This window comes from Pseudomyrmex gracilis, unplaced genomic scaffold (genome assembly GCF_002006095.1).
Source record: "Pseudomyrmex gracilis isolate BER0280 unplaced genomic scaffold, ASM200609v1 scaffold_30, whole genome shotgun sequence".
Taxonomy (NCBI): Eukaryota; Metazoa; Arthropoda; class Insecta; order Hymenoptera; family Formicidae; genus Pseudomyrmex; species Pseudomyrmex gracilis.
The window spans coordinates 411,564-483,098 of record NW_018020614.1 but is presented as its reverse complement, the minus strand read 5'-3'; the positions used below and the strand labels follow the sequence as shown (position 1 = coordinate 483,098).

The following is a 71,535-nucleotide window of genomic DNA, read 5'->3' as shown; positions in this document are numbered from 1 at the left end:
CATAATGAATAAACCAACGCGTTTTTTTGTTTTCTCCTTCGTCTTTCATTCGCGCGAGTGAACAATTTCCGTTTCCGGAAATCGGGCGGAGAGATGCGCGCAGACGGTGTCGTCGCGGTGGATATCTCCGCGCGTTTCGTTGCTCATTAAACGCACGTCGTTGGTAGTCGAGCGCGTCTTCGCATCGCGCGGGAATATTAATGACCGTGTCAACAACACAACGCAGCTTCTCGGCTTACGCGGAAACTCCAGACTCGCGCGCGGCGCGCGAGAAATCCTCGCCGCATCGCGATAATACACCCGCTAATTCGAGGCGAGGCGCGAAGATTGAATCTTAATGCGTGCGCAAACTATTAAATCGCGTGCGGGAGTGCGAGAAATAACGCGGCAGCGACGGCGGCGGCAGCGGCGGCGGCGGCAGCGGGATTACGCCGATTCCGGAGTAGTAATTACAATTATTTGCGGAGCGAATCCGGTCGGCGCATCTCCATAATCCCGGCCCGAACGGAGGCGTCGAGGCGAAGTATAAAATCGCTGCCGGTTATACGATAGATATATCTGTCTCATTATCACGACTTATCTCCTCCTTTCACTCGGATTATATCTCACCTCCCCACCCTATTATATCATCGGTTTTCTATTACTTTTCGATTTTTTTCTCGCAATCGATCGTTTATCGGATGTGTCTAATAATAATGTCTCGTGTGCCGATCTCGGACAGCCTTCTGCGCGAATTAATTTTTTCTCCTCCTCCTCTGCGCGCGCAATCGCCATCTAATTTTTCTTCGGCACGCATATGGAAAATTCAAGGAATACCTCTCCCGCGTTGGCATTTCTGCGGAATATTTCGCGAGAGGAAGAACTAGGAAAAGAGAGAGGAAAGAAACGGAGGGCCGTCGCGGTTTACCGACGGCGGAAACGATCGTCGACATTCTTGGGAAAATCAACATCGAGCTGCTGCGCACTTTATCGCCGTCGAATAGCGCGAATATTTTCGCGAGGTAATTAAGATACTTGTCTTCGAGAGGGAGAGAGATAGGTAGATAGATTAGATTCACTGTAATCTAGTAATCTGTAACACGCGATAGTTTCAATATCTTAACAATACAACAATAACAATACAACATTATAATAATTTTTTTTTTAATTCAAATATTGTTTTAAATTCACAAGTAGAGTGCGCGGCGGACAAATAAAACAATACCCGAAGTAGGCCTCGTACACTTGAAAGTATGGCCGTACCTCGGTGTGGTCTCCGACTTCGAGATAACAATTACCATTATTATCGTGCCGCGCCTCTCTCCTTCTCCACTCTCTCTCTCTCTCTCTTACACACACACACTAACTCTGAGCGAGTACAGCCTTCGCCTTACGCAATACCGGAAATCGACCCTTCGGGGCCGGGAAGTGGATATTACTTTCGCATGAACGCCGTGTCCCCCGTAATCGGAGCGGACTACTATACTGATTACAGGTAGAACGCCGATTCGTGTTTGACCCTTCACCCGGAGCCGGTCATTTTTATACTCCGGAAGAGAACGTCGGACTGGGAAGAGGAGGGGGTAGATTAGCACGATGGAGCGCGCGATACGCGCGCGTATACACACACACACACACACAAACATATACATATATGTACCTATTTCTCATCCGGTGATTCATTTTGCTTAAATTCAAACGGAGATTTCAACTATTATTTTCTCATCGCGTTTGCATTCACCCCCCGCGAACGTGCACATCCCCTGGTTGTGTACAGCGCGGACAACAACAGAGTAATAAAAAGAGAGAGAGAAAGACAGAGAGGAAAAATAATTCGCGCGATTTGTACAGATAGATAAACGAGAATGGACAGATAATTTGATAAATTCGTGTAAAAAAAAAACGCGGCGATAAAAGAGCAGATTCGACCGCACAAAGCGTAATTTAAGAGCCGGGTGCGTTCCCTCTCTTCCCCACCTCGGGGAAAAAAAAAATATTACCGAGCGAATCAAATCTCCGTAACGTATAGGTGCGTTTTTGCCGCGCGTGTATATAAAATACACGCGCGGTTCTTGCCTCACTGTTGATTTTAATATCGCGCGAGTGTGGATTTACCGAGCGGTATATAACTGGATTCAACCGGTCGGTTTCCACATCTTCCTCCCGCTCGCGCGGTCGAAAGTAGTCGCTAATGGCCGAGTATCGCGCGAGCCGCGATTTTAAATTAAGCGTAAATATATATCCCTTTGAACGCGCGCGAGCATCATTTCTAGAAAACTAACAGGTAATCGTTTCCAAAGCGCGCGCGCGCACGGCGGATGGAGTACGACTGTTGTTAATAAAACTCTCCGAATCTCTCTTTGCCTTGCGGAAAACGCGATTCCGTACATCATATTCCGCGTATCTGTTAATAGCCAGCCGCGCTTTGATATTCCGCGCAACGGTGGGCGAAATGTACAGACCTGTTTTTTCCATGAAGTATGTCTTCTTTGACGAGTCCAGACACGCGCTTTTTCTCTCTTTCTCTCTCTCTCTCTCTCTCCCTCTTGTAATATTTGTATTAAAAACTTTAATAACATTTGATAAAAAAAAATAATAATTTTCTACCATTCCTCGTGTTTGCTAAAACAAAGACAATGTCAAATTAACAAATACAATGCTAGATATTTGTATATCCGGATACTACGCGTCTGTTAATTTTGCTACCGCGCCGTTCTTTTACTATGTATGTCGGCGTTTACGATCCGCGCTTAAAACCAGAAATTTTGCGTCCGCTAACGTCGTCGACGTTACCTTCATTCAAGCCGACGGCGAATTTCATTCATCGCACCTGCACATGTGGACTTGCGTCCTCTTCGAGAGATCTCTTCGTTTTTTTTTTTCTCAAGCATTAATATATATCGCGCGATAAGTCCGTCAATTAGCGGCCGTTCAATGCAATTAAAATGTGCGCCGCGCTGGTTGCAAAAAAAAAAAATCGCGTCGGATTCCACTCGTAGGATCCGAGGGATCTGCAGAACGGCAATAATATCTTGGGGGTCCGTTTAGTTTTGTGCGAGAGGGAAGCTCGGACCTTTTCTCTCTTTCTCTCTCTTTCTCTCTCTCTCTCTCTCTCTCTCTCTCTATCCTTTCCTATCTCTTTTTTCCTCTCTCCACGCAGGCTCAAGCCGGGTTATCGTTATCGCCGCCTTTAACTTCCCGAACGACCGTCTTACGCAATGCTGAAAATTGGCGCCCGAGGGAAACGACGGAGAAACGAGGAGGAGAAAAAAAGAGAATACAAGAGAAATAAAGGAGAGGCGGCGTTTATGACGCTCCGAGCTTTACGATTTTTGTCTCCGCACACGTGGACCTCCGGGCCAGAGATCTCCGAGGTCGAGAGACACATCGTGAAAATACATAGAGAAGATATGTGTTTGCCGTTGTGTAAAAATTCCGATAAACTGTCGCCGCAAAATTTTTTCATTGCGTGAGAAATGTGAGAAATAAAAGAAACGGAGAGAAGCGCGAGTGCTTTTGTGTGGTACAACATTCGCGAAGAATAAAATGTTAATTAAGTATTTAATTAACTTATATAAGCGCGCTACAAAAAAAAAAAAATACTCTTTGTCGAGACGCGAGTTTCTGCGACATCGCCAATATATTTCTGATCATAGATTTGCAAAGGGATTTGTAGAGTGTGGTCGAATTTGCGCAAAGAGCGAGAGAAAGAGAGAGAGAGAAAGAGAGAGAGAGAAACAGATATGGCCACTCGAGCCGTGTGTCGATCAGACGCGATCCCTCGAAGTTGTAAATCGCGAGATATCCGCTATCTCGCGCATCCGTCAAGCAAAAATATTTTCGGTTGAAAAATCCGTGTCGGCGACACGCACGCGTAGATGGAAAACTAGAGGACGTATATCTTGAAAAATGCGCGCGACAAAAGTGCTGCGCAACAAAATCCGGTTGATTTGTTTACACATTGCTTGAGATTTCCTTCGTGAAAATAAACCAGACGCTGTTTACCTATTATCCTTCGAACGGTTACGTCCGCGAACTTCTATTACTCGCGAAGACGATTGCAATCGTTTGAAAAAATACAGAATAGCGTTCACTCCCCTCTTGCCTCCGTGCGATATCGCGATCGAGAGATGCGCGCAATGCAAATGCGGAAAAGAAGAGAGGAAACAAATGTATTTCTTCAATTTAAAACGCTGTGCAATTTCTTGTAAAAACCACGCTTTTTTTTCGAAAAGTTTATATAAAATTGCATTTACCAGACATGCTGAGCTGAGTTTGATAATACAGATGTTTGTCTTAGTTTTGCGCGCGTATTATCACTCAAATAAATACGTATCTATATTTTTAAACGAACAAATGTAAAATAATATTTCAAATCGTTTGTTTATTCATTTTTAATCGCAACGTTTGTGAGTAAGAGTCATTTATCGAGAGAACGCTTAAGTTCGCAGTTTCTTTCTCGTCGAAGAAAAAATGTTGTGAAAATTATCCCGACATCCGTATTGGCTTATTTTTGTCCCCAATTTTCACGTCAATCTCACATTTTTCAGGAAGTTCGAGGATATCCAGTTTCGTCTCTGACGCGCGTATTTTCCTGATTTTTCTTCCGTATTCACACGTCGCGTTCCAGTTTCAAATCCCTACATTGCCAGATGTTTATTTGCTCCCAGCATTGACAGGTTCGTCACCGTTGTAACTGTCGATCGACGTCCTAACGATATACCGTCGACGCGGGCGAAATTCAGAGAGACAGAGACGAAAGGATAGAGAGAGAGAATGGAAAAGAGAGAGAGAGAGAGAGAAACACGTTTCTCTGTGAACGGGCATTTTCGATCAAAAATTGAGGACCGGAAGCTCCGAAAAACTCCCTGTCGACATCTCGAAAAATAAAACCGACTATTTCATCCCTCGCGAATCTTCTTTAATTCGCGTTTATGTTAGCTGACAGCGACTTAAACTTCTAAAACACGTGTTTTTTTCCATATAGATTAAGCAATTATATTGTGATTTAAACCTAATATAGATTAAATAATTACTTTATTTGTTTTAACTTAAAAAAAAAAACAATTGTCACGTATTTCAAAGAGAACGTGAACTTGTGTTCTTTAATTTCAGAGAGAATAACGTTAATTAAAATGAGTAATTAATTCGGCGTAAATATTGTTATTTATATTTTATATATTAAATGCTAAATTCTTTCACGTCAGAAATAACGGTGAAACGTCGCAATCAGGTCGAACGTCGCGAGATCGAATCAGCCTCGTCGTGCTTATCACGCCGGCTCGCTAGCGGCGTGTTGGTTGCTTGTATACGCGCGCCATTTATTTTCACCGGGTATCAGAAGCAGCCCCGTCATCGCGCTGCCGACGAGCATCGTTCTCAAAGCACTATGGATCGAGGCTCCGGCGATCCTTTTCGATCCCTCGAACGCACCTTGCCTTCCTTTTTTCTTCCTCTCGTTTTCCTCTCCTCTCTCTCTCTCTCTCTCTCTCTCTCTTTCTCGTTTCTCTTTCGTTTCTTTTCCCGTTCATTTTTTCCTCCATTTTTTTCCACCTTCGCCGCCCCGTCGCGCCCTCTCCCTCTCGCGTTCCTCCGTGTCGTACGTGCGTACGAATTCGATTTCACGCGATTCCCTTCGATCGACGAGCGCCGTAAACTATTTCTCGAGCAGCCGATCTCTCTCCCCCCGTGCCCTCCTTCAAACCTGTGCGCCGTTGTTCCCCCTCTTCCCGGATCCACGGTACGTTCGACCGTGGGTCCCTTTCTTCTTCGTCTCTTTAAGCCGACTACCTAAACGCGGCGTTGAAAAAAAGGCAATTAACGAAGAGAAGTATGCGGAGCCGTATACACTCCGTAGATCGTTAGATCGATTTGTTTGATCGATTCCGAACGCTCCCTCGCTCTCTCTCTCTCTCTCTCTTTCTGTTTTTCTTCTCTCTCCGTTTCTCTCGTGAGAGTCTCTCGTTACACGTCTCTTTTTTTCGTCAGCTCGCCCCCCTCCGGTTCCCCCGGCGGGGAGCAAAGAGCAAATGCGTATATTTTTTTTCCTCTCGCTCTTTTTTTTTTCCGGGAGCGCCAATTGACACAACATGTGTACCGCGATGTGCGAAATGGCACAGGATAGATTTAATCCATCCGGATTACACGAATCGCGCCGACGGGCGACTCCAAAAAGGCGCGACACCGTAACGTCCGAACGATTAGCTTCGCTAATACAGTAATAAGCAAGTTGCCGGGGTTCTCACCATTTCGATTAATTGTTCGCGGACAAAGAAACTCATCCGCGACGCTTTCGAGAAAGCGCGAAGTACTTATTTTTAAAAGCATACACACCTACGCACGCACACACACACACACACACACACATAATTGTTTTTTAAGAACAATGTAAAGCAAGCAACGCAAGTGTTGCGTGAACAGAGATGCAGAGATAAAGACTTCCGCGCGTATGCATTTCAAACAGAATCAAATCGAGCTACTGGCAATCAAATCAAGTTATTTGTGTTTTCTAACAACACTCACTGACAAGAAAACACTGTTCACTGTTACTTAACACTATTCAAATACATAGCTATTGCACATCTGGACAGATTTATATATATATACTGTTTGTTGCTCCAAACAACATTTGTTTTCGTGACCGCCCGTGTTGGTCCGCGCCGGAGGTCTCGAGTTTGAATCTCGCTACTATGCCCATAGTTTTTTTCTAGACCGATCGTCTCGATTTGATGTATTGTTCGAACGAACTACTCGGGACTCTTTGCGTAATTGCTCGTGCGAGCAAAACAATTTTGTATTTTTTTTTCTCATCGCTGGTTGAGGAGAAATTTTTCTCAACGATTTTGTTTCTGATTCGGCATCAGAGAATCCCGTTCTACCCGGATATCGAGTTGGACTGGACGGATTGGATGCGCAGATATCGTTCCCCGACCCGCTCGCCGTCAGACACAACCCCCTTTCCTTGGCTTTTTTAACGGCGCAATTGATAAGACAATGATTTATTATCAGTGAAATAGTAGCGTGGCACTACCAAAGAGTCGGGAACCGAATGCGCACGTGTTAGCATACTACTACAGAGCTATTAAGGGAATTCCGTCCAATCTTGATCTGGATTTGGCTTTGCGCAACCACGACGAACGGTTTTCGTTGGCTCTCGCTCTTTCCCGCTTTCGCATATGTATATATACCGGGTGTATCGAGATTATCTCTTTACGAGCACCAAGCGATGTAAAGTAAACCTTCTTTTTTGACAAGATTCATGTCGCAAACGGAAAACATAAGAGTGATTAAAGCGCTTTGAAAAAGATAGAGCTTCAAGTATTACAAAAAAATATTTTGACTATGTTTAAATTTAAAGGGATGTAACTTTAGTTTCACAGCGCGTGTAATGTATCGATTAATTGCGAGTTTGCGATTAGATTCTTTCATCTCTATCTCTTGAGGATTTTTTTTCTTAATTTCATCGAGTTGCGAGAAACGCGCGCAATGTATCTCGGTCGCAACTTTGGTACGCGTCTCGTTACGGCTCTCCTCTTTCTCTCTCCTTCGTCGTGGCCGTGAGGAAACCGATTTTAATTCGCAGTTGGAAATGTTCTCATAGACTGATCGATTTTTGCTGATCTTGATAGGCCGCGGCAGCTCCGTGTAACGTGAAACTTAAGCCGCGCCGTCATGCGAACGAGCTTCGTTCGTGGAACGTGTAACAGGGGGGTGTTTTGGGCGACAGGCACGAAACGCGTTTACATAAAAAAAGACAAAAGAGAGAAGGAGGAGCGGAAGAAAGAGAGCGAGGGATTAACGGGACATCCAATCGCGCGCGGATCTCCCGGGATTCGTGTGAGGATTCGTCCCGAGAATGACGCTTGTCTGATTAATGTGAAGCTTCGCGTGCAACTAGTTGAAGTGAGATCTTTTTTTTTTTAAAAAAAACCCCCAAAAATAGTGGTAGAATTTCGCACAGCCAAAAAAAAAAGGATATAATAAACTTCGTGCGCGTTGAATCACGTTTTTTCGCGTAAATACCGGAAGATGATTCTCAAAGAGTTGCGAAACACGATAGGAGTTGCCAAGTAACGACAAACATACATCGCAAACAACACGAGAGTTTTTAATGTTTTCAAAGATCTTTTTGGAAATAGCGAACTGTCAAGGTAATTTTTGTAGCTTGGAATTAGGTGCAGCGATAAAAATTAATCATCGACGAACTGTCGTACGTCAGAAGAAGAAGATCTTAACTGAAAAGAAAAGAAATTGTGGCTTTTGAGAGCAACACACAGCCTTTTGAAGTACACGATCCCTCGATCTCTGGCCTCGCGACGAGAAAAAGCCGCGAGCTGAAAATCAAAGAGCGCGGCGGCTGCGATTTTGTAAGAAGAATCGCCGCAAAAGGCAACAACAACCGAAGGCAGATCAACCGCCAGGAACATCCGTCGGCGAAGTTTCGCGCTTCTTCCGCGTTGTGTGTTAAATCCTTAGCGAAGCGTAACTTCGCACTATAAATATACACACGTAGAGGAACAAACGAGCGAATTCTACGAACGGGAAATTATCTACTCGTGTTACTTCGGGGGAAGAAAGAGAGAGAGAGAGAGAGAAAAGAGAAAGAGAAATCTATTTCGGAAAAGAAGAAAATTAAGGAGTTCAGCTGTGTTTATTTTCGGCCGCGGAAAAGATCGAAGTGAGGAAATGTCGGAGAACAAAGGAACGACGAGGAATTCGCGCTGAAAGGACGAAAACAAAACAAGATAGAGAAAGCCAAGAAAGAAGAAGACAACGAAGATGAAGAGAAGATAAAGAGAAAGAAAGAGAAAGAGAATAAGGGGACGAAGTGGCCGAAGAAGGAAGAAGCGCAAGCCAGAAAGGAAGGAAGGAAGGAAGGAAGGAAGGAAGGAAGGAAGGAAAAGATCCTGGAAGGAAGGCGGATTCTCGCCGCGGGATCGCCAGGTAGTAGCAGAGCACGGTAGGACGATTTCTACGTGGAGGCCCGTCCCTCTGTTGCGGTTTTCTTCTCTTTCTTCCAGCGCGTATATACGCGAGAGATATCCTCCTCTTCTTCGTCGTCGTCGTCGTCGTCGTCGTTGTCGTCTTCTTCTTCTTCTTCTTCTTCTTCTTCTTCTGGGTTTCGTGACGAGAGCACGAAAGAGCCGAGCCGAAGCCGAACGAAACGAAACACGATTCTCTCTTATTCGCTCCACCTTCTTCTACCCGCAGTGTGGTTATATACACGCACACGTATACGCGTGTACACACGTGCGTAGACGCGTATACACACGTATTACGCACCGCGCGTTTCCTTCTCGCTCGCGTCTTCGCTTCTTCGTTCGGTTCGCGCCGCTTCCACCCTCGTGTACTCCCTTTTTCGCCCTTTCTCGCTTCATCGTCCGCCGACGAAGCGGGCAAAGTCCCTCGTCGTCCTCTTCTAATTCTATCTCGTCGCTCGACCGCCTCGCCCGCCCGTCTCTCTCTCTCTCTCTCTTTTTCTTCTCTCTTTCTCTCTCTCTCTCTCTCTCGCTTTTTCTCTCTCTTTCTCTCATGCGCACCCGCTTCCTCCGGTGTCGTTTCTGCGTCTCGCACCCTCTCCACGCTCGCGCACGCCCGTCTCTCTCGCGCGCCCTTCGTGCTCTCTCGCTCGAACAACCTATCAACTCGGTGGGTAGACGTCGGGTCCGGACGACGATTCTCTCTCTCTCATCCCATCGACCGACCGTTCTTACACCGATATAGTCCCGCGGCCTGGCGCGGCTGTGTTCGTGGACGGGAACACGGGTCGCGCTATAACGGGTGTCCGCCGCCGAGATTCCGTCCGTGCGCGAGATCACCTGTGCGAGCGCACCTGAGCCTGCGAGCGAGCGCAAATCAACGCTCACGAGCTCGCACCGGGGACGTCGATACTCGTCGCGCATGATGTTCTTCACGGCGAAAAGTCGCAAGAGAAGATCACAGAAAAAAAAAAAACTGACCGGCAAGAATCGGCGATTAAATTTCGCGAAGATGAAGTCTCGATGTTTACAAACGTTACGTTCACGATTTTGTGAATTTATATTATTTCTCGCTGATAAAAAGTACTTCTGTAAGTTTTTGGTAAAAAAACTCTTGATGCGTGAGTAAATGCGAGGTTAATATCGACGCGCCAGGCTCTTCTTCCGGTTTTACGCGAACGACTTGAATCGCCCCCTCTCGAATCGCGCCATGTTTGTTTAATCTGAAATATAAGATCTCTTTACGCGAAATTTATTTCGCGACTACGAGACGCGCCGATATCGTGAACTTTACAGTTTGCGCCGTGCATTCTCTATTAATATATCAATAGCCCTTCAAAGTGGAACAACGAATGTCGACGTAGTGCGAGTTAGAAATAGGAAGAAAGGAATATTGTCATCACAAACGCAGCGCCGTTCTGGCCGTTCTGTATATATCGATACACCACAGTGTTCCAACAGCGATCTAAAACATTGATATCTCGCAACATTATACTTGTCAATTATCGCACGCAAGCCTCGTCGAACGTTCGGGAAAATAATTTTGACGTTTCATGTGTCGCAAACACTATCGTTGCTGTTTAAATCGATTGTTTGCGCATCAAAAAAAAAATAGTAGAATTTCGAATCTAACGATAATTTTTCCTAATTACGAAGAAGAAAGACTGAGAGAAACGTGTGTGCAAATAAATTCTTGAAAGATTCTTCGCGTGGATTGAAGCGCAACCGGATACAAATCTGAAATGCCCGAGCGTAGAGGGCAAAGCGCGATAAACACACGCGCAACGCGCATAATACACATTACGTTACGTATCGCACAACACCCTATGTTTGATTTACACTGGCCGCTCGCGCTGGTCGAGCGGAGTTCCATAACGCGGCTCGTAATTGTCGTCCATTCTGAAATGGCATTTCGACCACCTCCGGTCACGGGACAAGATTTGATAATATATCGTATCGAGTGATACTGGACGAGCGATAACAGGTGCCCGTCGCGCGCGCTCGCCTTGCAGGTGAACGCGAACCTGTCGAGCTGCGGAATATTAGGCTCGCCATAAATCACGCGCCGTTTAATGTCGTCTGATGCCATTAATTTTGAGGCGCACAATACCGGGAAACAAAATATCTCTGGTGAAGTCTGCGCCATGTGTTTGTACAGAAACAAAAAAAGAAACAAAATTTGTTGTCTGTATAAAAAAGAAAGAAAGAAAATTGCATTTTTGCAACTCCGATCTTGAGAGCGTCTGCGAATACATACGCGCAAGCAAGTTTTATTCAATTTATAAATAACAATTTTTTCATATAAATTTCTTATCGCGCATACATTTCAGTGAATTATTTATCGCTAAAAAAGTGCACGTCATTTGTTTGTCTGTCCACTTAAATCCCGGTGACATGTCTATCGTTAAAATGTAATTGCTAATTTTTCCGATCGCCACATAAAGGCGCGAAGGCTTCAAAACAAAAAAAAAAAGCTTTGTGTTTACGCCTACGCGTGTAAGTCGGGGGGAAGGGGGGGAGAGAAGCCGTTATCAATTTTTCGCAATTATTTACGGAACATTGTTATTTGCACGTGGGCGCCGATAACAACGCCGGTCGGCCGTAAAGTGCAAAAATCGCTGATGGAAAATCGGGCGCGCGTATATCTTTTTATGAATTCGCTGCCACGACAGGCCCGGGCGTCGGTGGGGGAATTAACGACGAACGATAATACGGACGAATAATATTCGGCCATTGATAACGCGGCGCGATTTCGCCGAGGCGATCGTAAACAAACGGATGTAACGGGTGGCTCGGCATTTCGCTGACTCTTTTTAATTAGCGCATCGGTCAGAGGTGAGGCGCTTCTCGTTTGCGTTCTTCGGTCGCGCGTAATTCTCAACGCTTTCGATGTCGTTTGAATTCACTGCAAATGAGAATTTGATTTAAGACTCGAATTGAAGGTGTGCCGAAACACGCGCGAGACTCGCGCTAACGCACGCGTCGTTTGTACTTTCAACGTCGGAAAGAAAGATCCAAGATTCTTCGCGACACATTGTCATCGAAGTTCTCAAAGAGGTAAATCACGCGTCGTCGAAAAATTCGCGGATAAGTGAATCTCCGCGACGCACGGGAAGTCGTCAATCATTCGCCAAGCGGTTTTCACGAACGCGCGGCATGCATAATGAGCGTTTTCAGGTAAGCTCGCGACGGTCTTCGCACGATTGCCGGAAGACGCGCGCGGAGACTTTAAAAAGCCGCGTGTGTGTTGCGAAATGCGATGAAAGGAAAAGGAAAAAACAAAAATTGACGGACAGGTGTCGCGCCACGCCGGGCCGCGATCCAATTGGATCTTGTATCGCGGGTTTATCGCAGATGCGGCGCGATGCAAGAGGCTCTCTGATTTTAATTTACTCGCCGACACGGCCTTCTTTCTTCAGCGCATTTATCGGACGATCGTCGACGATCGCCGATTCCGGACGCGTTTTACGGCTCTCTCGGCGTGCATCACACGCTACTTAATATCACCGGTAAGTACGCGATCGTAACAGGTGTCGATCCCGACGACCCAACGTCGACAAATTGCGGCACACGGCCCTCCGTCTCGTTCGTCCGTCTGCGAACTGCGAGGCAAATTGATTGGCCGTCCGCGACAAGATTGCAGGGCGAAATATCTCGCGCGTCTAAGCCGGTAGGAGGGAAGGCGAGAAGGCGTAACGAGAGAGAGAGAACGGGCGAAAAGTGGTCGATGGGATCTCGTTACTACACGGAACGTTCGTATTCGTAATCGGTGCAACTATAACTTCACCAGAGCCGCTCTTTGTAAAAAGCCTTTGAGATGTTTTAACCCGATGTCATATGGGGCCTTCGCTAAATCGCGCTGCCGATCGAGCGAGGAACTATTAGCTCGCTAGAATTTATAGCCGATGGAGCGTATCGACATGTAACAGGGTGCAAGTACGCGACGACGCTTTATTGCGGTATTTGTTTTTTCTCAACGAACGCGCGATCGTCATTATTTTCACGAGCGAAGGAACAATGAATATACTTCCACGTGTATTTAACATACAAACTGCTAATAATGACGACACAAACGCGCTCGTTCGCGGTGTGAAATTGGAAGTTGGATATACACACGCTCGGCGCAATTGTTTCTGAAATGTGTTTGCGGTTTTAAATGAAGACATTCTGTTTACTCCCGAGGTATCTCATTATCCCGGTTGCTTTCGCGAAATAAAATCGATTAGCTCTTAATTCCATAAACAATTACGGAAGCCCGCGCCACTCCTTTACCCCCCCTCCCCCCGGCAATCGAAGACGCAGAAATGCGTTTCTCGGGTTTCGCGAGCGCCGGAATCCATTCCGTTCGCGTAATAATTTAATACCGGTCGACTTGCGCGGCGATTCGCAATCTTCATTTATTTAACGAACGCGAGAGAGAGAGAGAGAGCAAACGAAGAGAGAGAGAGAGAGAGAGAGAGAGAGAGAGAGAGATATTGCGAATCTCGGCCGCGGCAAAACTAAACGACGAACGACCGGCGTAGCGATGTCCGCGTCGGTTTTTATCTGCGTCGCGACCGGGTATCGAAATGCAAATCGAATCGTCCCCGGCGCGGAGGAATTACGATGCGCGCGTGGAAACTCGACTGCGCTTCTCCGGGGACTATTGTTCTATCGAGAGCGAAAGAAAGAGAGAGATGAACTAATGGAAAGTGCGAGGGAAAGGAAAGGACGTGAGAGAGAAGAAGTTAATCAATTCGAATCACCCGGGCTCTGATCCCGCGAAAGATCGGTCGGCCAGATTGCGCGCCTTACAGCTTCGGCTATACGGCCGCCATTCGTTACGCCCGGGAAAAGCGAAATGCCCGCAGCACCGAGCGAGTCGCACGTGCGTGCGGAATGGCGACAGAGAGATCTCTCCCGCGCGCCGGATTTTCCGGGGGTTTCCAGCCGGCCGAATACGGCTTCTGTTCGTACGCGGAGATTGGACCTTCTCGCGAAACGAGATCGTCGTCGCGGCGACGGCGCGACGAAAATATCCCTTTTTTGGTCGGGAACGCCAGAAAAAGCAAAAACGCAAAAAAAAAAAAAAAAAGAAAGAAAGAAAGAAGCATATTCCGGCGAAGGAAGATAATGATGAATAAAGCAGAGCGAGAAAACAAGAAGATTACTTCTTGTTTGAAGAAATTTCCTCCGCGAATAGAGACGCGAGAATTTTCGGAAAAAAAGTAACGCAGAAAAAACACGGTGTTCTTCGCGCAAATAAAAAAAATATGAGAAATAATAATCTGTTAAGAAAACGTAACGACACCAATTATTTTGAAATGAAAAAAAAGAGAGAGAGAGAGCATGAGAAAGTTGATGTCCCAATATTTTGGTGATTTTCAAAAGGGAGATGACAACATTGTAACGCTTGACATTGCTATTATCACAACGCTATAGAAACTTTATATTGCAAATTATCTTTCTCTTCTTACCGCGCAAGAACATACGAATCACGGAGGATATACGTACGCTTGTTTTTTTTTTTTTTTTTATGTAGCAGCGGCAGCAGCACTTTGTTGTATATTGCGGCGAATCACGCGGATTAAATGGAGTCAGCGGCTTCGTACGTGCTAACGAAAAGTGATTAAACTCGTTTTCGCCGCCGATTATCGCCCGTGGACTTAATCGAAATCGTAATGAGAGTTCTTTCTAAGGAAAAAATATATATATACGCCAAAAGCGGAGTATATAAATACAAATGAATCACTTTATGTAACACGAGGGTATCTCTCGTAGGACGGCCGTTCGATCGCACGGCCCCTGAACGCATTTAATTACACCGGACGTCCCCCGGTGTGCGATTTTCGCGGCTCCCGTATACAACCCGGAGTCTTTTTTTTTTTTTTTTTTTTTTGAAGCGGGGGTGAACACAGTTTCTACCCCATTTTCCTCGAGTTATCGCGTACGCGTTATCGCGCGATGCACCTCTCGGTACGCCTCTGAATTATCGCCCATCGGCGTACAGGCGGGAAAATATGAAATTTCGCACGCGCGGGGCCGTAACAATTTTTCTATATCTCCGCGCTCGCTTCCCCTAGTGCCCCCGTTGCACCTTCCGTTCCCTTTCCTCTCCCTTTTCCGTCCCGTTCCCCTTTCCGAACCCATTGTGGAATTGTGAACAAAATGCACTCAACGGGCCGGCGGCGCGATTGAAAACGCGCGTCGACCGTGAATGCGGCTAAAGCGACGATAATAGTTCGCGATATAGAAAATTTTTCATCTCTGACCGTGCGCGCGCGCGCGAGCCGTTTGCGATTTCGCGAAAATTGCTCGCCTTTCATTTCGCCTCTCTCTCCTCTCTCTCGCTCGTTCGTCGTGTTTGTTTGCTTTAACGTAGGTTTCCGCGAGAGAGAGAGAGAGAGAGAGATTCGCGCGCGCCGATTGCCAATTTGCGCACGCGGAACACACGCGTGTTATATCCGTGTTGTGCATCGAGTGCATCCGTCCTGCATCGCGTGGTAAATACTGCAAATAGTTGCTTCAATATCGGCATTGTGGCTTAACGATTTCATAACCGCGCGACCGCGTTGCGCCCGTGCGGTGACCGGAAGCTAGGATTTTCTACGAAATTTCGCGGCTGTGTAACTGTGTCTTGCGGCGGGAATGCGGCGGTGCTGCATTTTGGACATCGCCAAGTGATCCAGTAAATTACGTGAGCGCGGTGCAGATGAGCGGAATTTTATGAACTGTGCGTTCATCGTAGCAATTTTCAGTAAGACACTGTTCCTCTCACTGAAATGTCTTCGGTAGAAATTGCTTTGACAATTCACACCTACTTTGATTTTGCAACAAACGTGTAACACACAAACGCGTGCAAAGTTTCAGCTTGTAAATGTAAATGAAAATGGTTTTTACATAATATTGTCTGAGAAAGAAAAATCATTTACAGGAAATTTTATATGTTTGAAATATATAAATCATAGTTTTTTCACACACATACAATTCTTTATTAATCGACACATCGTCAGTTTTTCCTTTCTTCCCAAATGTTTCTCTCGCTTATATTTCACTTCGTCCTTCTACTCGCGTCCTTCTTACCTACGGACCGACTAATCTCACTCACCTCTGCGCACCGGCGCGAGAACATTTCGATTACACATCATTAACACACATATCGGAATTGCCGCTCGGCCGCGATATCGAAGAGAGAGAGAGAGTGGAGAGAGAGAGAGAGAGAAAGAGAGAGGAAAACGAGAGGGGGGAGGGCGAATTCAACAACTCAATTTCGTCGCAATGTCGTCGTCGTCGTCGTCGTTGTCGTCATCGTTCGAAACGTGATGCGCGCGAACGCGATCGTCCGAATTCACGGCGTTTTCGTCGTTGCCGTTAGCCAACGCGGTTGTAAACCATGCCCCTCCCCCTTTCCTCCCCGTTGTACGATACGGCTGTGTGCACGACATCGTATCTCTCTCTCGTTTGCGGAGCCAGCGGTGGAAAAAAAAAATGCCGACACTTCTCGGCCACCCGGTACGTGCGGTGGCACATACAGCCCCGCGGTAGACGAAGCTTTGGGTCGCCGCTAGCTGCGGGCGTCCGGACCTCGCGTCTACCCTCTCATTTACCATTTGGTACCTATAGATAGGTACCCATATACGCGCGCAGGTACCTAATGTACGTGCACGCAGACACGTCGAGCGGCTTGCGCGCGCGCTTGCCCGTGTTCGAGAGAGCAAGAGGAAGGAGGACGGTTGATCATAAGGGAGGAAGAGGACAGAGAGAAGGGAAAAGTGAGGACCGGAGAGATACGCGGCGAGAGATGCCGGAGCGCGCCCAGAGGAGCGTGCTCTCGGGGCTCTCTCTTCTGGGTGCCTAGGTGGCTCCGTGTACTTATTTTTCTACGTAACACGCCAAAGAGAGAGAGAGAGAGAAAGAAAGAGAGAACCGGGCAAAAAAGAATCTACGAGCCACTCGGATCTACTCCGGGTGCACGTTGGTTTTTTACGCACGTATACGCGTGCACGCGCATAAGAAAGATGCGTGCGAACTTCTGCGGACGCGTTTCCCGCTCCGTTCGATCGCGTCTTCATAGAAGAAGATCGAAATTGCTCATGGCGAAAAGACGAATGGTGGAAGAGAATGAGAAGAAATAACGGAGAAGAGAGGATAACGGGAACATTTTTCGGCGACTCGAAAAAGAAAGGGAGAGACAGATAGTGCGCGACCGGGGATGAGTAAAGAACGACAGATAGAGGGTGGCAGAGAGCAGGAGGAAAAAAAAGGTGGGCGGTGATGAAGAGGCCAAAGATGGAGAGAGGAGAGAGTTTTCTCTTTCTCTGTCTTGCTCGTGCTCGCCGCCGAGAGGGCGAGAACGTTCCCTTGCACCTCTCTGTCTCTCTCTCTCTCTTTCTCTTTTTCTCTCGTTTCTCCACCTATCCCTCTTTCTAGGCGAAATTGATCAACGTCCTCGGGAAACCGATTAACCGGGGTGCGCGCGGACTCGCGCGACGCGAGCATGAATTTTATAAATATATTTTCTTTGAAAGAAAGAGAGAGAGAGAGAGAAAAAGAGAACCGCGCGCGCACGTGGAATTCGGAGTCGCCATTTGCACGGCACGGGCACTCTGCGCTCACTCTTTGTGCGGATTTGAGGGAGATTGAGGTCCCGGCGACTTTTTTCTCTCTCCCTTCTCATTTTTTTTTTTTCAGACCGCTCCACGCCTGCGGAATACGGGATTTAATCGGGGCGAAATGTCGGAAGGATATTTTACGGGAATATTTAAAATTGTCCTCGCGTGTGCGCGATGTGCAGAGAGAGAAAAAGAGAGAGAGAGAGAGAGAAAGAACAGAGAGTGTACTGAGAGCGAAGAAGGGTAGGAGCTTTTGTGTGACAACGAGATTCAAGCTCGCGCGTTTCGCGAAAATTCCGAGGAGAGCCTCGCGAAATTGTTTCATAACTTGTGGGTGTTTATGGGGCGAAAGAGAAGACGAAAATTGAGCGAAGTTGTAACAAAGATACAGCTCTCGCCGCGCGGCGAAGTTCTTTTCTCTTATACACTTATAGACAAAAAAATCCGTTTTTAGAAGAAAAGTAAGTTAATATCGCATCGATAAAATGCGCTTGCGATTATTGTTCGGCAATAAAAGTGCCGCATTAAAATACCGCACACATGTTATTAATAAAGCGGTGTTGGCGTATATAATTATTCGCGTGGGTAAATTGAAAGTTTTGTAATGCGAAGTGATAGTCTAAAGATAGTGTTTACTGTCGTATGTGGACGAAGTGGAAATCGAATAAAGTAATCAGCGATAGAGAAATAGCTTAATAATACGTTACGTATATATTGAAAGTAACGAATGCGTGCTTCTAAACTCTAAAAAAAAAAAAAAAAAAGACACCTTGTATTCACTTCTTCGAGAGACAGCGCGCGTGGAATTTATCTATCTATGGATATGTTACACTCTTTTCCACGCCGCCGCGTGATCGTGCGCTGTGCCACTTCTTCTGGATTTAAAAGGGACAAAAATTATTCAATTATTATTCACCGTGACTCGTACGAACCGGACGTCAATGAAGAAGACGTTAATACCGTAAGTAGTAAAAGTAGCAGAACGCTCGGACAATAAATTATTGTACCCGCAGCCGATTAATCACGCGATCCAAGCCTATAATTATTCCCGCGCTTGGTACTACACGCGGAGGCTAATTATAATTCTATTAAAGTTATTTTAAAATAACGACTCCTTCACATCGACAAATGCCACGTTTCGAGAAAAAGTCCCTCCCCTTCTCCCTCATTAGTATGCGACAATATTTTAATCGCAGCTCCGATAATTTCGAAACCCGAGGAGGGATATTCTCTCGACCCGTAGACGGTGAATGAAATCATCCGCGATCCGTGCTAAAAATATGCCGAGAAAGAATGTTGATAACGATGTGTTTCTTTGATGTATGTACTTATTATACAAATGGAATTGGTTATCGTGTTGACATCAGGAAGTATTCTCGTTAATTTTTCTTTGTGCGTTTTTTTCTGAGACAATGTGAAAGATCTGAAGTTTTATTTTCTCGATTTCTAATTACAACTCGTAGAAAACATTAATTTGCACATAATATTATATATATTTTTCTACCTCTAGCTGTATTCTCTTGCAAACGTGACGCGTGTTTCTTTCGATTTTTTGAAATTTATAATTAAAGTGCTTATTTTGTTGCGTCGTTTATAAATTCTTTGATATATCACTCTTTTAATACCTATCTATACTACGTATTCCTCTTTGCTGTTCTCTTCCTGGTATTCTTGCACGGCTTCACAAATACATTTTCGCATTCCATTAATGCCCGATCGAAAAGCAATGAGCAACCACGTTTGTCGAGGCGTTGCGTAACGTTGAAGTATGCGGCGGAATCTTACGACGGACTTCTCGGTAAGCGCGCAACGAAGGAAAGAAAAAATCAAAAGGAAGAGAAGACCCCGAGAGAGGCGCATTAGAATCCCGAAGACCGCGACCGGGGCTGACCGCAAAACTATTTCGCGAAAATCTCATTGCGTGCGCCGCCAATTCCGCGTCTCGTTCCCAAAGACACGCTTTAATTATCTCTCTCTCGACGTGAACACCGTGAGAAAATCGCGCTGCGCCGACGAAAAAAAAAAAAACAGATAATATTCTTCTGTTTCTGTCTTCAGCCAAGCCAAGAAGCGAACCCGCGCCGGCAATGCTAATACGCCATAATTGGTAGCGAAGCGGCATACTAATTATCCGAGCTTGCTAAGGCAGAGCGGACGGTTTTTGCGGAATTATCATCCGACCGGAATATCGAGAGTTTCCCTCGATTTCAGGCACCGTGAAGCGCGAATCTGTTTTCTCTTCGAAAATCGAATTCAAGGATTAGGTTTTAGCGGCAAAGCACGCCTCTAATTTTCACGATGTTTACTTCGTGAAAATAAATGGTTCGTTCCTACAAGCGGAAAATATAATGGAAGTTCAGAAAACTCACAAAACTTGTCTTTTGTTCTTTCAAAAAGCAGAAGGAGAATTAAAAATTACTTTCAAACATATGCGTTGTTTTGTTTTTTGTTTTTTTATCTGCTTTATCTCACTTTTCAAGATTCGAAATTACAGCGTCGTCGCGCAGACAGGTGTGTATCGATGTATTATGCGAGAGAGAAAATATACGCGATTATCGTTGTCGGTTCTCAAGGCCGTCGCGAGACTTCGTCTGCGCGATAACGAAGAGGGAATAAATTTCCAGCGGAAATTCTGCGCACGGAGTTTCCGTACGTGTACGAAGATTTATCATTTCGCGTCGCAGCGCGCCGCGTTAACGATTCTCGAAGTTCGAAACGGGGGTTCTCGACGCGGACGCGTTGCGAACACGTCTGTAAAATCGTCGGGCCCCCGAGAACGTCGGTGTTTATCGGCGATTTCCGGTCGCGCCGGTGAAATGAGAGAAGAAGAACCAACACGCGCCCGATGGAAATAATAATGATAATTATGATAACGCATCGCCGTTAATTTTACTTCATCCATTTGTCGCGCGCGCGCGCGCGATACATTATTATTTAGTTAATAACGTAACGACAATTTCCGGTTAATTATGCCATAATAAATATACGTTGATTGTAATACGTCGTTTTGCCGGATTCTCTCATCTATCAGTCGATACGTGTGTGCGCGCGTTGTAATTTATTATTTATAATTGCGTGAAATTTAATATAGCGCACGTAATAAGACTACGTCATGTCAGTGAAGAGCGACAAAAACGCGATGTGTCCCGCCACGTGACAACGTTATCATTGTGCTCTGGCGTCATATCAAAATTTATGTGAAAAATAAAACAAGGCACAAGACTTGAAATTTGCAAGAAAACTTGGTATAACAGCATTTTTTTCTTCAAGTTTAAATCAATGACGAATACTGTGTGTGTGTGTGTTACATGTCAGAAAGAAAATTTTTCACATAATTTGCGAACTTTTTAATTACACACTTCCTGAAAAATGTGTTGCACGGTCTGTTTACAAAAACAAAATACATATTAAGCGATAAAGCTTCTTATCCTATAAAAGTTAATTATTAAATAATTACACTGAACTCGGCAATAGCCACAAAGTCTCCGCGGAAGTATTTTTTACTTCCAAACAGATCCTTAACTTATCCTTCTTTTCGGTCAAAAGCTTACCGACGGCAGTAACTGCGGCCGTTCATCAGCAGCCGCGATAAAAATAACGCGGTCTCGTCACGGAAGTGCGGCGGGCTTCCGACGCGAAACCATATCGTTTTCACAGGGAAGAGAAGGGGGGGAGAGAGAGAGAGAAGAAAGAGCATGTTAAAACGTGTTAATCAGCCATTCGGCCTCGGAGCGCGCGGATATAATCAGTTGTCGACGGAAAAATTCCCGAGGATGATTAAGTGCTCTCGGGCACATGCACTCTGTCGCTTCTTTTCCCGGTCCCTTCCCTGATATATATCCACGTGCGTTTCCCTGAAACGACACAACGCGACCCTCCTACGCGGTACCCTCTATACAGCAACCCCGACAGCCCTTCGCCGGCTAATTTGTCGACGGCGCGACTTCGACCGCCCCTTCGAGTCGACACGATTTTTTCTTCTTTTTTTTTTTTGTGGAAACCACCGACACTCAAAGATCGTTAACGCAACTTTTTGACGGGCTAACGTCGATTTTGTTGTCGGACAGCCAAGCGAAACATCGACCATTGTCGAGTTTCGCCATCTAATCGTGCAGCTGAAAAAATAAATAGCAAGTTCGACGATCTACTTCTACACACTTAGATGCCAAAGAAGTTTCGCAAAAGTAATTCTTACGGTAATATTACGCAAGAGGTTTGTGTTGTCGAGCGAGGTCTATATATATATATATAAGGTAATTACAGGTAAACGCGCGTCAAAAGTTTCGCAAGTATCGTTAAAGCAGTTTTAAAGGTTGCTTCTTAAAGAAAAAAAAAAAACTACCAGACAAATTTTATACTCTCGACTCTGTATACTTTTTTTTCTTATTACTTCTCAAAGAGGCAACGGCACGCAATTCGAATTCACGAGCGGCCGACAAATCGCCAGGTATTTCGCGATATTGATTAATCTCTTGCGGGACAATCAGCGAGTTTTTCGGGCCCACTTTTTTTTTTCCAACGCAGGCCATTAGGCTCAGGAAGTGATTATCCGCAACGGGACGTTGTGTCGAGCGAGAGAAGCAGAAGCGCGAGCAAAGACGGACCCAGCCGGCAAAATTACCGAAAAACTTGTTTCGCGGCGCACGCACGAACGAACGAACGAACGAATCAACGAACGAGGCCGTTATAGCGCTGCGCGCTCTTGCCCTCCGGTCGTCTCGGCGCATCGAGAATTATTACCCCGACGACCACAGCGCGGCGGCGGCGTAATATTCTGACAAATGTCTACGAGCGCGCCCTCGTTATAATAAATTGATGATTCGGACGGTCGTCGAGCTCGACTCAACGGAGAGAAAGAAATGTCCCGCGAAATGTCGGCCAAAAACTCGCTACGACTTCCGAACGTAACACAAGCAGCTGAGCCAACGCGCCACGCGTGTATTTTTCCTTTTCACGTCTTCCTTCGAAACGCGTTCGCGCGCGTGAAATCACGTGAGTGTTTCGCGAAGAGGAACTTGCTGATTTCGATCGGGATAATCCACATTGCCGCACACGCTGCTCGGCCAATTACCGACCGCAATTAACACGCTTCGCTCTATAGCGAGAAGAAGAGCGCGTTTCGTCGGGAACGCGATTGATGCCTTTTCAGTTCGCGCCTACCTATATCTGCCTACTCGGCCGCCGCTGCGATTATCCCGTCGTCGTCGTCGGCGTCGTCGTCTCGCGCGTACGAAGATTCCGCGTGTTCGCCCTGCCAGAAAACTCCTCCCAGTCGGGAATACGAGGGAAGCCGGACAGCTACCAACCCTTTGAAGACGTCAAGACGTAATCTTCGTCCGTCGCGCGCGAGCGAGAGCAAATCGACTCCCCATACACACACGCGCGAGGCCCGGGGATAATTAATACTCCAATTTGCCTTCACTCCAGTTACTACAAAGTTCCTTTCTCGCAGACATTTCTCGTCGCCCGTCCGTCCGTCCGTCCATCCGTCCCGCTCTCGATCTTCTTTCGGGCGTCGCTCGATTCGCCCCGCGGCAAAAGGACGGCAGCGAGAGGGAGGCGGCAGCAGCAGCGGCAACAGAAGAAGAAGAAGAAGAAGAAGAAGACGACGAAGAAGAAGTAGCAGAAGAAGAGACGGGCGTGTGGCGTGCGTTCGTCGTACGGGACGTGTTATTAGCCCGGCACTCTTTTCTCTCTTCCTCATCTCCGTCCCGTCCCGTCCCGTTTCTCTCCTCCCGTTTCTCCTTCTCGTGTCTTCTTCCTCCCGCGGCTCCCTTCCTTCTTTTTTTCTCCGATTCCCCTATGCGGGGGCTAGAAACGCGTTTAATTAACATAGCTGGCGTGGCTGCATCCCTCTTCTCTCGGGTGCCGAGCAGCCAGTCAGCTTTTACGGGCCATTGCACGCACGACGCACGTATGTATTACGAGTGCCGCCCTTCCTCCGACCTTTTCTTCTCCTCCTCCACCTCCTCCCGCTCGCTTCCTCCCATTGCTTCTGCTCTTCCTTCCATCGGCGGCGTGCATGTGCGAGTTTTCAGGGTTGAAAACGCACGTCGCGGACACATGCATGGACGACAACTTCCGGAAAAATGGACAAATCCTCGCGGAAAATTTCTTATAAAAATTCAAGAGGAAAAAGAGCAGGACGTGAGAGAGAGAGAGAAAGAGACAACGACGACAAGTTACAATCGTCTTCTCATTGCAAAGATCCAAATAGTCGTACGCAGTTTTCAGTTTCTCTAGAGACTTCAGACAAAAATTCTATATTTTTTCTAATCAAATAAATAAATGTGGACCAATTTTCTTCGCAAAATTTGTTGTATTGTAGAAATCCGACAGAACATTTTCACGCGAGGGGAAATTGCCGCGCGACACGTTCTCGAAGCGAAACACGCGTGAGATGGGATTCCGAGTCCGAGTCTGAGCAAAAAATTTAACGACACCGGATAGAACGAAACGAGAACTGCTTTGCGCTTCTTGCACGTGCGAATATATCCCCGCATACATATATATATATATATATTGCACTCACCTGGTTAATGCTCACGCAACGCTTTCCGGCAGTGCATTATGGCGCATCGCAACGCGAATTCGAGCACGGATTTAAAAAAAAAAAAAACAGCTCGAAACAGGTAGATAATTTTTTGAAGAATTGCTCAGATTTTTGATAGTTTTTGATAAAATATTTTTCCACGTTAATATGTCCACAAGTTACCACCCATCCAGGTTTGGCACTATCGGCGTCTTTCTCATCGCATCAGATGCGAGTCTGCGTTCTACGCGTGTGCCGCAGCCAACGGCGACGGAGCGCCATGTGTTCCGCCGCGACGGCGGATATAACGCACGCCTACCCACGGAAATGCGCTTTTTGACGGATCGCCCGACTAATTCGGTGGTTGTCACCGCGTACGCGCGAGAATTAATGGCGACCACCTAGCCGCACTCGCCGGGTGAATTCCGCGGAAATTCTTTGTCCCCCGAAGGGAAGACGTCCGGCGAAGTGCTTAATTGGAACGTTTGGAACGACAATAAAGACGATAATATTAGAGTCTTAACTCACCCGACGACTTTCCGCGTATCTCGAAGAACTTCGTGGACGCGGGAAGATCTTTTCTCTACCGGCGACCTTGTTGCGACATTTCCATGTTTTGGCGCGAGAAGCTCAAGACCTGTAAAATGTATACGTGTGGTTAGAAAAGCTAATAATATAAATTGCAAGTTGAATAAAGAATAAATTATTATTTAAATAATTAATAAATATAAAGAGAGAGAGATAAATTAATTACCTTCCAACTGTGTGTGTGCGTATTCTAACAGTTTTTAAACATTTTTACACTTTCAAACATTTGCGTCCGCGACGAGCAACAACTTTGCACTTGTTACCAAATAACCAAACTGAAGACGTTTTACATTGTCACCAAAACGTTTTCAAATTTTACACGCGATAGCGATGCCACTGCTTTATACACAAAGTATTTTGTCATCCGTGAAAATTTATGTTTAATCAATGTACTCGCAGTTAGTTTGGTTAGCGTGTCGACTTACACAGATCGCATTTACATATAAATTGAATTATTGAATTATATAGTTCAGGTTCTTCTTATTGTTAAAGATTCCGGTTGCGCGTATTACTCCAAACGCGGTAATGGCTGCCGCCAATTGTGAAACTAGTGGCGCCATCTCGCGTAGCGGCCGCGAACGAGCAAGTGTACGTGTTACCGCGTCACGGTAACTCGTTGTGATATCTTCTGTCACTCGGTTTGTTTCGCTACTAAGTCTTATGCGTCTTCTTCAACAAATGGTTTATATATGTTTTTCATTAAATATATATAATAAGGTTTTTTATTAAATATATATATATATAATATATACGATTATGTTCTCTCTCTTGACTTATATTTCACATCTCTTTCTGTGTGAATAAAGAAATTTTGCTTTCCACGTGAAATCTCTTCTGTGGAAAACAATTTCTCTCTCAATAAAATTTTACAAAAACATTTGACAAACAATTACTCAAAATATTATCCGCCTAGTTTTATAAAAATTATATGATAAAAAACTCAGGATGAAGCATCGATTAAGTATCTTCTTGCATTTTGCGATCTATTGAAATACCTATGTGAAGCGTGACGGTGACGAACGACTTGGCACGCAATTTGCGAATGAGGCGCGACGCGTTCGCGCTCTCGGCCGAACAAAAAAAAAGAGGCCGCAAATGATTCACAATTTGCGGTTGCAGAGACGAGCAATTTGACTTAACTCCAGAAGTAGAGAATTTCTAGAAGCTCTGTCTGTTGTGTGTGTTCTGTATATCCTTCGCTTTTGCGTTCACGGTCAAACGCGACGATCATAACCGGTTAATCGAAAAGGCTGCGGCGTTAATGAATGAAACGCACTTGGCATGCGACGATACAACAATTAGATCATCTGGTCGAATAAAGATCGTATCGATCCGGAAGAAATAATTAGAAATAGCCCAATGAGAGAGGAATATACGATCGAATTTACGTAAATATGACACACTGCGATTAAAATTGTTTTATTTATGTTAAAATAACTGCTGATATATTTGTTTTTCATAAATGATGTGGTGCTGACGATTTTCCAAACATATACTGCGCAGTCATACAAACAAAATCTTTCCGCGTCGAATAAATCAAATGGAAACGGAAATAAAATAAATATCTGGCACTTTGACAGAAGATCCGTGTGTGCGTGCGCGGCGCGTTGTACCAATAAATACTGTTTTGTAAAAATTATGTTGTTGTTGTTATCTCATTGTTCTTCTATCTCCTCTAGTTTCCTGCATCTTTCGCGCAAACAGAAACTTCTTTCCCTAACTACTATGAACTTCCGGAGATCCGCGACTTGACCGACCCTGAAGATCGATCGACCTTCGTGGTGGTCGGTCACGATCGGCGGCTCAGGTGCATCGTAAACACACGCGGCTTGTGAGACGTCGTAGGACGACGTGGAGGAGATCGCGTCGTCGCCGAGGGCGTCTCGGAGGAGGAGGAGAGGATATCTCGCCTCTTTCTATTTCGGGCTCGCGTCTCTCGGTGACGTCATACCGACGGAAATATCACACGGTCAGGGGAGAGGTGCAGTTCGCGAGACCTGCCTGTTGCGCGGTCCAGGTCTCGATCTTCCACGAACTCGCGCAAAAATCCTCGACTCCGTTCGTGATACGCAAGAAGTCTCGTCGAAAGACGAGAGAGAACGTCGAAACGACGTACTGTGACACCACGAATGTTACAAGAAATCCTCTTCCGATTGCGCTGTTCGAAATTCCATCATCCCGAGAACCCCCATCATCATTTCACGCGAGAAGTGGGTCGCGCCAAATCCTCGCCTACGCGTGGTCCCCCTTCCCATTTGAAACGCGATCGGTCCAGGAATCCGTCAGTGGCGCATCGCGCACGGCAGGATCGTCGTCGGAGAAGATCGTAGTACTGACGGTCTCGAGAAATCGTCAGTTTACACGAACGAACGCGACGATCCGCCAATCGAAACATCGCGAGAAAGACCCTCGAGGGTAGAGCGGTAATTAATTGTTAGAGGAAGCAGAGAAGCGGAGAAATTTTTCTCATCAGCTGAGAACGCTGAGGAAGGATGCCCGGCGCAGGCGGTCAGCCGCCGCAGAGGACCACCTTCCGCCCGCCATGGGTCAAGGATGGTCCCTCTCCTTTGCCTATGCCCACAGCGCCCTGGACCCTCAACTCCCGCAGAGATTCTAAGCCAAAAACCGACGACGTCCCGGCCTTCGCCCAGGTCGCCCTAAAGGTAGGTGGAGACACGTCGATGATTCCACGCTTTTTTCCTCGTAATAACCTAGTGATTGGTTTCTTCGAAATAAAACTTTTTCCTTTTTGTGAAGAGATCGCACGAGAGTTTCGCCAAGGGTTCGCTTCTGGCGAACGATACGACATATTTTTACGATTTCTTCAGAAAAACGTTCTCGGATTTTTGCGAGAGAATATAACAGAAATTCCGGAGGAAGATTGAAGTGTCAACAGATAAATTGCTTGAAGAGAGAATAACGTATCTTTTATTTTACAGAGTCTCCGCACACAGACGAACGTAGATATTTTTTTTTTTTTTTTTAGAAAATCTCGCACGATTCAAAAAGTCCAACTTTAGACTCTGTCAAATTCTAAATAAAAAACACCGCATCTTCTCTGCCGCGTTATCTGGCTAGATAAAGATTTACTCGCGCACAATTAGATTGCGCGAACTTCCCTGCAATCGCGCATTTCCTTATCAAAATTGAGCAAAACAATCGGCGTCTGTTTGCTTCGCACGAGTAGCTCGTGCAGTCTTTTTCCATTCAGATATTGGGTTTCAAAGTCAGCGGACTTCGCTGTACTGACCGCGATATTAATAGCCGGCGTGGGTGTCTTGCAACGAGTTAGCGCGATAAACATTTCGCGGACGGCACGAAATTCGACATAATCCATTGTATTCAAACAGTGCGCTCGGACGGATTTTAGCTTCATCTGAAAGCTCATCTGTCTCTTTTGCAACTCCTTCTGCCCCTCTTCACGCGACAGAAGAAACGACAGTAACAAACTGAAAGTCGTCACGCATCTGGAAGATAAATGCAATTTTATTTATTTATTTTCCATACAGCGGGAAAATTCTCAGGCGATTGTATGCTCCCGATCGCGGCTGGCGACGATCCACGAGAGATTGCGAATATATAAAGCCGCGGAGAGCCGATGTACGGAACGCGCGTAATCCGAGAAAACGCGAAAAACGTTATACGCGTGATGATGTTCGAAAATTTCGCGTGGCGCGTCATGTTACTACGATATCGCGCTTAGATCATCAACGAAATTCGAGGTGCAAATTCAGATCGCAGAATCATTCGGTGGCCGAATAAAATGGAATAATATTTTCATTCGATATAAACGCACGTTTTCGTACGTGTGTATACATTTATATCTGTTCGGACTCGTTTTTGATATTTACACACGTGCGATATTTTTGCAAAACTAAAAAATTTTTGTGAATTGTTCCACGTCGCTTTTGCATTTTGATTGGTGTGTTAAAACGCATAACACTATTTTCATTTGCATAATTTTAAAATTGTTAAGTTCCTTGTGTGTAATGTTCAATTATTCATATTTATTTATTATTACCATATTTATTTGTAAAATTTCGCGCGATGTAATTGTTGTAAGAACTTGTGATTTTCTCGTTACACATCCGATGATCGATCGGATAACTGTCGCGAAAATGAGACGGAAAACTATTCAGAAAGTCGCGAGAAAGCAAACGTCAAGTAGTTCATGGCCGTACGTTAAAGTGTCAGACACGTGTTTGTCAATTACGATTTCGTTTTCCCGACGACACGAAAGAAAGTGAGACTCCGTATACTCTCTCGCGTATACGCGTGCTCTCTCGCATATAAGCCTCTGGGTCACGATTATTTAAAGAACACACGTTTCTATTTCAAATGTCTCGCCAGCTGCGTCTTCCGCCAGCTTCTTAACGCGATTATATCGCGATTTCGCGTAAACGCGCGACGAAAACCGCGAACGCCGCGGCGTCGTCGCGGATGCGCGTTTGTGCGCATAGAAGTTTTACACGAAGGATAAAAATAGAAAACATTACCGCGAATATTTAAGTTGACGAATTAAAAACATTGTGTACGTAGCGATTTTGATTATTTATTTATTTATTTTTTTTTGTTTTGTTTCTTCAAACTCTAATTGATCGAACTTGCGAAACACGATGACATTTCGACTGCAAGATTCAATGTGGATTATTTAAAGCTGACGAAACAAAACTCTTCGAGAAAACTTGCCAAGACGATTCAAAGTCTCGCTCTTTCTTCTTTCTTTCTTTCTCTCGTTCTTTCTTCGTCTCCGATCGATTAAGAGCCGAAAAGAGCGAGGGGGACGATCCTTCCGTTTTCTATTTTCTGTCACGACTACCTTTCGCGCGAGAAGTGCGACAATTCTTCTTACGTATTCTTCGCGCGACGTGACGCGTTCGTAGAAAGAAAAAAAAAAAAAAAAGACGCGCATGAGATATTGATTTGCGTTGTGACGCAAAACGTGAATTGAGAAAAGACAACGCGAGGGTGCCAATAATTGTAAAACTGCAAAATTCTTTTCGTTCGTTACAAAAAAAAATAATTTTCTCGACTAAAAATAAATCTATATCTTTCTTATAATAAAAGTGACTGGTAATATCATCACTGAATTAATTAATGAAATTAAACAAAGTCGATAATTAAAGAAGTGATTTTTCTCTAAATTTAACAGAGTGTGCCAAAACCCGCGGAACCGGCGGCACCGTCGACAGATGGGCAACCGCGTAAACAGAGCAAAATCACGATAATACCGAAGCAGCCGAATAATGAAAAACCTAGTAATGAAAAAATCCCAACTGGCCGGCCGGTGTCGGCAAAGCTGCGCGAGAATGGACGGCAGGAGCCCCATTCGAGGCCGCAGCTCGAGCGACAGATTCGTATCGAGAGATCTCGATCACGAGGTGACAGTATACCGCTCTCGAAGAGTGAGAGCACCACAGGTACGATCATTCTTTCTCGAAAGTACCGCTCGCGCGCAACAATTAAACCCTTCAGAACGATCGTTGAATGTTAATTCTCAGAAGTTCTCGCTAAAATAAAAAAAGAACCTCGTATTTTTATATTTAAGATAATTGTTAGTTATTTATAAAATTTTACAATAAATTCTAAGAGCCGAAATTGAATATGAAAATACCATTGATAGATAAAGTAATAAAAAAAACCACAATTAGGAAACGCTGAAAGGGTTGAACGCTCCAAAAATACAACGTGCGAGAAATCGATACATCGTCACACTTTTTTCCTAACGAGAAAATTTTGTTCTCTCTGCTAAGGTGCGCCTACTTTGTCAAAGAGCGCGTCGCGAGCGAACATTCCGCCACCGCCACCTCCTAGACCGCCGCCACCGCCGCCCGCTCGGACGATCATCAAGGATCTGCCGCCGCTCAACGAAAATCAAATGCAGAAGCTGGAGATACTGAAGTCCAGGCCGCGAAAACGACCGGACTGGGGCAGCATGATGAAGGAGGTTGAGAGCGGCAAGAAGCTCAGGCACGTCAAGTGCAACGACCGCAGTGCGCCCCTGATCGAGAGAGTGAATAAGGTCACGGCCGATTCAGCAGGTGATCGTCGTACCCTCTTCGATCCCCGTCGAGTGCCTGCCGGACCAAATCTTCCCCCTTTGTAGGAAGCAGCCCTCCTTAGAAAGAGAAGCCGTCTAGGAAAAAGATTTTTTATGCTCCGCGTAACTTTTCTTTCCTCTGCTTTTTTTCCGCGCGAGGTTCAAAGAAACCAATTGCCAATAGAATGCGATTGTTCAGACATCGAAGGGGAATTCCGCGCCCCTCGTTTGTAGAGCCAGCAGTATTGCTCTGCTAACCCCTCCCCCTGTTGTCGTCCAAAACACACTCTTCCCCTTTTGACACACGAGTTCGTTCATCCATTGTTAACCTGTTGGACTATAATTAAACTGTTAACTGATCGCTGTTAAATTAACTGGTGTCTTCGTGTTTCTCAATGGATATGTCCATATCCCGCCTTCCCTCTTTTTTTCCCCTGTCGCGCGAGCGAACGGCGACCAGGATCTGTCAATCTCCGCATTGACACTCCTCGACGGAAAAACGAGAACACCGTTTGACAGTGAGTGACTCGTCGTCGTGTGCTTGTTGCAGAAAAAAACGAGACGTTAAGTATTAATTAATGGAAATTTCTGATTATGTGTGTACATTCCACCGCACGCGATGTGTTCGCCAAGCGCTGAACACGAAGTGTATCCGCGTCATCAAATTGCATTTTAAACAAAGCAAGACACAAAAGTTATAGCAATAGGAAAAACTATTTTCCAGTCCCTTTAAACAAAAATTATAAAAATGTATTTAAAAAATTTTTAGAACAGAGGCGGTTTTGTTTTGTTGCCGAAAAACGAAACCGCATTATCAGAACGCTTTGCATTCTCGATTAAAGCGACGCAAAACTCGCGCGCATTTTTATCCCTCGAATCTCGATTGTCTCTAGGTAAGGCCCACTTCGTGTTCGAGTCCGAGAAGTCGAACATGCACAACAAACTGCTGAAACAGATTCAGCAGGGCGTGAGGCTCAAGCCAACGCAGACCAACGATCGCTCGAAGCCGATGCTGGATGGTCTGAGGAAGTTCCGACGGCAGATGACCATCGAGGAGCAAATACAAAAGGCCGAGGAAGAACCCGTGAACGACGTGCAGGACGAGATGGACGACATAGACGCCGTAAGGGATGATTTACAAAGTACGAAACAGATGCTCGCGCTCGAATTAAGGAACAAGGAAGCGCTAGAACGCGACAATAAGCGACTGCAGGTAGCGATCTAATTAGCCACGAGAAAAAAGAATTCCTCAGGAATCTTTTTCTTTGTTTTTTTTTTTAAACCGCAAAACACGGGTTTAGTTTTCAGTGACTGAATATGACTCGAGTTTTGAAAGAGAAAGAAAAAGAACCGTGAAAAAAAAAAAAAAAAAATTAGCGTTAAAACATCATCCTTTGCGCAGGCGAGAATTTTGAATCTCGAGACGGAAGTGGAACGAATGAAGCTTCAAAAGAACGCGCAGGAGAACAAGCAGCACGACGAGAAGCTCACGGAATCCCTCAGGCAAGAAGCGCAACAAGCGAGAAAGGACGCGGAGAAAGCGGAAAAGGAATATGCCGCCGCCGCGGAGGAAAGAGATAAGGCCAGAAGCGACCTGGAAGAAATGAAGAGGATGTACGCGGCGTTGGAGAGACGCATGAAAGCCGGTACGTTAATTAAATATGTGTGTCTTTACTTAGATATTTCACAAGAAAAAATCTAAGGTTTTATCTGGCTTTTAATTGGCTCATCCCGATTGACTTTAATTGCGTTGCAATTTTCAAGCAAAATGCTTAATTAATCTTACAAAACTATATCGTATGCTTTTTTAATGCCGCTTGTGCTAATTACGCTTTTTACGCTCTCCTTTTTTTCTGCTTTCTTTCGCTTGCTGCAGAAGAAGAGTCTGCGTCTGTCGAAATCGAAACGAAATCGATATTCGAGAACTCGGAAGACGCGGACTGGTACGATGTTGCAGGAATGGCACTGGCCGGTTGTCCGAGCGCGAAGGACGTGGCGAAGGTCGCGACGCAGAAGAGCATAGACAAGCCGGACGTTGCCAGCACGAGCGAGGAAGAGGAGGAAAGCACAGAGGAAGAGACCGATGACGAGGATCCGAAAGCTGCGGCGGAGAAACGCGCGCAGAGGGAAATCAAGCTTCTCACTACGAAAATTAAGAATTTCAAGTGAGCGCGCGAGAAATAATGAAATTTTATGACACTATCGTATTCGACTCACACATCTCTGATGTGAAATGATTCCATAATTTCTATTAAAATAAAATTCATTGCCCGAACGCAGAGACAAGACTGTGAACGCCAGGAAAGAACGATTCGCGTTGAAAGAGCAAATCAAGCAGCAGCAGAAGTTACTGAAAGAGGAGAAGAAGAAGTACAAGGAGCTGCAGAAACAAGTGGACAAGATGGCGAAACTGATGTCGGAAGCCGACGAAGAAGAGGAAGAGGAGGAGGAAGAGGAGGAGTCCGAGGAAGAGGAGACGGAATCCGATGAGGAATCCGAGTCCGAGGAATCGGAGGAGGAGGAATCCGAGCCTGAAGACGTAAACGCGCCCATAGAAAAGCGTAAAGCCATTTTGGAAGTGAGTGATGCCGTTAAAAAAAATCACATTCTAAATATTATTGCGCGACAATAAATATTACTACTTTCTCGGGTGTAAAAATGCGAGTCGCGTTCCTGAACGCGTTCCTTTCTTTCAGAAACACGCGAAGAAGCACGAGGGACGACTGACCGCGTTAAAGAAAGGCAACTACCTGCTCAAGGCGCAGGTAGATCGATTTAAGGACACACTGGCGAAGCAACGCGAGGAGAGCATCGCCCTGCAGGAGGATCTTGATTCTGTTTTAGCAGAACTAGGTTAGACACGGCACGCGAGCGAGAAATATTCTTTTTTTCCACAGAGATGCTGAAATTGTATACACACACGTATAAAACATTACTCAATGAAATAAATAGACAAATTGTACGAGAAACATGAGAATTACACACGCACTCACTCACTCACTCACTCTCGCGAGATGTTTTTTTTTTTTTGTTTTTAGGGAACAGCGATACGTACGCAGAGATGTCTGCCGAATTTTGTCGCGCGATATTACATTACGTCGCAAATTATTATATAATTTATTGTAGGAAACAGAGGGCACGTTTAGAGTATCGCGGGATTTAATTAAACCTGCAATAATTAACGCTAAATGCGACTCTCTCTTTCTCTCTTCACGATTCATTCATATTACGTTTTTGATATCATGACAATAATTTTCGCACACACATCTTCTCGCCGCATACTCACGCACATAAATTACATTACTACACGTAAATCGCGCTATTTTAACATCACGTATTTAGTGTTAATTGTAAGTGTAAAAAATACACAAGCTGAACGCACACTTTAAATTTGTCAAAGACTGACCTAACCGAAAGGCTGCGTGGGAATGAAAATCGTCACGCTTTTAAATTTGGAAAAATGTTCACTTTGACAATGGAGTATTTCCTCCAACAAAACGTTGCGTTGTTACACGTGTGGATGCTTGTGTTCGTACAAACAACCTCAATTTCCGAAAATCGAAATTACTTGTGTAAAGACATCTCTGTGCAATTCGGTCACAAAATATCGAGTGTTCGCGAATCGTGAAATATTGGAGATTAAATGTTGCAATTACTACCTTGCTCTCCTCACAATGTGTGTCCAAAACGGTCATTCTATTTTTGTTTTTTTTTACGCTATTCGACGGGTAATTATAACTCTCTCGGAACAAAAAAAAAAAAAAAAAAATAATTGGCACAAAATAAAGACCAGCATGATATTCCTTTGGAATAAAAGTTCGATATTTTGCGATGGAAAAACTAGCGTTCCCCTTTTTACTGTCAAGGTGTAAAATATTTTTAAATAAATTTCCTGTTGATCAGAGAGTGCGCTGTTCGTGATAGGTTATTGAAAAAAATGAGTTATTTTAATAAATGCTCCACAAGCTTTCAAAGAACATATATAGATTCATTCAAGTGAACTCGAACTCACGACTTCTCGATCAGAACAAATTCATTTTCATCCAATTTACTCTTCTTATAATTAAATAATTTTAATAACTATTTGTTTTATATATAAATATGTCGATAAGCAATCATCCAAACATATAAACTTGAAATTTACCTATCCCTGTAACTTGAAGTGGATAAGTTTTGCGTACATAATCTAGCTTTTCAAACTTCTCAGATGCTTTATGCCGATCTCATTGAGATTTTCATTATATTTTCTTTTTGTTCGCTTGACCTATTGCAGGTACAGCAATGTCATTTTGTCATCGTCTGAACGCTCTGCGACATCGAAATTTGTTGTTTTCAGGTCGAGCAGGTTGCAGAATGTTTGCAATTCGAATTACGCTGATTGAGAGCGTAATTTACGAATCGTTGCCCCGCACATTTGTGCATCATTTAATTGCAAATTAAAGAAATACCCCTTTTCTCATTTCAGAAAAGATTTTATCTACGTTGGATGAGACTGACATTGAATAGATTTTGAATACGCAATCGCAAGTAATGGACATCGATCTCCATTTAACAGAAAGTTTTTTCGCCAAATCGTTTTGGTTGCAAAATTATATGTATCACGTTTTTACAATTTCCCAATTTTGTATGATATAAATTTTTTAATCAAATATTTGTTACTCACACGTGTAAAAAATTATACAAACATTTTCTATGCTTGTTTCTACACAGAAGTTCGGAATAATGAGAATTATAATTTCGTTTTCAAGCGTTTCCAAGATTCCGCTTTTCTCGAAAGAACAAAGTTCTGGTATTAAAACTGTTAAATATTTTACATTTGGTTAATTTTTCTTCCATACTCGGTTTTGTTTAAATTATGGAGGAACGGTATGGAGGAAACAATCGGAGAGACTTTTTTGAAAATCAAAATTATATTTGGAAATTAGAGATCGCAATTGCGCTGATTGTAGATTACATGTATTATACAATTATATGCACGAACTTCATTCTTATCTTAAACTTCGCGAGGAAATCAAGTTACGTAAAAAAATCACGTGATTCACGTTCGATACTGACAAGTACAAATATCTTTTCAACATAAATAAAGAAAGTTGCGGAAAACTCGCTATTGCAAATCACTTTCGAAATACTGCAACGCATGCTGTAGCACGCAATGTTGTGAATCTGCAATTGCGCCGCAATTCGCACAGAAAACAAATTTCTTACTTGACAAATCGAAATATACAGTGAAAAAATCGAACGATATTTTGTTTTTTAAAGATCCGCACTGCAAAGATTGATACACGACTTATCATGTTTCACTGGTGTTTTTTTTCTCACACACGTATATAAAATTCACTCCTTATACATACATAGTATAATGCTCGAAGAGAACAAGAGAAACGGAAAAGAGAAAGAACGCGGATGGAAAACGAGAGAGAAGAGAATTGAAATAGAAAGAAAGAAAGAGAAAGAGAAAGAGAGAGACATGCATGATATAAAAAGCAGGTATGTACATCAGCGGTTTGATTTTTGTTGCAAACCACGGTTGCTTATACCGAAATAACATCTTATTGTGTCGAAAAGTAAAATTCGAGACATGTACATGTAGTGTATCGTTAACACGTAGAGATCACTTACGTTAGCGAAATAATGTAGTCGACTGCATATGTGTATATGTTGTATTTTTGGCGGCGCTCTCGTTCTGTGGATTAATATGTACGATCGCGAGAAGAACTCCTCACGCGAAGACGTTCCTTCGAGGTTTCCGAGTGTGCTTTTGTGTTCAGACAGAGTGTCATAGAAGATACCTATTTCTGAGCACTTTCCACTATCGTCACAACCCATGCGAAAATACTGTTCATGTATAATAATCCAACAATTTCTATATAGGATGATTCACGCGATTCAATTCGAACAAAGAGACTGTTTTCACACTTTATGACAACACCCGGAGAAAATAAAATTTTTTTAGATATTCAATACATCTAAAAAAAACAAAGAGGAACGTACATGATTGCCATTGTTCGTAAATACTTGATGTAAAAGAGAACATCGAAAATCGTGAATCAGTCTATAATATATATATATATATATCGTCTTTCGTATATTTTTTTTTAAGATGTTGGTAAATACAATCTAATTTTACTCGAAGAGCATTAAAATAAAGCGTTTTGCTTTTCTTTGTAAAATGTACAAAATAAAAAAAAATAATATCAAGAATTTGTTGTTATCGTGATATTTTACACTATTTTTTTTACACAAGTTTAGAAGACGAATGCCTGAACAAAAAATTCAATGAGAAACATATAAATGTGACGAAAATAAGTTAGTGATTTCAGACATAACGCGTTGCTGAAGATTATTTGATCAGTTAGCGAGTACGGTCCGCGTTCGGCAGAACACAACTGAGCTGCGGTTTGTGATAGCTTTCGACTCTTTGGACTCTCAGTTTCTAGACTAAAGTCTTTATAAGTTGCACCAATAATGTTTCAAGATTATCTTAACAATAAAAGGTGCAACTTCATAAACGTCCATACTTGTGAGTGAAACAATCGATAATCGCGAACAGTTGCGCAATGGAATTTCAATTTTGCCGAACGCGATCTGTAGACCAATAAAACGTCTGTAATAAAAAGAAATAAAGAAGAACACAAGTCGCGAAGAAATTGCTCTGGGTTATCTCAATAAAAACTGATGCTATCCGAATAGAAATCCTAATACTAGTCAGGTTCGTTCTGTCGTTAGCCTAAGGATGCACATGTTGTAACAATGTCCATATAGAATCTCTTGTGTAAAATAAATAACTGCTGCTTGCACTATTACGGCTCTAGCTGTCCATTGAATGAATGTCTCTACGCGACGATAAATCGAGTTGCACTGAATAATGAATCCGCGCCCGAGCGTTATGTTCTGTTTTCACGTGTCCATCACTTCCATCTTCACCTTCTCAATTTTCACCTTCTTCTCTTCCACCAACTTAACGTCCACCACGTGCAGGTTGTGCTCGCTCTTGGCAGCGAACTTAATAACGGCTTGCGTTGACACTTGTGACGTATGCCGCAGATCCAGATGCTTCAAAAGCTCGCATCTCGCGAGATGATCGAGAGCCGTTTCCGTGATCAGCTTGCAATTGGTCAAGTTCAATGACGTCAATTTCTGCAGCGACGTCAAATGCGCCACGCCGGCATCAGTAAGCCTGCCAACTGAGGAGAGGTCCAAAACTTCGAGATCCAACAAATGCTGAACAATGTACTTGATGCCTTGATCCGAGAGACTGCAATTCGCGAGGGACAAGTTCTTAAGGTGCTTGAGTCGCGAAGTTTTATCGATAAGACCGGGTCTTGAGTCCGTTGGTGAATCCAGAACCTCTTGCAAGGCAGCGTCGTCCAACGTGATGTAATTCAGATTCAGCGTTTCCAGAGGCGGACAACTGCAGCTCTTAAGAGCACGAATAATGGCGCAATTGCAACCCTGAAGAGACAACATTCGTAATTGCGGTAATCTACTCAGCAGCCAAGCCAACTGCTTGTTGTTGATGTTGCTCCAGTCTAACACGAGATTCTCGGGTTGCCGTCGTACAATGGCGGTCAGTTGTATAGACGTGATATTGTAGTGCGACATATCGAGTCTTTTCCACAAACTGGGGTCTATACTGTATCTCGACCAGGTGCGACAGATTACGCCGCAATTGAGCAGATCTTTCTGACCGAGGAATCGAAACACCGCGAGCATCACCGTCTTGTTGTATACAGGATTCTGCTCGTCTCCGTCGGTTTCTTCGACGGGCGGAGGAGGCGCCGGCCTGACCACCACGTGCGGCTTAACTAGGGACCTGCTACTCGAGGCAATCAACTGCATGGCTAATTGAGTGCGCTGCTGAGTCATTCGCTGCTCGCCCTCAGCTGGTTCTCCAGGGGAGTCGTTCCACGCCTGAAGACAACAAAACACAAAACATAGTCAAGAAATAAGCTTTGTGATTTTATCAAAAAATGAAATAAAATTAATTTACCTCATTAGGATCAAGTCTAGTTCTTTTGCTCGGCGTCATAGCCCGTTCGGAATCCGTGGTAGGTGCTGAGGAACTTGCACTGGATACTGACAACTTTCGCGCACGCCCTTTTGGCTGACGCGGCCTATAATCCAAGTTACGACCTCGTTCACAGCACTCCGGGCACTCCCAACTATTTGGCAGATCGTCGTTTACTGTTATCTCCTTGGAATTCAAACCTATACACTCTGGATGCACAATATCGAAGCATACTGAACACTCCACTAAAGAGGACGCTGCCGAAGGAACACATCTACCTGCAATTATTATTCAGATACTTGTAAAATTTGTAAAGAACTAGTTTTCTTTTTTGAGAAGTTTCACAGTTAAATATCAGTTTAACCACCGGCACGACTAGTCAGCTTATTATTCAATTTGAATCTTGCATTGTTTGTAACCGACTACGATATGAGCTCAAATAGACACAACGGCATTATATATAACAACAACCTTGACTCGGCACTTGTTTTCTGATTTCGTGTTATTCTCCGACGACCGACATGACTTCGACTATCTTGCGACAAGAAACACAGGTAAGCGTAAAGAGCCGTCTACAATGGAGAGTTGTAGGCCGTAATAGTAAGAAATTGACCAATCACAGACAAAGTACAGAAGAATAATCGATTGTGATTTGTCAATTTCTTACTGTTACGGCCTACAACTCTCCATTGTAGACGGCTCTTAAAACTTACTCCGATATATACTCAATTCAATTACATATTTGTTTAAATCATATTTCTCGTACCTGTTAGCGGTGTCGGTGGTTGTCCCCAGCCGTCTAACTGACAGACTTTGCAGGACGATGTGACAGGCAACATAGGCCTCAAACATTGGCGCATAAGACACGTTTGTTTAGCGCGACCACTGCCGCCAAATTTCACCATATCTTGACAGTACACGCATTCTCGGCAGTCTTGTCTCGTACATGCTTCGCATTTCTTACATCTAGTGCGTCGCCTGCGCGGGAACGCTCTCTCGGCCTTCTCCGAGTGATGCCTCTGTATTTTCACGTAACCTTTTCTCGTCGTTCTCAAACGTTCCTAGAAAAGTTATTGGAAAAATAATAATCACAGCACAATAATAAAATTTAAAAAAAAAGCGCAAGAACCAACGATAGATACGTACTCTGTCAACAAGAGACATAGGCGGCGGTGGAGGTAGTACAGGATTTCCGGTCACGGCAGCATCAGGATTATCATGCCTGTGTTTCTCTACCAAACACCGAACATCGTGAATGAGAGCAACTGGATCACGTATCAAATCCGGAACGTTTTTCTTCGTCGACGGCAGTGAATGTAAATACATAACAATTGCTTTCAAGCCATGCAACTCAAAAGGCGTGATATGTACATGCTGAGAGTGCTGCGGAGCTGAATGCTGTTTCTGCGACTCCGATATTTCCAAGTGACTTTTACCCAACAGCACGTTTACGTACCTTTCGAGTACGTACCTGTAAAAAAAAAATATATAAAATTCCAACATTATATATATCTCTTAATATTTTTGTCAATTTACTGAGAACAATATATTCTAATATATTTTTATGTGTATTATTCTTACCATAACATTTCTGTGAAGAATGGGTATCGAAATTTCTGCGGCACTTTTGTATGTTCCTCCACCTGTGCTACTTTCAACTGTTTTTCTATACCGAAACTATGTAGAAAGTTTCCACCAAAAACTAAAGAATCTTGCGGAGTATACACTGCATGTATCCAGCCTGTTGGTATGAATAACGTCATACCAGCTGTTAGACTTATCCTGCCACACCTGTCTACCATATCACCAAAAAATACATCCGACTGTTTCCCACTCAATACCCATTCTTGATAGAGAGTCAAATTCTTGTCAGTAGGTGGAATCAGCCAGAAAATTTTGCCACCACGTAGTATATGATACCACACACTTGTGCCACCAAAATCTACATGAAAGTCGGTATAACAACCCTTTACCGACATCAGACAGTACTTCTGCACTTTTGGATACATCATATCCTCTAGTAGATTTGTAGATTCTACTTGTGCTTCTTTCAAGTGCCTCGGCCATACAGTGTCCACCCAATCAACTTGCCGCACCAGTGCAGGTGACTGCACATAGTTCTCTAACTTAGTATGACTAAACTCTAAAGAGATCACATTCAGCAGACGTTCCTTATTTGGATCCTCGTAATATTTCTGCCACTCCTTCATGGTCATATCTTCATTCTTCTGAGTATTGACATCCATAACATCCAGTATTCTCTTAGAACCTGTTACAAGAGCAACATTGATCCATTTAGCAAGACATTAATTAACAACGAGCAAGATTAAACAACAGACTTTTAATCAAAACTTACCAACACAAGTTCTGACATCATTTACAGTGAAGTTGGTGCTGGGCACTCTCAATCCTAATCCTGACTTTTCTCTAAACAGGATCGGAATTTGGAGACCGTACTTTTGCAGAAACGACAGATTAAACTCCGATCCGTTCATCTCACGAAACAGACCATTAAACTTGCTCAGGTCATATCGATCGCACTCAATCTTCTCGTCGAGCTGGAAGGTTCTGCGACCCTCGATCTCCTCGTCGCCTATGGTCCAGTCGTCCGTATACAATTTTCTAGTTCTCTCGCGCTACAAGTAAAAAAAAAAAAAAAACAAACAATCACTCGCTGTGTAAAATTGTGCATAAAAGTGTGATAAAAATACACGACAGCGAAGTCGTTTGCGCGTTATTCGGCGCGACGCGATCGTCAAAATCGCCGGCGTCGAATTCGCGCGTGTTTCTTTGTTTACCAATTGGCGCCTCTTCGGCAGCGGAACGGAATCGTCCGCCATTGCGATCACGCTGCTGGAAACGTATCACCGGAATCTCATCAGACACTCGATGTAGAGTTGTCGCGGGAGAAGCAAATAATTGTCTTTTGTTAGTTTAATCGATCCTGTTTCGCGTTTATTATGTTAGAATTATGCAGAACGTCTCAGTCATATCGCGCACGCATCTTCTGTCTCTCGTATTGACTCTCCCAGTGAAAGGGCTACGCCATTTTACTGCCGGCGAGTGTTGCCAACTGTACAACCTTAGCACACATTTCGGAGCACATACATGTATATAATCTCTTTTTTTCTCCACGCGTATCTTCAAATGTACCAGCAGAGAACAAATTCTTTTCTCTGCTGGTATATTCTGCGTGTATACACACGTGACAATGGTTGTGTATACAATGGCGACAGAACTGATCAGAAAATTGTCGTTTAAGGATTTATTCGAACAGCCCGCTTTCAAGCCAAAAACATCACATTCCACTTTTATTATATTCAATTTATAAAAAAAAAGGATAAAATAACATTTTCCGCAAAAGTTTGTTTTTTTGTTAATCCAATTAGTGTAATTCGCGAAATTGACCAATCGCGAAGAACCGACTATGCGCGTACCGCCCGAAATCGCATTGTGAGAATGCGGCTTGAAGAATTCGAATGACGCGTCCGCGCAGGCGCGGTAGCGAAAGTATTTCCGCGTCGCGCTACATTCGAGTGAAGTCGGAAGGTAGGTAGCTCCGTGATTTTTTGCTTATTTTGCTTGCTTTTTTCTTGTCGGAAGCGAATACTGTGCGCAAATACGCGTCGCGAGTGATGAGATAAATAATATTTATTGGAGAATCTTTACGTTACGGTAGTTATTGCGCGCAAATGTAATTAGTTATCATGTTGTTCGTATCTAGCGGGCGGGCGGCACGTGATCATGGCGGACGGTCTGAGCGGCGTTCAAACTACAAAGAAATCAAAGGTGAAAATATACTCCGGTGGTGAGTAAGTTTGTTTATTTATATTTTGTATCGTGTTTATCAAGTAATTTCACTTGTACGGGCGTATATTCGTGCGTATGTGCACGCACACTTTAAGTCGATTATGCACGATACTGTAACATCATGAATAGTTGATTATGTTTATGTTCTTTTCTCCTAACTGAAGTATTTTGAGTTTATATATATATAAAACCCACATTTGTATTATTATGAACTATTATATATATATATATATAAAACTCGCATTTGTATATGAACTATTTTTTAACAATGTATGGCTGTGTTCAGTTAAGCAAGATGGAACGAACTAATGGAGGAAATGCAGGAAATACAGGAATTGGAACTAATGAATTCCTGTATTTCCTTCATTTCCTGCATTAGTTTGTTCCATCTTGCTTAACTGAACACAGCCTATAACTACGCAATTATCGAAATAACAGATAACTTTATTACCGACGCTCAGTTTATATTGGCGCGCATTTCTTTTTTTTATTATTGCTATTTTGTCGCTTATTTAATAAATATTTATTATAACAAAGGCAAACGCTTCTCAATTTGTTTGCATCTCTTCTGACTTTTGAGTTAATTCTTGTGAAAAGAATATTTTTTGAAAGAGTAGTGGAAGGGAGTTTTTGATTCGTTCATCGACGGTAAGATGGCTAGACGTTGTACCGCAACATCGAGTGCACGGTCTCTTTGGTTTTGTGTACAATATTAAATTTGAAGATGGCAACGACTATGGAAATCGACGACGATGATTGTGATTTGCCGACTTCCAGTAGTGGAAAAGGCGAGAAGAAGCGTTTCGAGGTAAAAAAGGTAAGTGAAAATATGTATACGTAAATCATGTATTAGATAATAAGTTCTGCTGATCCGCGCGTTTCGTTAAAGCATGTTAATAGAATTCCTAACCTCACTTGTGCTTTGTCATTCCGGTTCTCTTTATGTATATTTCTATTAATTGTGCAAATATTTGTTTCAGTGGAATGCAGTGGCGCTCTGGGCTTGGGGTAATTACACATGTTCAAATATATCATATACATTCAAATAGTTCAATTGTATATCTTGATCACAAAGACATGTTTCTAACGATTGATTTCTTTCAGATATTGTGGTAGACAACTGTGCTATCTGTCGTAATCACATCATGGACTTATGTATTGAGTGTCAGGCAAATCAGGCTTCTGCTACTAGCGAAGAGTGTACAGTGGCTTGGGGTGTATGCAATGTAAGTTTTTGATATTTACATGTTGTACATATTACTCTGACAAATATCTGTGTCATTGTATAATTGTGTCTTTGTTTTAGCATGCTTTCCATTTTCACTGCATCTCACGATGGTTAAAAACTCGACAAGTTTGTCCACTCGATAATCGTGAATGGGAGTTTCAAAAGTAAGTGCTTTTTATTTAGATAAAAGTTTCAAAATAGTTTCACTATTGTAACGCACACATCTTATGTATTATACTTTATGTGTCAATATTCTTATGATGATATATTGGCAATGTTGTCTCTGTTTACAGGTATGGTCATTAATCAGTCTCTTATAGCTGCAGTCTCGAATATATTTTTTAAGTGTGAAAAAATGGTGAAGAATTATTTTGTTACATGAGAAAAACATTATTGTTACGCATAAAACATTCTGAATGAAGATAAAAAAAAAAACGTTAGTGCACAATTTGTATTTACTTTTTCAATAAGCAAAACTTCAATTCATAAACAGTCTCGTATTTTGTCATCAAATTATTTTTGCATTTCCACTAAATCATGTTAAAAATATCTAATTTCTAAGATTGATTACAGAAAAAAGCAGTTTTTTTTTTTTATACACATTTGTATCTTAATTTTTCAGGACAAAGATTTATAATAAATGTACACAAGTCTTTTGTAGTTATCAAATTATTTTTTAGTTTTAAATTATAATAGTATGTAATGTAATATAAATTGTAAGAGTCAATAAATAATACGATTGTATTTACACATTCCACGTTATTTTTGTCATCATCTTTGAATACTTTTAAATAAGTGTGTAGCTTTTTGTTTGATTTATAAAATGTGATATAAAAATTTTTTGATTACCTTTTTAATATGTTTATTATGTTAATATTATTACCATGTTAATACTATTTTTTTTAATATTGTGTGAATATTACTAATATATTTTTCAATACACGCAGTATTTAATATTTTCTCACACACACACAATAGTATCTATACATATATAAAAATATATATAAATATATAAAATGTCAAATATGATTACAAATAAGAATATATTTTTAAACATTATGTAGCACGTATTTCCATACTTTATTTTTATGCTTTTTATGTATTCAATGAAAAATTCTTTTAATCGTAACTTTGATTAATCCGATTATCCGATCTTTCAGTGATCTCGCGTCTAGCAAAAGTTTCGTCTCGTCCTGTCGTATGTAAGGACGACACGAAATGAATACGAAAAAGAGGTGTGGGTTGATAGCTGTACTCTTTTCACCTTTGAATTGCATCCTCTCGCTGCACATGTCTCTTTCTAATCCGATAATTTTAATTTCAAAAGACGTGAATTCAGAAACTAAATCTTTCTCATTAAATTTTTATAGGAATTGGAATATAACAAATTGTTGTTATTAAAAAAAAAATACTTTCCAAGTATATAAATTACATGTTCTAATATTTTCTAACATATAATAATTATATATTTTCTGTATTTTCTAACATATAAAAAATTATATGCTTTTTTGCGATGCTTCGTGTAAAACGAAATTACATATGTCACTCGTGTAATGCTGTGAGAATTTTTTAAACATAGTTTGATGTACAATTACCCTCGTAAGGATTCCATATATCCACGCTAATGTGGATACGCGGCTTCTTAACGAGATACAACAAGCACTTATCGCTGTTCGTGACGTCACAACGTGAGAGGCCGATCGATCGTTCCCGAGATCATCTCTCGAATCCCTTTTCCAGTTCTAGGGCATTCAGCGAGAAGGCTGCGGCACACGGTGCAGGCAATACTTATCAGACGGGCCGGAACCCGAAGAGCGAGGAGAAGTAGTCCCGACGAGCCGGCTTCTAATCTGGGTATACAGCGAAAATTACATCTTCTCGCAGAGAAGGACGCGAAGCAGGAAGAACCGAGCTCGACATCCGCCTAGTCTAGGAGCGAGCAACGGTAAGCTTCTTCCATCTCGATTCTTACTCTCTTCGCCGTTTCGAAGCTCTAGATTCTCTCCCCTCGCCACCTTATTCGGGGACTCGGGATAAAAACAAAAAACGAGAGAGCAGGTTTAAGATATAGCTGCTCTAAGAAGGCTTATGAATAATCAGGCAAGGGAGATGACACACAGGGGCGACGAGATCGCGCTTTCCTATCGAAAAAGATCGTTGGCGACAGCCAGCCAACCGGAGAAATCTCGTGGGTGGTTCGGGTCGATCAGATTGCACGGATTTTACATTGGTTCATATTAAAGCTCGAATATTAATCAGCTTTTAATAAGCGACGAAATAAATCACGTTTATTTGCGGGCGTGTAATCGAGGAAATTAAAGAGCAATCGAGTTTTTTTTGTAAATACCAGGTTTCTCGAAAACATTGCTTTAAAAGATACTTTAATCGTTCGAATTCTCTCTTTGCAACAAAAAACTCGAATAATCTCGAATCGCGATGTTGCAATTTGTTTTGAGAATACCTGGGGTGCAAATGCGCCCCGTCTAAGCGCGTCTAAGGTTGAGGGTAGCATCGCGACGAGAGAGCGTCGATTTTTTGGCGTCGTGGCGTCTCGCTTGTCATAGCCCGTAGCGGCAGGTGCGTATACTTGGCCGTAATATTTACCTGGGCGCGCGAGAGATGGGATATAAATACGATTTTCACACGTACACACACATTCTCGGCGACGACGACGACAGCGAGCGAGGACGGGAGGGTTGCAAGGAGGTTGGACGAGGAAGGATGGAAGGAAAGGTTGATAGGGAGAGTAGGTCGCTGGTGCGGGATTGCGCGGGGGTGGCAAAAGCCTCATTTCCGGCGGAAACAGAGGTTCTCTCATCCCTTGATAAAAATCGCCCCCGCTGCCCCGCTTTTTTCGCGCCCTCCTGGTTTCACAGTCCGGCGGCGGCAAAGGCCAATCGAATTAAATACATTCCCGCGGCGATTCGTCCAATCCGACGGCGGCACTTCCGCGATTTTTCGGTCTCGCGTTTCGTCAGACGTTCCATCGTTTTTGTTTTTTTTTTTTTTTTTTTAAATCTTAGTATAAATTCACTTTTCCGGGAGTGAATTCACTCTATAAAGTCAGTTAAGACTGCCGTCATCGCGCTACACACCTGAAAAGTCTCTCGATTCTCAAATCTGAAATTCCCTCCGGATTTTTTCAATCAACTTTCTATCTACTTAATCTGTGTACTATATAAACTGATACTGTGTATTTTATTTCTCGGGAAAAAGACTGAAAAAAGATTGAAGATTTAGACCTCATCTACCTTTAGAGACACTAAAGTTCCTCATTTTTTCTCTCCCTTTCTTTCAACTAATCTAAAGTGACATCGAAAGACGTGTGTGTGCCATAATTTACTTACGTACATAGGATTAATTCATACATTAACTCCTGCACCAGATCGTTCTAATTTAATGCCACAATTATCTCGCGGTATTTCGCTAATCACGATTAAACATATCGCGCGCGCGAGAGAAGAATTTTTAGCGCTCACGCGCGTTGTATTATTTAAAAAAAGCGACGTCCCCTCTCGGTACAGATGCGAGAGGAGCCATCCATTATCCGTAGTCCCGATAAATCCCGCCGAGGTGTTCCAACTCCTTGTGTTTGGCGGATATATCAAGGCTTCCTTTCGTCTCTCGTCGTTGCTATCCTCTCCCTTCCGCGCCAGAACGCGCGATCGCCGTCGTCCTTTTCTACTTGTTTCCTCGCCGCGCCGCAGACTTTCGAATCAGCCAAGATTGTCGATGCGATTCGGGAACGGATGAACGCACCGATAAATCGAGAGATTTCTCTCTCTCTCTCTCTCTCTCTCTCTTTCTTTCTCTCTCTTTTTTTTTTGGGTCACACGTTCAACTTTCGCGCGTTGACAGCTGACGCTTTTCGGCGAACAATGTGAATAATTGAACCAAGTCGTTACAGGGGTGTGACAAGAAAGTGTATAATACTTTTATATCATATTATTAAACAATAATATTTCTTATTCGATTATCGCGAGGGACGATAAAAATAAAAGAAGCAATAAAAGGGAGTTCGTAAAATATGGCATCAAATTGGTCGATAAACAACTTTCGTAGTTTCTTATTCTCAGTTGCAGAATATGATTTTAGTATTTTCAAAATTCTTGTCAGAGCGAGGAGAGAAGTTTATTGCCAACGAGCGAGGAAATTTAGAAGACGACGACGAGACGAGAGCCCGGCTCCTAAAGATTTAAGTCGTAAACTTCTGAACTTTCGCAACGGCACTATTTTTTCCGGAAGGCGGAAAGGAAGGAGCCGCGTCTCGTCGCGAATTAATTTTCGCGAATATAGCATGGCGAGACTGATTTGATTTAAATCTGTCCGAGCGCGCACCTAAATTGGTTCCTGCGGGAGACAGCGTCTTCTCCTCTCGCACGAAGACTCTCTCTCCTCCTCGTCGCGTGGAACCGCGTTTTTCTTCCAAGCAACATCGAGAGATTTTTCACATAAATGCCCGGGAACGGGGGAGGGACTGTCGAGAGAACGCGGGTAGTTGTAGCAACGGTAAATCCTCGTTAGATCCGCGGGATAAACAAAGGCGAGGGTGGACGACCGGCCCTCGACCGACTGGGCGATATTCTTTCCCATTCCTTTCCGCGTTTCTTGCCGCGCGAAAGGGTTGGTCTGTCTTCTCGCGGCGAATTTGTGCGGTTTCCGGTTCTCTGCTGTCGTCAGCTTTCTTCGTGTTTTTTTTTCTTTTGTTTTGCTTCCTCTCTTTATTTTCTGCAACGTTGTGTTATATCGCGTCGTTAAGGGAAGAAAAATCACGGCTGCGATATCCGCGACGGTGTAGATGTCATAATTGTTCCCGCTCGATGATTGATTCCTCCGACACAATTCTCTTTCCTATTTTTTTTTCTTTTTTTTTTTCAAAATTGCGATATTCGAGAAAAACGTGTCAATTCCTCTAGCGTGATGTATTATTATTTTCGTCTAAGCGGAGTGAAACTTTCCTTTTTACTTTCTTACGTCAATTTGCAACTAGAGCGCACAAAGATTCAATAAAAAAACTGATAAACGCGTCGGCCAAACATCTCGAGGTCTCGGTTTTTGCGATGTAGACAAACTATGAAGCTGCCGAGCCGCGTATCTCAGGCAACGCAGTATATACACGGTATTCTTGGCGGACGAGTCTCTGGGAGAGCACTCGATAGGCTAAGTAAATCAGAGGCCTTTGGCCAAGAGCGAGGCCACCCTTTAACTCCCCCCTTTTCCCCCCTGTACCAGCTCCGCCGTGCCCCTCGTCGTGCCCCTCGTCGTGCCTTGCGTGATGACACAGAAGTGGGGATGGGCAAGGGCTACAAAGGGTCGGCTGAGAGCTCTTCAGCGACCACTCGCGCACCTTCCCCAACCTTGGGAGCATCACCTCTACTCTTCGGTTCAACTAGTCTTGCTTGCTTGCCTGCTTGCTTGCTCCTCGCTGCTTGCCCGTCCCACGACGTGATTGCCACCGAAATGTGTTTACCGTAAACCGTATCAAACTGTCGAGGGGCCAAGCTCCGGTTAGCGTTCTTGCGGCAGGCCTGTCTTTTTCGCGAGAGCACGTCGATAAAAATACGTATATCTCCATCAATTTCGCGCGATCGCCGTTTATGGCCGCGCGATCTTTCACTTTTCTTTCTTTTCACCTGTCACGGAAAATTTTCAGTAAATTGTCGACTCGAATCGACACATTGGGCTGTTAGTAAGTCGCGTCGATCGGGCGCAACAACAACAAAAAACAAGGGAATTCTAACTATCGGCGACGACATCGACACGATTTTTAATATCATATCTGTTAAACAATTCCCCACGGCAATCGATACGCGGCAGCACCTGGACATCGGACGATTAAAAGTTTACGTCACTCGCGTCGGAATAATTTCGATAGCGACTCGGACGCGACTTTGTTTCTCGCAAAACATTCCGAGATAATCCGACGACCCGTTGACAAACACGCGAGGGCGCGGGCGCGCGCGCGCGCACGTTACGCGAGTTAGATCTCAATAAATATCACGTTCGACTCGATAAATACCATTGCATGGTTAATCGACGCTTGCCGGAATTAAAAGCTTATTGATTATCGGAATGTAATTCCCGCCTGGATGATACCCACCCATTACCCACCACCTACGCGCACACACATACAGACGCATACACGCACATCGTGATCAGACCCGTCCTTGGCTCGCAAAGGATAGTAGCGAATGCAAGCACAGGCCGAACCGCTCAAAGTGGTTGTTACCACGCGATCGAACTCAAATTAGCCGGAATAATAATGGTTAATAATTAGACGCGTACTCTCTTCCCGTACCTACACGCATTCGTGCTCGCGCGACGTAAGATTGCTTTATTGCGGTCGTTTTATTCCGGATTTTGATCATTCGCATCGGTAATCTCGGTGTTACGGAGACCTTCAATAATTCGCTTCGCGAGAGGTGGAAGAAGGCTTTTGCCACTACACTCTCTTACCGCCGCGGTTGGCGAATAGCCTGATCAGCGGCGGTTTCTTTCCCTCTCGCGAAGCGAATTATTTGCAGGCTTGTGTACATTATGCATGGCAAATATGCTCTGTTCGAGCTCGGACGAACGAAATTCGTTGCATTGTTACACGCAATATTCTAAAAAACCTATGTTTACGCGGACCTTTATTTATTTTCTTTTTTTTTTTTTAGTAAAAGTTTCGACGTTGTAACGCGTCGAGAGTTTCGCGAAGTGACTCTCAGATATTCGGCAGACGAATAATTGTTAAGTAATTAATTGTTTAGTAATTTGACAGAAAAAAAAGCATTTTTAATGTTATGAGCGGTTTTGTTAATGTTACAACATATATAAAACATAATAAGTTTGATAATTTTATAATCTATCGTAAAGTTTGATCGGAACTAAATATTCTATATATAATTATAACGCAGCCTATGATTATTTCACGATCAGTTTTAGATCTCTCTGCGATTATTTTTATTCTAAACATGATTTCGCGTTGACTCGCAGACGACACGCGCAGATGAATCTTCATTTATTAACACATAATTAACGAGTCTCGTTTGCACGTAATTAATTAATTGCGAAGACTCGTTCGGAGATGGAATGAGGGGAGGAGGTTACGAGTGCAACGAGGCAAAGTTTATGTGAGCGCAGTCGACTTGGTCTTGATGTTCGGAAGTATGAAATGCATCTGAGCCGTGACCAGAAGCAGTCTAGCACCCGGTATAATCGCTCTGCACGAGCCGGAAGCTATTTCCGCCCCAATTTGCAATCCAGTAAATACCACTGAACCAACGTTAAATACTCGCCGCGCCCAGTTTCAGACAAAAGCTTCCACGTCCGCGGCGTGTAAGAGTTCCATTGTTATTGTTTCGTTACGAAACATTTTGGCCGCACTTTTTCCACGATACAAGAACACGGAATTTGCTAATTCGCCGTTACCTCCTTTTTAAATCACTCCGCATTTCAATTTTCTCTCTCTCTCTCTTGTTGCGGTTCGATTGGTCGAACGAACATTTCCATTACGCTGGATCGTTGTTATCTCAAACATATTCGATTGAGAATCGTGCGATCAATCGATATATATACATACACACATATATATATATGTATATATAAATACATGGAGTGAAAATGTTTCGAGTATTGCGATAAAAATACGACTGTGTTTCTGATTATGTTTTACGAGTTTTTTTTTATGGTTCTGTCGTTGGAAACAATTGTGTGCGCGCGCGACGTAATCAGCAAAGTAAGCCAGAGCATCGACGTACAGCGTCCTTGCAAGAATAAAAGCGTATCGAAGATCCGCGAGAAAAAGGACCCAGTTTCACAGTGACACAGATATATATATATATATATATGTATATATATCTGGACATGTAACATTGTAACACACACGTATAGATGGGAAATTTAATGGCATTGTGTGTAGAGAGTTTGTTTTTAAGTTTTTTTTACTCTCTCATTTCCTACAGAAACAAAAAAACGCGTGTCTGGTGTTTAAGCTTCGGGGTTTTTTTAATTTAAAATCGAGAGACGCGCACACACAGACGTACAAATACCTATACAAAATGTAGCTCACATTGGGGATGCACATACGACAATGTCGCCGATGATCTGAAGCCGGAGCAACTGGTACTCTGCGGTTAAGACTGGTCGTGACTCTGACACAGCTATTCCGACTACGACAAGCAGTTTCGCGTAAAGCACGTCCATGATTGACTCAAGCGCCGCAATGTTTCTGCTCCCGGTCATGCATATCCAATCGCAGCCCTTGCAAACGGATCGCTTTACTATGCTTAGTGCCTTTCTTCTTTAAACAGAATTTGATTCCGCAATTGAGCGTCAAGTGGAAAATATTATTTCATTGGGAAAATCTGAAAAATATTATTTCTCTCAACACACATTTTTGTTGACAATTAATTCTAATTTTTTACCGAAATATTGTTCCCTGCTTTTTTTTACGAATTTAGATGTATATTTTTAATAAGAATATAATTTATATATATATTTTTCAGAAAGAAGTAGAAAAAAACTGCCACACATTGTTACATTTAATTTTAATCGAGATATTCTTTTGTTTTTCTACGTCAAATGTTCCACTGATTTTTATCGTCTTATACATTTTAGGTCTTATATCTTTTATGTGTGTGTGTGTGTGTGTGTGTTTCACGACGTCGTTCAAGGGCGCACTACATCTCGCGTAGACGTGGGAGAAGATCTCACGTGGATTGAGAATGGCAATCTTTTCTTGCTCTCTGAAAATAGTCAACGAAGTAAATCTCGAATCCGGTTCACAAGACGTTTTCTCTCACACACTCTCCCTTTCGTTTTTTCCGAACGAGTTGTTTGATTAAAAACACACTTTTATCGCGCGCGCTCCATTTTCCCGTTTTATTCTATATAATGAGACACATTCGTTGCCAATCGCGGTAGACCGATAAATGCGCAAAGTTCCCGGGAGGCCTCCATCTTCTCGCGCGGCGCGCACAACAATCGTTTCCGTTTATTCACCGACAATGCGCCAAACTTTCCAGTTGGACCGGAGCGCGCCGGCTCTCTCTCTTTCTCTCTCTTTCTTCTTCTCTCACTCACTCGACTTGCCGCCGGGGTAAGCTTGGCACGATGTATTTGCTCGGCTGTTCCCCGGGACCGGGAAACTTGGAAATTTATTCCCGGGAAAATTTTCACGCGTTTGAATTTTTAGCAGGCTGACGCTCCTAGAACTTTCTTTCTTTCTTACGACACGGCGCGCCGTGCTTCGTCGCCGCCTCTACCCTCGCGCTCGCTTAATCGTCTATATAAGAAAGCGATTCTGTGCCCGAGTCAATTTTCCGACTCTCTTTCTCTTTATCGCGAAGAACAGCGAGGGCTGGAACGGATCTCTCGCTCGAAGATCCGAGAATTCATTCGTCGTGTTGCCGTTTCACCCTCTTCGTTACATAATAAGAAGCGATTGATTGATCGATCCTCGTTTCGCATTGCCTTCGAACACACATTCAGTCGGGAACGGTTTGTTGCCCATTTAACATGCCGCTGAAAGAGAAAATTAAACTCTCGATTCCGAAACCAGTGTGCGTTCCGATATATCGATAGTAATTGTTTTCTCAAGAAAAACTAACAAAAAATGATTTTTTTATAACCACATAGGTGACGTAACAAAGTTGTAAATTATTCTGATATGAAAATTTATATTCGATTCTACGCACGGAGTCTTATATTCCGGTTGCTCTCGGAGAGCGATCGATATAATATCTCGCTGATTTTCGAGAAATTGTAATTAAACGAATTGATGAAACTTACGTAACTCCGATAAGGTCGAAAGATGGCTTCTTCGCAGCATCGATTGCGCGTCTCTCTTCCCTTTTACCTTCACCTTCCCGTTGGATTGTAATTCCCTGCGCATTGATTCGACGTACACGTACGTATGACGTCGACTGCTGTATACAACGACGGCCGGTAACTTGGGGAAGTTTTGTTTGAATTATGTTGAACGAATCGTGGAAACTGGTGACGCTATCGGTGCGTCAGTCGACAGAAACAGTCGTAATGTGCCACTCGAGTTCAGTTCTGTCGCCGGGCAAGGCAAGGCAAGGCGGTAATAGCGTTGCAAGCTGCACAGGCACAGCTACCAACTACCACTAGACGATACGAATCGCACAAAAGCTCGCTACGTCCCTTTGTGAGCGAGAGAGACGCAGAGATAAGTTTTCTTTTATCCCGCGCCTGCTCTAGAAACGCGGACTCTATTCTCGCGGAGCTCCGAAAATTTGCCAGCTCGAGAAATCGAATTTTCGCGTCTCCCGGAGAAAAACTTCGTTTGGTTTCTTCAAATAGAAATTATTACAAACCTGAAGTGTGCGTACGTGTATATGTCGCGCAATTTATTTGCCGAAGACAAAAAAATTTATACGAACGCGGATAATTTTGTTACATGCGAGATTTTTTGTCCGGCAATGGTTGTGTATCAGTCGGTTTGCGGCAAAAAAAAAAATTCATCGCTCGTGAATACGGGTCGCACACGTTTATTAGTATTATGCGAAATCACGTTTAAACGCCCCGTGATTCCGCATGAAAAAGTGTCGCGACGATGTATATATACACACGTATCAAAGTTACTATTAACCGTTTCGCAGCGCGCATGCATACACATACGCTTGAAATATTACAAAACGATGCGGCAGCAATTGTTGAAACGCTATAGAGACATCTCGGTCAAAATGCGGTTTCGCGCAGCGCGTTTAATTGCGACGAAATTTACGTCGATCAAATCGTCGACGCGAATATAACGGCGAAAATTTATTGTCGCGATAAACGACGCGCGCGCGCGCTCATCCCCTTCGCGCCGCCCGTATATACGAGTCTGCTAATTATAATCACGATATTCGTATTATTAATCGCCATTATCGATTGTATCACGCGCCGCCGATGATACGCCAAGTTGACTTTGCTCGAAGCGTGACCAGAGCCTGCCAGAGGGGTAGTTGCTGTGATCGTTATTATTGCCATAATCTCGGTTTCCACACAACATTGTTTAAGTACATTATGCTCGATAATAGATATATATATATTGAGCAGAAAATGTAGTAACAACAACAATATAATAATAACATCAATAACATTAGCTTAATATGCGTGAGTACACAAGTACTGATAATAATATAAAAACAAAGATTTGAGAATAGAAACTTAATTTGTTAAGTAAGTAATGATAACATACGCGCGCGAAGGGCGATCTTTAGTGAAGCTATCTGTGGCACTCAGGACAGATGTATTGTTCGAAGAGAAGCCTCGAAGAGAATTAGAAGAAAACAGAAACTTTTGAAAAATATAAAACAAAATGATGTATTGTACTTTAAGTTACTGCTCAAACGCGACTCGTTTTTTTACTTTATATCTTTCATTTTATTCTTGTGTTTTACCTACCGCTTGCTTCGATCCATCAAGATCGAAAGGAAAACGCTCGCCGCAATAATCACGTAGTCGCGAATGTCGATTCGATCGTCTCCTCCCTCGATCTCTTGTCGCTGCCGGTAATAACGATAACGAATCGCTGTAATGGCTAGGCGGCCCGGCGATTCGTTTTCAACATCGACGCCGTTCTCGAATTCGCGCGCTCGTCTGCTACCGTCGGGTAGGAACAGCCCTCGGGACGGTTATCGGAGTCGATCATTCAATTTCGCGTTGCAAATTGTCAGCGCCGGAAACTCATATCCGGGCACTTCCGGTTCTGCCTGGCCCCGCCTCCGGGAAGAGGAGACCGACAGCGATGGGCCCAGGCAGAGGCTGGTTAATGGAGAACACGAGGGAAGAGAGGAAGAGGTGGGTTGGGGTATATATATATATATATAGGAAGACTGGGAAGCGAAGAAGAAACGGAAGAAGAGAAAGGAAGAGTCGAAGAGGAGAGGAGGGAGCGGTGAATCGGCGCAGAAGTCAGAGCTGACGACGTGGCTTCATCCTGACGCAGATGAGCGGTGAACTTACTTCCGGTCTATCCGCCAGTTTCTCCCTTCGACCGCTGAATTTCTCACCTGCATTAAAAAAAGCGATTATAATATTTGACTGATAATTGCTTTTTGCTTTTCACTCTAATTTAAGGAAAATATTCTCATTCACTTGACGTTTAATGAAAAATTTCCTAAGTAGATTTATGTTTTCATTTCTCTTTATTTTTTCTGTGTCAATTTCAAATCGATGATATAGTTCATTATCTTTCGTTAATTCTTGTTGATCATATCGATCAAGAAAAATCGTCGACTCGAAATTCCACGTGCGCTACCAAATTTCATTAATCATCGTCCACTTTTTAATAAAAACACACAATACACACACACACGAGCGATTAATTTATTACTAATTTTAAAAAAGAGCCTGTCACCATCTAAATATTAATTACGAGAAATTAATGCCATTATAATATTTTTCGCCAACAAATTTCAAAAATTTCAACGACCGCGCGCAGATATAAATTATATATTTTTCGCGAGTGACCGTATCGCGCCGGGATTGACATATTTTACACAGCAGCCGTCGACTTATCATCGGCTAGATTACCGCGACGTAATCGCCGGACGGGCGCGAGCAATCACCCCCGTGCGCACCAGCCGAGGGTCCGTGAAAAATAGCTGCGACCTTTCCCGGATAACGAGCAGGTCTTCGTAGCAACACACGGGGGGGACGTGTATTAATCGTTACCGGGCGTCAGCGTCGCTCGCTCGCGGTCTGACCGATTTCATCGTTTATCCCGACACGCACACATTAGCACACGGCGCGGCGCGATCACCAGCGCGAGTGTGTGTATGTTCACGTGTTCCATTTACTGCACCGGTGGCATCCACCGTCATGAGCTACCTGCTGCATTCGCGCGAAGGCGAGATTCGCGAACGTCGACATGCAATCGGAGGGAACCAAAAACGGTTGGCTGGCCACGCGGTCGCGCGTTCCCGTTTTTTTTTCAACAACACAATCCCGCGTCATAAACCAGTCCGCAAAACTGGCTGTTTACTCACCTATAGCCCATCTGCTCCGATGTGCTCTCTGTGTATGTCCGATGAACCGCCCCCGTTCTTTCCCTTCCTCCGCCCCTTCCCCGATATATTTCTATCCTCTTTCTCTCTTGGTCGCCTCCTCTCGCGATTCAGTCATCCATTCACCCTGTGTCGGGTGGGTGGTCGTGGCGGCGTGGTGGTTTCATCGGCGACGTCTATTGGAAAATTTATTCCAATATTTTCAATTAAAGTTAGACAAAGCCGTTGTTTGATAACGCTACGTGTTTCGCCGCTCTAGTTGCCGAGGTAAAAATAATATAGCACGCGCGAGTGATCAGGAGAGCGGCTTTCACACAGCGAGCGCTGCTGTCGCGCGCGCGAGTGAGGTAAAGCCGATCGTCTGCGCGCTTGGTCGTGCTGGTCGGTGATGGCGCGAGATGGTTCGTTACCGGTGGACGGTGGAACGCACACACGTGTGTGAGGCGGTGTGTGTGGTGTTACGGGGGATGCCACCGCATCGATGAGGTGTGGGTCGACGAAGCGAGCTTGAAGGGTTGGCCGGGGGAAAGGGGGACAATACGCGATTCCGCACGAGTACCGCAGAACGAGTTCGCGTCTGGCATTTCGCCCGATCTGCTCCGGCGCAATTACGTTTCCCTTAATGCTGGGAAACTGATCAACCTAGAGCACAGCCTAGTTGTAAGAAAACATATAACCTGCATGTTTTTATATCTCACCGATATGGGACTCGGTAGAGAGTGGTTTATATATATATATATTATATATATATATATATCAAATATTTCTCGGGTTATTTATCGAGAGCGCTTCAATCCAAGATATTTGATATCGATATTTAACGGACAGCCGATATTTATTGTAAAATACATCCACCGTGTGTATTCGAACATTTATTTGTTTTTAAGAAATATACTTCTCTCTCTCTCTCTTTCTCTCTCTTTGCGTGATTTGTGTGACTTTAAAATCTGTAGAAATTCAAGAATATTTTAATTATATTAAAACATGTATTTTAAAACATGTGCGCGACAAAATATATTATATACATTATTGCTATTTTCGGTTTGCGAGTAGTGATGAATATTGATATTAAAAGTGCATCGATTTATTCGAGTAAAATTTACGTATTACAGCAAATTTTCTTCAAAACATTTAATAACACGTCACCATCATTGCTATCGCTTCAGCAAATGCAATTTTGTCATATGTGCTATTACTGTTAACAATAACATTATTACATGTCATTATAACTACATCATTGAATGTGAAATTATTTTCGCAAAAGCAAAGTGAGAGGTTTATTTATTTATTTTTTTTTTTATATAAAAAGCACCAAAATAACGATTTTTTTGTAATATCTACGCGTATTGAGGATATATTTAATTCCCGATGTTCCAGTACAATATCGAACGTGTTTCTCTTTAACGTATCGCGAAAAAAAGAGCCACTAGTAATGCAACTAGCTGCCTACACGGTATGCGATAATTACATGCTCGGCAGCGGGACAGCCGCAAATGTCACGTGCTTGTCACGAGCTATCGCAGCTTCCTGTTGGCACGCAAACGCGCAAAAGGGGGACAAAGAAGACAGACGAGAGTCAGAAACTGAACAGTGTGGAAACATGATGAGACACACTATTTACTCGTGTAATATATACAAAAAGAGAAATTTATTCGCAACACTGTTAAAAACTTGTTTGCCTCAAGTGTTCGACACCAAGGTGAATTAATAAAAATAGTTAAAAACAAATGACTCTGAGAGATAACATAAACATCTCATTCTCACGAAGAAAAGTACGGAAATTATGAACAGAAAAGCCTTACATGTTATTTTTTCAATTTACATGTTATATCACATTTTACTTTTTTCTCTTTCTCCCTCTTTCTCTGAAAATCCAGTCGTAATCCTCTTTCGCCTTTAAAACGTGAAAAAGGTTCGCGAAAAACGCGGCCAAGAATAATAAAACCCAACTCGCCTCTTATTTCGGATGGAAATGCAGGTGCAGGTGCATTCTCGGGATTCGCTTCAGCGCGGTACGTCTCGGGAGTCGAAAATCGATCCGACGCTCGCTCGGACGCATCGCGGAAAGACGGCGACGTCTCGTCGACGGACTCGGGATGATCCTTAATAACGCGAAATACTGCGCGCCGAAGAGAACGGGACGGGAAAGAAAAAGATCGGCAGTCGTTGTCGTCGAAATACATAGTACAGGGCATGCAAAAGGTCGAGGGGGAGAGGATCGGGAGGACGAGCCGAACACGAAGGATATATCGCGAACCGAAGGAAAGGGACGAACCGATGAAATAATAGGGCTCTCGCTATTGCCGAGAGCCGCGGTATTGTGCGAGGCTGCAGCAGGTCGGGGGCTCAATGGAAACGGATGAATGCCGGGCAGAGCGCGCGTGTGGTGCACGAGGGCGCGCGCTTGTTCTCTCTTTCTCTTTCTCTCTCTCTCTCTCTTTCACTCTCTCGTCTCGCCAAAAAGCCAAGTCCCACTCCGGCTTTAATACTATGCCCGGTGTCCACCACTTTGCCGTTCCTGTTTGTAATTGAAAAATCCGCTGGCCGCTTTCTCGTCGGATCCTCTTTTTTCCTCGGCCGATCATCCCGCTGCCGGTTCTTTTTCTCCGCACCCCCCTCTACACGTTTGTGTTCGCGATGTCGCGGTTTTGGCTTGTAATGGAATCGAAAGAAATGGCCTTTCGTGTACGGTTCGCGTATTCTGCGCGATATATTCGAGACTGCTTCTGCACTCGCGTTTTAACTATTACGTAGTTCGGTTGGAATCGAGATTGCAGAAATTTCTGTTTTAACGATTTTTTTTTTTAATCGAAGAGGATAGGCGCTTTGCGGTCAGCGATCTTCTCGCGCAGTATGCTCTCGGAGCGCTCGCTCTCCTGAGCACGAAAATCTTTTCCCCAACACTCTTGACTCTGAGATATTAAAACATCGACGGGAAATTAAAACAAGAATAAACGTTATCTATTTTTTTTGTCTATTCGCCTCCTCATCTTGATCCGCGAAAATGGTTCAATTTCGCGTTTCCGAGCAACCGAATATTGTGACATTCTCTGTCGAGAGATATAGAAAACAAAACAAAAAAAAAAAAATCGAACTACAAATTGCTCCGAAACTCCATGAAACTCCATCAAACGAAGTGCGCGAGCAATGTGGGCTACCCGGTTCTTGACTGTATCGGATTTTACCCGCGACAATTTTGACACTTTTGCCCTGTTTTTGCACGGCGATCGCGCTCCGTGACGCGCGACGGCGGCGGGCGGTGCCGCGTCAACGCGCAAAAATTCTCCCGACCGCTATTTGGCACCGACGATTTCGTCGGACAGGTGCGCACCATTTGTGACGCGTTTAAACGAGTCTCGGGACCGCCCGTGCATCGCGAATTCGCGCGACGCTGTCCGATTTCGCATCGCTATTCATACGTGAGTATTGAGCGGCATTCGTGCGGAAGGACCGTACGGCGCGAGGGTGTGAGGGAGACGACGAAAGAGGTGAAGAGAGAGAGAGAGATAGAGAGAGGGAGAAAGCGGACGCGAGTAGTGATGGCCCTCGAACCGATGCTTGCTCGCAATATTCGATCGAACCGGAGCACACACGCGTCGTGGAAGGAGGATCGAAAGGTGCTTCCTTCGATTCGGGAACGGAAGCGGAGCGAATCCACAATTTGTAATCCTCATTTTAAATGCATTGTCCATGAAATGCGTCCCCTCCGATATACATTCTGAACCAGTTTTGAGCCGTGCGCTTTTTATCGGGGACGCGTTTCACTCACGCGCGCGTATTATATGACGCTTATATATTAATATCGCGCGAACCTGTTCGAGTTATATAGAGCGAAAAGTCGAGATTAAGCTCTCTTTGTGTCGTCTATATCTGTATATTGCACGCGTTTATGTGATCGGACCAATTTGAAAATTTGCGACATATAAAGTGTAAGTGTTTAAATGTGCGATTTGTAGAATTGCTTTGTTTTTCCGCGAACGTTTGTCGGCGCCATCGCTACGTACGGGTCACGCGCTCGTTCTGACCATTCGCAAGGTAATAGACAATCATCATTACGCCCCCGGCCCTCGTTATTATGCCGCGTACGCGCCGATACGTTATAATTTCCGATAGCTCTGGCAACCAGTCGCTCGTCATTTCGGGCGTCAAACGTTGGTGACGCGCGCGCGAAAGACGCCCGTTTCTGTCGGCGCGTTAATGGCTAATACGTGACGCGTTTCTAATTAACGAAGTCGGGAAACGAACGGGAGACGACGAGAAGAGAGAAACGGCCGCGTTATCGTCGACACATACACATAAACGGAGGCAAAAAAAAAAGGGAAATATATAGCCCGACTTTAAGGGAAAAAAGGTGAGGTGTGTAAAAAGATATTACAACACAATTAAACGATACGGTTTTTTTAAAAAATTTTTACTGTAACGTAAAGTTGTTTCGTAATCTGCGTTACTCAAGGATGTTAATTATAAGAAAATATATGTTTGAAAAATTAAAATATACATGTAGAAGATAGAAAACTGCATAAATATATATATCCGCGTTAATAAAAACGTAAACATTGCTATAAATGATGATTTTGAATAAACTTTACTCCTCTGTCGAGTGTAGTAAGTTTAGTTTTCTGTGAAAGAATATTAAAGATATTTTATATATATGTATATATATAAATGTTTTAGAAAAAGCATTAATACTCCCACATACATAGATAGATATCACCGAGTAATTTATGAGTAAAAAATTCACATTACTGTTACATTTTTCACTGTCCCACTTGTATGCGGAGGAAGAAAGTAGCTTATGTGAAAATATCACGAGAGTATATGCGGGCGGTTTAAGTCGTCCGTTAATGTGTAATGGCAGAATCTTTTCCTATTTCAGGAAAAAGCTTTTTTTACACGTAACGTAGTTAAAATTACTGAATTGTGAAGAAAAAAATACATCTGAATAGTCGAATTAAGTGAAAATAAATATTTACGAGCACAATAGAGACTGTTATCTCGTCTTATAAGATGGTATCTTAATAAATTCTAATTACTCACACTGCACATCTTTGTGCACTTATGGTAAAAAAAGTAACAAGTGTAAAATGAACAAGGGGAAAAATATCTCGACAGTTTTAAAGACTTTTCTCTTTTTTACGAGTTCGCAAGTCGACTTGCGGTTGAAGACAACAAGCTGCGGCTAGCACGCAATAGGCGAGATAGTCTCGGGCATCGTGGAAACACGGCGCGCGCCGTTTTAACGTAACGCGACGCGGTTTATTCCGGCGTTCGTCGTAAAAAATCGCAGTGGCGGTGTCGCGCGAAGTCTTGAAAAGATTTTCGTCACGCGATGTATTACAACACGGTGGTCCCGGCGAATTCCCGGGAGCCATTTTCGAGAGGATGTCTGGGGCTTCGCGTTGCCGCAGACTTACGCGCGCCCCGGAGTTTCCGCGCGCGTGTACGTATATGCGTGGCAAATCGGGTGCACACGGCGCGGGTGCGTCGGCTCGAGTAAACTGGTAATACTAATCCAAGTGGTAATACTTAATAGCAGCCCGGAGCAGTGCCCGGGCCAAGTCCTCCTAAGTGAATTAACCTCGAGTTAATTTCAAGTTAAGGAAACCCCTAAGCAGACCTCGAGTAATCCTCGCTACTTCGTTAAATCGGGCCGTTCCTCTCCCTTCCCTCCTTCTACCCCTCTTTCTCGAGCATCCGTTCGCGTACGTTTACGTCGTATAAGCTAATGAGGAAGAGAGAGGGAGAGAGAGAGACGTTGGCCGTTGAGGATCTTGTGGGATTCTGTGCGGCGATCTTTGACAACGTGTATAGCGCTTTCACCTCAGCACAAAAAGACGAAACTATATATGTATGAAGAAATCAGCAAAAGTTGCAACGAAGATTGGGAGAAAAAAAAGAGCAAAACCTAATTAATTTGAAGGCAAAAGTGCATTGAAAGTTTTTGTTTTACTTTGCAGAATTCTCCCGGAGGCGACTAAAATTTTGTTTATAGCTAATGGAGTTATGGGTTTGTCCTCCTTTTTTCCCGCGAGAGTTTGTTCTGTTAAATAAAAAAAAAAAAAAGAAACAACTTTAAATACATTTTTTCCTCCAAAGAGCGCAGCGTTTCGGTTTGTGGCGCTCCTTTTTTTTTTTTTTTTTTACTTTTAACTCGCTTAACTTTCGCTCGGTAACGAAGGGCAACATTTATTTACTTTAAGGACGAGCTTACCCAGTTTCGAGAGAGAAGAAGCTGCTTATATTAATCCGAGATCCTGAAATCACGATTCTCTCTCGAGCGTTCCTAAAGTCGTATTATCGAACAAGTTACGAGCTGCGTAAAGCGTTTTAGTATAAGTTGTGTAGTATAATCGTGACGATAATGGATATTGTATATTTACCACGTTGCGATGTTTAATAATTAAGTCTCGCAAAACAATTACAATTTATTATTGTTGCAACATTGGCAGATTATTCATCAATGTGTATGTAATTATCATTAAAAATGATACTCGTATTCCGATCAAATCGAAGCTGAAATTGGTCACTTGTGGGACTGTTGTTGCAATTGCCGGAAAAAGCTTTTCATCATAGAGATACAAGAGGTTATTATTTTTATTTGTTTTTTATTTTATTTTCTTTTCACACATATTTCTTTTCACGGTTTGCGTTTACAAGAGGAAAAAAGAAATGAAAAGTCGCAAGTTTTTGTTTTTGTGCTTAATTATTAAACATTGCAGCCGCGTGCGATTCCATCAAATACGAACAACGATCTTGTGTCGACGGAATATTGTTACCAAAAACAAAACAAAACGAAAAAAAAAATACTTTGTGTCCATTGTATTTTAAATAATGAATTCTCTTGATTATTATTCTTTTTTGCTCAGGAAAAAAATGTTTATCATGTATTTTATTCTGCTCTTGTTAGTTACGGCATTCCGCGTATTTTCTCTTACGCACAACACAGTGCGCGCGCGCGCACACACACACACACACACACGGAAAACGATGTATTTTTATGATACAGAAGCGGTATTCGATTTATTTTATTCGCGATATGATATATTACTTGCCTCGTTTCGCACGACGGATACGCGTCGATGTTTCACGTGTTGCAATTTTGTTGGAAGTCCTGCGGTTTTTGACGTTGTGTACGATATATTTCCGCCCACCGCGCGAGCGAAACACGAAAAGAGATGCACCACTCAGCAAGCCAGACTTGACGCACCGTCGACGTGGTTGCAGATCGTGCAGGTTTCGTCGACAACGAACCAAGTTCTAAAAACGGCTCGCCTGTCACGAAACCCGGACGTCTGCGTCCATTCGTTTGATTCTCCTTCCTTGGTGCTTCTTGATCCTTTGGCTTCCAATCTACATAACACGGGCGGCAAATGATTAAGTGTGATTTTGTTTAAATTTGATTTAAAAAATGTTTAATTACTTTTTATATTCATTTTTTATATTCAATGTTTATAGAATTTCATCGATAACAATTATCTATGATACTTTTATAAATTCAAGTTTATTGTATGTAACACACACACACATTCCGCTCTTTATGATCCAAATTAATAAATAATCGTGTCTTAAACAATAAAATAAATATTACAAAGTATATAAATATTACAAATAAATAAAATATTTTATTATTCACACACACACACACATACATACACATCATAAGTTGACAACAACGTGATTATATGCCGATGATACGAATAAAAAAAACGTTGTCAATTTTAGGAGATTATTCATTTCAGACTTGTAATTTGATTATCGTAAATATAATGAAAAAACCTATCTCTATCTTATGCGATTTGATTAAACATTACGCGATGATATTTTGCTCCTTTGGTGTGTGTGTGTGTATATGTATAATGTTAATGATATTTAACATCGGATGGAGAGTTGTGATAATTAACGATTCTCCCTCTCTTGACATATTTCCGCAAAAAGACAATTTCACAGATTCCGCCGTTGATGATTAATTTGTTCTAAAAGTAAAACGTGTGCGTGTTCCGCGTGTTGTAAAAGAAGCGGTTTTTCATCGTCCCGTGCGGTCCGCTAAATCCGGGCTGATAAAAGGCCGACGACGACGGGGATGGTGGTGGTTGGCAACACCTTTCGGAAAAAAGGCTCCCGCGGTAGACAACGACGCGCTGCTGCTCTACGTAGCGCGACGGTGTAATTATTATTATCGATTCCATTACTGCGCTCGTAATACTTCCGGCGAAATTACCGCGGGATCGACTGTATCGCATCGCGATCGTTACGGATCGGCTCAGCGTTTAATTAGTGCTTACGATGTGTGATAATACGAGAGAGCGCAATGTGCTACGCGAAAATGTTGTAAGCCGTTTCCCCCGCTCTAAATATTCCGTCAGCGGCCGCTAATCGTCGGCGTTAATCGGAGTTAATAAGCGCACTCGATACGCGCCCGATTTATTCGCCGTTCGTTAGCCGTTCGTGCGAGACTACGACGGCAGGAGAATGGGAGAGGGGAATCGATGACGATGACAAGGAGGGAAGAGAGATCGACGTGCATTGTTTGCGCGTCCAGCTGACGCGGGAGGAATGAAGAGAGAAGAGACGAGAGCGGCGACTGAGTCAGTGAGTGGGATACCTAATGAAATTACGGTGTTACTTCCCTGAAAGACACCCCGTAGAGGCGGGTATGGATACAACCGGCGGACCGGGCGGGAGGTGGCGTAAAGTTCATCCCTGTATCACAAGCTGGCCGGCGTATACGGTGAACATAAGTGCGCCTGAGTGTGTGTAGGTATGTGTGTGTATGTGTTTTTGCATACTTGTATATATACGCGCGCGTGTGTGTGTGTGTACGTTGTATATAAACATGCGTGTCTCTCTATACAAGCGTTGAATGTCCTTCTGGCCTGGGATGTGTCCCGGCAACGCGGACACGCGTGCGTGCAACGCGCGTGCATTCGCGCGCTCTTCCGGGCCGCAGAAAAGCTCTCTCTCTCTCTCCTCTCTTCGTAAAGCACCGTGCACGAGAGCTTTGTGAAAAGCGCAATTGACAGGCCTTCCTATTAGTAGACGAGAAAATATCGGCGGGGGAAAAAAGCGTCGAGCGATGGAGAAACAACGGCGAGCCGGTCGCGCGACAGAGACACCGGCTAAAGTACTTCGTTTCCTTCCTCCTTCTTCTCCTCCTCCCACGAGGGACGAGGTTTTTTTTCCTGTTGCATTAACCGGTTAAACTTCCATACGCGTAAAGCTGACGCCATAGACACTCTCTGGAGCTGGCCGCCGATATTCCACGAAAATCCGGAGCAATCGCTCTTCTCGTCCTTTGACAAAGTCCAGTTTCATCTCCCGGACCGTCGATGAAAAGCGCGATCGATTCGGGATGAACTCGTTCGTCCGCCTGTAAAGAGAGAAAGAGCCCAGGGCTCGTCTTTCGTTCGAGGCGTTATCTGCGGCAACGATTAAAATTATATAAAAGAGGAAGAGAGGAGAGGACAGAGAAACGCGCGTCAAAGAGACAGCTGCAGCTGTTTCGTGCTTCGCTTACAAAGTGGGTCAAGATGCGTAACTGTAATAAACGATCGGAAGGAATTGTGTAATAAAGCACGGTTCTCGATGATATCGATTTACTTTGCGTCGAGAACGAGAAAACGCGCGAGCTTTTATTCCGCAAAATTGTTGCGCGCATCCAAGTCTCAAGTGAGACGTGAGCAAAAACACGTTAGCACAATTCAGAGAAATTCATACGCACAACCGAAGAATCTCCCTTTTGTTTGTATTTTATTGAATCTGTAGTTTCCGAATAAGAGATTCGGATCTATAACATTTTCGCGAGTCTGTATCGTAGATAGCGAAATTGAGCCGGAAATCGACCGACGGGCCAAACTTCGGTCTTTACTACTTGCGCTTGTCCCGCAGGCGCGCGTCGTAATGCGAAACAATGCTACGATGTCTTGTAATTATGTTAAGTAGCGCGAAAGCCGTATAGTAGTGCACCGACTAGGTGCACCGAAACTGCCTCTTGGTTGCCCTGAGATTCACCCTCGCAGACGGCCGGGAGAAGGACGCGGGAGGCAGAAGGAAGGGAGCGAGAGATAGGGAAGCATATTGCGAGCCAGCCTATAACGTAACACTGTTATGGAGAGTAGCGCAACAGACCGCTCTTGTGATCAGACCGCTAACTAACTGTATTTTGGTCGCGCGCATGCCTAATGTATATGAAGGGGTCTATCGAATATTTGCGTCGTGACCTCACCTGCAAAATTTAATTGCATTCTAATCCGAGTTTTTCCCTCGTGAGAGAAAAACACGCGTATCAATGTTATAACATACGTTTGCGCGAAACAAATATTAAATAATCGTCATAATTATTTACGTAATATTCCGGAAAAAGTGTCTCTCCGAGAAATAGAGAGATTTGCTCAAGAAATATATTTTTTGCGTGCGCACAGTGAGAAGAAGAGAGAAAGAATTTTTATTTGCCTTTGTATTTAATTATTTCCCTTGAATATATTTCATCTTGAATTTCTTCGTCACCGCAGAAACGCGAATACTTTTCCAGCAATTTGCAACTCGTGTGCTCAGCTATACGTATACATTCACACGGTCGCGCAATATATACCGAGTAGCCCAGGAGAAGCGTCATGACAAGAATGACGACAGAGAAATAGACAGAGAGAGAGAGAGAGAGAGAGAGAGGGAGAGTAAGCGTGAGGGGGTCAACGTGAGAGGAGGAGCGCAGCAGCGTTGATGGTTGACGTATCTGTATGCCGCAGTGACGGCAGACAAGCACGTATATCAAATAATTAGATTTCGGCCTGAAACGTCAATAACCATGTCAAACCATTACCCGTGCGAGACCCCGTCGACCGGTTCGGTGCTGGTTGGTCGGTCGACCAGCCGGGAAGAGGAGGCTTGCATGCCTGTCTGACTGCTAGACTGCTGCCTCCTGCCTAGATAGCTGGCTGGCCTGGCTGGTTGACTGGCTGGCTGGCTGCTCGCGAATTTAACCGAGTTAGCAAACAACTCATTTAACGAAATTAGGGCCCCGAGCGTCGCTTAAAATCGGAGAAATAAAATTACGTTGCGAAGCGGCCTGGAGAGAGGGGTGAGCGGCAAACAGGAAGGAAAGGGAGACGTCGGTTTTCGAGTTGAGGCTCCGCCGTGTAGCTACCGCTACTGCTAGTCTGCCTGATGCTAACCGCGCCGGGCGAAAGGAATTTTTTTTAATAGAAACTCGTTACTGGGTTAAACTCGTGGCTTCGCGCGCGAGCGCAGCAACGAATCGAAGATATACTGGGGGATGTACGATAATTGTTTTTTCTTTTTTTTTATTATTATTATTAATATAATGTAAACAGAAACTTTTTTATGTACTCAGATATCCGACCGTGGGAATTTTAGTTAAATTTTTCGATATCAAAAAATTAATATTGCAGAAATATTCTACAACACATATTTGTTTTTTCTTCAGTTTTTCCGCATTAATGTTTTTGTACAAAACAATTTTGTACAAAGAAAGCGATACACAAATAATCGACGAAGAATATCCATCTCTCCGATCGGAGAATAGTCTTTGTACAATATTAAACGAACCATTATCCACCGGAAGAGCGAGGAAAAATAAATTTTCTGCTCTTTTTTTTTGCGTGTACACAACAACGAAGAGTCATTGAAATTCTCACTGATCCTTAATTAACATTCACAATCAATATATATTCTTCGTTCTTGATATTCGCGAGAGAGAGAGAGAGAGAGAGAGAGAGAGAGAGAGAGAGACAGAGGTGGGACACTGTGTGTGCGCGTGGAATGAAAAGGAGAATCCCGAGCAAGGGATAGAGTGCGAGAGAGATCGAGCGACTGTGGCGGCTGTTTAAAGTGCGAAGGAAATGTCGTCGGCGACGTCAGGCGTTCGCAGCTCGGACGAAACAATGCACGTTGCGCGCCTTCCGTTTGAGATACGATACAATTCGAGTCGTGCTCGACGTTTCGCGCTCTCCTCGCTTGCTCGCTCGCGCGCGACCGAGCGCGCGCGTGCACGCTGCGCATTTGTGTAGCAGTCAATCGCCCGCATTGTGTGCACGGAGTACATTGTACGCGCTCTGGAGAGAGAGAGATATATATATATATATCCATATATATATATAATGTACAATATATATATGGAGTAACAGGTTCAGCGAGAGTTGGTCTGGCTATCGTGGCTTTACCATCTGACAGCCTTCCCTCGTCTTCTCTCTCTCTTCTCGTTCTAACGTGTCATTGTCCCTCCGCGCACATCCACTAATACACACAACTCGCGTCAGCGCGAATTCAGGAAGTTGACGTTACTCGCGCGCGGCGGCGTCTGCCTTTTTAATCGCCCGTTGTGTTGTTCTCCCGGCGTTTACTGGCCGAAGAAAAGTGGAGCAGAAGCGCGTCCGAAGGAATCGAATTATTCAAGGCACGCCGGGGTTATTTAGATATTCCGTCTTCAATCGATGCGCTGCGTATAATAAATATGCGTATATATATATATATATATATATATTTATATTTATATTTGCGTGAAACGCGTGTGTGCACGGGCGCGGAAAGAATATCCAGTTGCAGCTTGTCATTCCCGACGTATTCAATTTCTACAAATGATTTTGTCACTCCTGAAAATCGAGTCGACAGTGTCAGCCAGTCGGATTGACTGGTCCCGCGTCATCAAGCGGATCGAAAGATAAAAATCACACTCGTGCATAGGTTTTTTTTAATCACATTTCGTGTCACAAATATCGCGATTGCGCGAATACGAGAATCGAGGTCATAAAAAAGAAAAGCGTATTTCTGAACGAGCTCTTGCGAGACGAATTTTCTCCCGATCTAAACTACGTCTGGCGTCAAGTAGGAGCGTCATCATCAGCTCTTCTTTTTTTTTTTTTGATTTTTGTTCTTCTTGTTTCGTTCAGCCTCGACTAGCTCGCAAAGCGCGCGAAACGCGTCCGCCGGTTTTTGAAACTACGTAAATCGATAAATTTGTAATTTCATCTCGCACGCTCCTGTTGGTCGCGCATCGGAGAACTCGTGTCGTATGGCGGTGAGCAATAAGAGTTTGCGCCGGTCGAAATCGAGTTATTTACCTGATTGCGAGTTTTGTGAAAAATCGTAATGAACTTGGGTCGCGAGTGTCCCTCAACTTTCGCAATTTAAACGCCGAGCTCGGTTGAATAATTGCGTAGGTCGCGGTAGAGCACGAAGCGGTTCTCTCTCTTACTCTCTCTCTTTCTCTCTTTCTGTGCGCAAAATTAATATGCCTCGCCGTTTCTAAATTCATATTCGCGATTATTGTGCGATTTTTATTGCGCGCGCGCAATTACGCGCCAAACTTTTCACGCACGAACTGATTAGCCATCTCGCGGAGAGTCGGAATGAAAAATAAAAGCTTCTCCTCCCGTCGACGCTGACTCAAGGAGGAGTTTCTCGCGCGCTTCCTTCGAAAGTTTAATTACCGAATCGCGAAGCAATTTACGTGAAATATGTGAATAGACACTTATTAATTTCCTGACTTCGCAATCTTTATCTCTCTCTCCCTCTCCCGTTCTTTGCGGGTTATCCCCGTATTAATGTCCCTCCCTGTGCCATTGTCTTCAGGTTTACGGGAGAGCTCGGGCCCCGCCGCGTCCCCTCTCCCATTCAATTAAACTTCGCGAAACAAGCGGTAATGAATTTAGATATCCTGATGCGTTTCAACTTGCAGAAAAAGATACGTCTTCTATCTTTCCCTCGTCATTCGCCAACTTCTCTCTCTCTCTCTCTCTCTCTTTCGGGTTCGTTAACACCGCGCAGAGAATGAAGTCCGAGATTTTAAGCTGACCGCAGTAGTATAAATCATTTTGTGTCAGACACGATTGCGGCGTATTCTTATAGCGTATTCCACTTGAGATGAAAAACGCTGATCTCAAACTACTGAATATTATTTCTACTGTGAACTTCCAAGAACACTTAAAGCATTTATAAAAATTATTATAGTATATTTTAATTTTAAATAACACTAATACACACTATAAACCATATTAATAAAATAAAATATACCACATTCGCCGCCGATATCTTTCGGCTTTGAATTGTATTGTCGATAAAATCTCGAAACGGTCGGAAATTTCTTCCACGAAGCGAATAAAATGCCACTCATTTGTATACAAAACAAAAGCGACAGTCAAGATGAATCGTACAGTATTGCAATTTTCCTCGTTTGCGATGTGAATAATATAGCGCGATTGTCTCAGCGACAATGATCATTTCTACATCGCGTTGTCTCAACTATCGGAGAGCTACTGAAAATCTCCCGAAAAAGGATTAAAACTTTCGTGTGCAGTAGTTTCACGGAGAGAGACGGAGGAAAAGGTCGCCGGGCACGATCGTCGACAATGATCTCCCCTTCCCGACTAAGTCAAAGGTGTTATCTAACGGCAATAAAAGCACGTACGGCACACGGCCTGTACGATAGTACAGTGGCAACTTCCTATCGGCTTTTCAAGCGATTGCTACCGCCCGCGCCAGTTGATCAACTCTATAGATAAGCAAACAGCCGAAGGCGCGAGGTTATACTGTCGATTCTCGCATGATATCTACGCGCAGCAGTTTACTCGTATGTTCGACGTGACCCGTTTTCTTGTTTCTCACCCTCGAAGCTGCTCTCTCTCTCTCTCTCTTTCCTTTTTGTGCAAAATACAGACGGCCTTTTTGTTTGGAAAGTAATTCACGTAAGGAAAACGAGCGAAAGAGAGAGAGAGAAAGAGCTTTGACGAGTTTCACAGATCGCGCGGCTTTGAGACGGCAAAGAGAGC

At 43.6% G+C, this 71,535-nt stretch overlaps 4 protein-coding genes across 4 annotated transcripts; 3 read left to right on the top strand and 1 right to left on the bottom strand.

Moving 5' to 3' along the window:
- Nucleotides 1-26,691: 26,691 nt before the first annotated feature.
- LOC109852484 lies at nucleotides 26,692-30,329 on the top strand. The gene is made up of 3 exons (XM_020423680.1): nucleotides 26,692-27,331; nucleotides 29,821-30,088; nucleotides 30,259-30,329. The coding sequence occupies exons 1-3, from the start codon at nucleotides 27,161-27,163 to the stop codon at nucleotides 30,327-30,329; spliced, it is 510 nt and encodes a 169-aa protein (XP_020279269.1). The 5' UTR covers nucleotides 26,692-27,160.
- LOC109852496 (glutamic acid-rich protein) lies at nucleotides 29,934-34,685 on the top strand. The gene is made up of 7 exons (XM_020423693.1): nucleotides 29,934-30,088; nucleotides 30,422-30,709; nucleotides 31,602-31,921; nucleotides 32,111-32,354; nucleotides 32,666-32,873; nucleotides 32,989-33,286; nucleotides 33,405-34,685. Exons 2-7 carry the CDS (start codon nucleotides 30,547-30,549, stop codon nucleotides 33,564-33,566), a joined length of 1,395 nt encoding a protein of 464 aa, XP_020279282.1. The 5' UTR covers nucleotides 29,934-30,088; nucleotides 30,422-30,546; the 3' UTR covers nucleotides 33,567-34,685.
- LOC109852495 (jmjC domain-containing histone demethylation protein 1) lies at nucleotides 34,414-41,773 on the bottom strand. The gene is made up of 7 exons (XM_020423692.1): nucleotides 41,515-41,773; nucleotides 41,073-41,352; nucleotides 40,298-40,985; nucleotides 39,863-40,187; nucleotides 39,483-39,777; nucleotides 38,699-38,994; nucleotides 34,414-38,619 (listed from the first exon to the last, which is right to left on the bottom strand). Exons 1-7 carry the CDS (start codon nucleotides 41,554-41,556, stop codon nucleotides 37,606-37,608), a joined length of 2,940 nt encoding a protein of 979 aa, XP_020279281.1. The 5' UTR covers nucleotides 41,557-41,773; the 3' UTR covers nucleotides 34,414-37,605.
- A 1,400-nt stretch (nucleotides 41,774-43,173) lies between these two features.
- Nucleotides 43,174-44,338, top strand: LOC109852514 (RING-box protein 1A). The gene is made up of 5 exons (XM_020423728.1): nucleotides 43,174-43,343; nucleotides 43,507-43,534; nucleotides 43,631-43,752; nucleotides 43,833-43,918; nucleotides 44,048-44,338. Exons 1-5 carry the CDS (start codon nucleotides 43,251-43,253, stop codon nucleotides 44,058-44,060), a joined length of 342 nt encoding a protein of 113 aa, XP_020279317.1. The 5' UTR covers nucleotides 43,174-43,250; the 3' UTR covers nucleotides 44,061-44,338.
- The last annotated feature ends 27,197 nt before the right edge of the window (nucleotides 44,339-71,535 follow it).

Bases quoted from the DNA above. Each gene is read 5' to 3' on its own strand.
- LOC109852484 (XM_020423680.1), top strand. From the start codon at position 27,161: ATGCCCGGCGCAGGCGGTCAGCCGCCGCAGAGGACCACCTTCCGCCCG. The intron at 27,332-29,820 runs GTAGGTGGAGAC...TAAATTTAACAG, and splicing joins TCGCCCAGGTCGCCCTAAAG to AGTGTGCCAAAACCCGCGGA. The intron at 30,089-30,258 runs GTACGATCATTC...ATAAATTCTAAG, and splicing joins GAAGAGTGAGAGCACCACAG to AGCCGAAATTGAATATGAAA.
- LOC109852496 (XM_020423693.1), top strand. From the start codon at position 30,547: ATGCAGAAGCTGGAGATACTGAAGTCCAGGCCGCGAAAACGACCGGAC. The intron at 32,874-32,988 runs GTGAGCGCGCGA...GCCCGAACGCAG, and splicing joins ACGAAAATTAAGAATTTCAA to AGACAAGACTGTGAACGCCA. The intron at 33,287-33,404 runs GTGAGTGATGCC...CCTTTCTTTCAG, and splicing joins AGCGTAAAGCCATTTTGGAA to AAACACGCGAAGAAGCACGA.
- LOC109852495 (XM_020423692.1), bottom strand. From the start codon at position 41,556: ATGGCGGACGATTCCGTTCCGCTGCCGAAGAGGCGCCAATTG. The intron at 41,353-41,514 runs GTAAACAAAGAA...TTTTACTTGTAG, and splicing joins TGCCGAAGAGGCGCCAATTG to CGCGAGAGAACTAGAAAATT. The intron at 40,986-41,072 runs GTAAGTTTTGAT...CTCTTGTAACAG, and splicing joins TGATGTCAGAACTTGTGTTG to GTTCTAAGAGAATACTGGAT.
- LOC109852514 (XM_020423728.1), top strand. From the start codon at position 43,251: ATGGCAACGACTATGGAAATCGACGACGATGATTGTGATTTGCCGACT. The intron at 43,344-43,506 runs GTAAGTGAAAAT...TATTTGTTTCAG, and splicing joins AGCGTTTCGAGGTAAAAAAG to TGGAATGCAGTGGCGCTCTG. The intron at 43,753-43,832 runs GTAAGTTTTTGA...TCTTTGTTTTAG, and splicing joins TGGCTTGGGGTGTATGCAAT to CATGCTTTCCATTTTCACTG.